The 72,089-nt window shown below is 43.0% G+C and overlaps 2 protein-coding genes and 1 long non-coding RNA gene across 3 annotated transcripts in view; all 3 read right to left on the bottom strand.

Annotated features, from left to right (window-relative positions):
- LOC309668694 overlaps window positions 1-9,501 on the bottom strand; it is a 15,987-nt gene extending 6,486 nt beyond the window's left edge. Inside the window, exons 1-2 of the long non-coding RNA XR_014268867.1 lie at window positions 9,457-9,501; window positions 9,044-9,156 (exon numbers count right to left, since the gene is read on the bottom strand). This is a non-coding gene — a long non-coding RNA (uncharacterized lncRNA). The remainder of the gene's footprint in view (window positions 1-9,043; window positions 9,157-9,456) is intronic.
- A 39,536-nt stretch (window positions 9,502-49,037) lies between these two features.
- On the bottom strand, window positions 49,038-54,674 carry LOC309686730 (histamine H3 receptor-like; the record flags this gene model as incomplete). Its single annotated transcript, XM_082499477.1, has 3 exons — window positions 49,038-49,903; window positions 51,604-51,770; window positions 54,383-54,674. The coding sequence occupies 3 exons, from the start codon at window positions 54,672-54,674 to the stop codon at window positions 49,118-49,120; spliced, it is 1,245 nt and encodes a 414-aa protein (XP_082355603.1). The 3' UTR covers window positions 49,038-49,117.
- A 5,326-nt stretch (window positions 54,675-60,000) lies between these two features.
- Window positions 60,001-67,377, bottom strand: LOC309686726 (histamine H3 receptor-like; the record flags this gene model as incomplete). Its single annotated transcript, XM_082499473.1, has 3 exons — window positions 60,001-61,075; window positions 63,436-63,602; window positions 67,086-67,377. The coding sequence occupies 3 exons, from the start codon at window positions 67,375-67,377 to the stop codon at window positions 60,284-60,286; spliced, it is 1,251 nt and encodes a 416-aa protein (XP_082355599.1). The 3' UTR covers window positions 60,001-60,283.
- Window positions 67,378-72,089: the final 4,712 nt, after the last annotated feature.

Raw genomic sequence — 72,089 nt, 5'->3', positions numbered from 1 at the left:
TCATGGTATCAGACTGGTGGGATTGTACTTTTCAGCTGAACGGTTCTAGAAATTCACATTGCAGTGGTGATGTATTAAATTGATTCTCCTTTGCTTTATATATCGCTAACCCTGCACAGGAGGAGTGGGGTTTTTTTTTTCCTTTCTGCCCACATTTGGTATGATGTAACTGAATTGCTCAAAACTGGGGGAATTAAATAAACATTCCGTAAGGTCTTACAGTGAAGGCAATTAATGAATTATAATTCAACCATTGTATTATTAAATGCACTGAAAAGGATTCAAGAATGAGGGGAGGAAAATAACATTTTAAGGCCTGATATGTAACAAGCCTTCCCTGTTTTCTTGTCTTTTACCACATCTGGTTTTGTCCCTTTATTTTCTCTTGGAAGTTCTACCTCCATCCCTATCGCTTCTACTGCTGTCATGTACTTTTTATTTATAAGTCATCTCATAAATGTTTTTTGTCTCCTTCCCATGTTTTCCCACGTCTCTCAAAGCAGTCCTTATGAATTCCCACCTCTTGCGCATCCCAGGTAGACTTTGTCTGGCAGGTGGTAGTGTCCTTGGACTCTTCACCACCAGCAACTTGCCATACTCTCCTACAGTAGCAAGGCTCTGGGCAGCACAAAAGTGAACTACAGGACAAAAATCACTAAATGTCTTCACTGCTCAAAAGAAAATGAAAGAAAATCTGCAAGCAGGTAACAACCTCTATTCAAGGGAGCAGACACAGGGTGAAGTGCCTGTTGTCCAGTTGGGCAGTGGTTTTCGTAGCATGCAGGCTCCTTGTCAGTCAAGCAGCATGCTGGGGTGGGAAAGGCAGAAAGCTTTTCTCAACACTATCACACATTTCAAAACCCCTGGGGATTTTCAGTGAGTTTTGATTTATATCCATCTTCTTGTTAGACGTTGAAATAATCTTTTCTGTGACATACTCTGAACTAGAGGATTTTCCCCACAGATTTAAACCTTCACTGATCCATAGGGAGTTGGTCAATGAGTGGTATCTTATTGTCACCTGCAATTCCATTCTATTTTACCCAGATTCCTTCTCAGAAAATAACTGCAAAATTAAACACATTTTAAGGTTTTTAAACTTTTCTTGAGAATGTTATAGGCATAAACACATACCTCGCTATTTATAGGTTAGTGCCATACTATCTCTATGCATCCATGGTACCTAAAAGTAATATGTTTGTTACAGGGAGAATAGCATTCTCCTTAAATCCTTAAGGCATTGAAAACATTTCCAGGGGATGCCTTTTGGTTTCTCTAGAACCCTGCTGCTCCCACCTCTATCAAAATCTGCGACACTTCTCCCAAGGATTTGCTTCTGCAGAAACACAGGTGTTAATTCTCAGCAACTCTGCATGTCCAGCCCGCTGTGAAAATTACAGAAACTCAGAGCTGTTCTAATTTATTCTGTGCTTCCCACCACCTCCAAGGGAGCAGCTCACCAGCATTGTCCCACTTCTTCTCCCTGTTTCCTTCTCTGATGTCTCTTGGACTTTACAAGGGAGATAGAAGTCATAATGCTGCCTATCTACAAAAAGCAGGGAGTCCCTGAGTGCAACAGCGACATCCTACTGTGAAGATCCACTGTCACCAAAGCCCCTTAACTTAAGCAAGATAATACAAGGGTTCCCTAAAGTAGTAGAGTCTCAAGTCCATTTTCTTAATAGAAATAATTGTTCAAGTAGCTCATGGAAGTGGGAGAAAATGTTGATGTTCAATTATAAAAGGGTAAGATGGAAAATTACTTTCCTTACTGAGCAATGTTTTATCTATCCATGCAGACCTTTTATGCTTATCTGAACAGGGCAGGAAGATTAGACTGTTATATACACTTTCCATTTCACTAGCCTTGTACTGGAGTTTCACAGCTAAACTCCTCCAGTGTCAGTCCATAATTTAAATAACACTGGAACATCGCATCAGGCTTCCCTTCCCAGTACCACAGGATGCCTTAAACTCTAGATCCAAACCTGAACTGCCCCGAAGTTCTAAGAAGCTCAAATGTGGCCCCATTAGCGACTAAAAGTGGACTTTTTCTGATGTAACTAACTCCCTAAGTAGTGCCTACTTAAGTGCTAACACATAGAAATATTTGACTGGGAAGACATCACATTAGGTGTGCAAATATCTTTAACTATCATACTTGAAGTAAGTCCATCGATATTTGGGGCTTTTCAGGCCATTCTGGATTAATATTGTTCAAATTAAGGATTTGGCTAATTTTTTGGTAGGAATATTCTGATTAGTCATATACCAGTCCCTACTCTATGCTCATGGCTTCAACACTCACACCCTTCCCATCCTCTAGCCTCTCTACATTCATTTCACCTCTAAACTATGAATCTTCTTTCTCCTAGTCCTTTCTTTCATCTGGGTTTTGTTCAAAATTCTCTCACCTTTCCTTTTTCTTGTCTTTCTTAACCTATTAAAAAATAAATCTAGCTAACATGACATTTACTACTACCATGACATATAGAATCATGGTGGATCACATCCCTTCCCAATACTGTATCTGGATTGTTTTTATAGATTTATGGCACAGACTATATTCCACTGTCTGTGCTGTATAGCACAACATGGTCTGATTTTTCAGTTGGTCTTTATGAATTATGGATAATTATTACTCGTGATTAACAATATTAAAATTTCTAGACCATCCCTTCTCACTAAGATCTTGATCCAAAGGCCACTGAAGCTAGAGGAAGGACTCCTGCTGATGTGAATGGTCCTTACATTAGATCTGGGCACTGTGGTTGATATAGTTCAAAATGAGAACTTGGCACTTGGGAAGCCAATGCAAACTAAATCAAATCTTTTGAGGGTGAGTCATCGCTATGCTCAACTCTGCTCAGTGACATTTAATAATAGTGTTACAGATTTCCCAAAGTAGCCTTTTATATCTGCATAAAAATCTAAAGAAACAAATACTGGATCAGCTTGTTGTATAACGAAGAGGGTAGAATTGTGCAGCTTTTACCACTGTGATTCTTTTATCTCCTTTCAATTTAACATTCAGAGTTGGTGCTTTTGAAATAGAAAGCAGTTTTCTTAAGGGACAACAACACTGCAGGGCTTGGAATTGTACAACTGAATAAGAATATTGAGAAGGCTGCATACATCTCCAGTCAAACACTTCCAAGTAACCATCATCAGTAACTGAACATAGTCCCCCAGCCCATCTTGATGTGAATATGGTTCTCAGAAAGTACTGGCTCTTGCAGCACTGTTGTAATAAAAATATTTATTTATAGACTTTTAATAGTTTCTCTGCCACAGTTGCAAATTGTGACTTCATTCTCATGCCCTGCGAGGGCATTATTTGCTTATGGAGGAAGTACAGAAATACGAGGGAAAACAACCCATTAAAAAAAAAAAAAAAAGAAGAAAAAAAAAAAGCCTATTTGATTTCATCACTTGGTATGCACTACTTCATGGCTTTCCAAAGGATGATGTAAAGCATCAAACCACAGTTGTCCAATATATCCTGCAAGTTCTGGGATTTCAGATGGGCTGGTAGATACTAACTTCTCCTAGGACTATGACATGCTGCTGGAAGAGAAGTGATGCTGAGTTCCTGAGGGTGAGCTCCAGCGCGAGATGGAATCTATTTTGAAGAAGTCAGTGAGCGCACAGATAAGTGGCATTCGGTTCACTTAGTAGGGTTTCTTGGTGGCTACCAAGCATGATGAAACCTCCAGCTCACAAACCGACTAGGCTTTCAGTTGATGGAAGGTGGATGTCTTTTCTGGTTTTATAAGGTAGCACATGATGATTCCCCAAGGCTCTCCGTGATATCCCTGTCTCCACTCCACCACAGTGAATGGGAGTCTTGTTAGGAGCAGGATGAGGATGGGACCTTTTAAGTTTTTTCTGTTTTGCCTTTGCATCTGCATAGGCACATCTTTCCTCCCTTTCTACTTCTTCTGTATGCATTTTATTTATTATCCTTCTTGTCTTCATTTTAATGAATTATTTTTATTTGAATTCTATTTTTCAGTTGCTTATCACCCCAAATGCCTCTCTAGGAGAGTGGGGCATACTGTGCCCTTTATAAATTAAGTATTAATTACATGATTAGTTATTATTATGTTCAGTTCCCTAGAAGGTTTTATACAAAGACAGTTAAAATGCATATATTCTCTAAGGTACGACTGTAGAGAGATTGTGGACTTCACGCTTATACAAAGCTATTGATTTCTCTCATGTACTCTAGTCTATAATACTATGTTCTGTTCCAAATAGACACTAGTTTAATATGGTCTTCCTCTTTCTGATCAAGTTTTGTATAAAAAATTATGGAAAGGAAAAAAAGAAAGCTGCATAATTTCTCATGCATAGACAGGAATTTGTTTCCTGAAAAAAAAACCCACCTGTTCCCTTGGGAAGCAGGGAAATTATACTTAACCTTTGTTTTCATTACTTGCTCTATACTGCCATTTTGCTTCCACCCAATGCAATGATGACATTAATGAACCTCGCAGGCAGTGAAAGGATTTGCATTCATAGGTGAACTCGTAAGAACCCTTGCAGGTATTTTTAAGCAAGTCTGCTTTGCCTGTCATTGCCACCTCAACAACAGCCTTGGGCCGTGGGGAGTTTACGCTCTGTAATTTGTTTCTGAGGTGCTTATGAACCTTTTTGGATTTTTGTGCTTCCCGCTATTTATCCAGTTCTCCTTCAGAAGCTGAAGAACAGCACCTACATGTTGGAGGGTGAGTACAGCCCTCCCCAGGCTCAGGAGCACCCTGCAATCACCCCACCACGGGGGCTTCACAGCGTTCAAAGGGAGGAACCTGCCTCCAACCATTTCCTCCTCTTCAATAAAGCTAAGAAGGTGGTTATGAAAACCCCAAAAGAAAGAACTGAAATAAGGGCTATGGAAATCCAGGGTGACAGACTGGTGCAGATGGCATGGGCTGGGGACTCTTCCCCATGAGAGCAGCATGGCAACCCACGCTCCTGCAGATCACAGACATGGAGAATGGGGCTCCCTGCACCAGGGAGAGTTTCGCCACATCCTCATCCCATCTGACTCAAGCGCTGTTCTGTTCCTCCTCCTCCTGATCCTCATACAGTGGCAGTGAGGAGGGAAGATCTCAGTTAAAGGATCAATTTGAGAGAGCAATACACTCTCAGCAGTATCTAACCTTATCGAACCTTATTGTTTCTGGCATAACATACGTTCATCAACCATAATCAAAATAATATGAAACCACACAATATCCCTTCCCTGGGGAGAGGGATGTTCTGATTTGTAGATTAGAAATATTTTTTTTAAAGCCCAAAATTGTCATCAATCCCTCTAAAAATGATCTTGCCTGACAACATGCAAGTAGAGAAGTGTCTTCTCATGCAAGAGCATGGATGCCTTTGGCCTCACTGGCAATTAATCCTCTGCCCTGGAAGGAGAAATCCATCTGCTCATATGTCTGTCCTTTAAACCATTTGACACCGGTAAGCTTAGCTAAACAACCTCGGCACCATTAGTCAACTGGAGCCTGTGTGTGATTCTCGTATGCATTTTAGAAGCTATATTAAAACCTTCTGCTGCCTTTCCTGTGTCTGTGGCCACCGGGCAGGTAACAGAAAGGTGGACAAGCACATTGTAGTGAATGTTTACACTGTCATTTTCCTTTTTCTACCAGTTCTTTTTTAAAAACAATACCGTACAACCTTTGGTTGTGCAGTAACAGCCTTTGACTAAATTGGTCAATTTATTGCAAATCGTGTAACTAATCATCCTCAGTTATTTATATGTGTTTACATGCAAAATAATAAATTATCACATTAATAACTATGGTGTGATGAGGGCAATACCATCTCTCTGAGTTGTCCCAGCGGTCCAGGAGTCAGTACCTACCTCTGAACAGGTTCAGACTCCAGATTTTGTACAGAAGCTAGATATTGATACCAGAGCCATATATTTATGCTTTAAGACTATTTCTCTCTTGAATATCAGGTTGGAGAAAGAGGTTGTCTGTGCCTATGCCTGCACTATCACTGAGACAAGTTAGAAGCCAGGGAGACAAGGCTATTCTTTCATCCTAGCAGCAGGGCTAACCACTGCCAGGCATCAGCCAGTGCGGAAATGTGGTACGGCGGGTAAGTAAGAGCAACCCTCCATTAAACGATGAACTAGCACAATCCAGCTGTCACCACTGAGTTTGAAGTCCCATTAGAGAGACAGAAAAACACTGCTAGAGAGCAACCAAGTAAGTCATACTTTAGGTACTCAGTAGACCAAGTAACCGTCGCCTGGAGAAAACATCTTCAGCTGACCTACTTGTGCAACGGGAGCTGGAGTCTTGGTCTGGATGCCTCCAAGGAGCCAGAGCGAAAGCAAAACTTATTCCTTCCAAGCAGCTTTAACATGTGAACGTGAGTGCTGCTGGAGGGGGACGTCTTCAGTCCACAGGTCACTCCATCCAGCAGAGCCAGTGCAGGGATGGAGGGGTGGCAGGAGACAAAAGCACCCAGACTCCAAGGCCGAGTCAGCTGCCCTCACTTGCCTCCAGTGCCTAGATTTGAGGCACTCTCCCATTATGTGTCCTGCAGTACCTGTGAAGCACCATCACCAAACACATAGAGTATGTTGAACACAGTCACTGGAGGCAGAACGTGGCAGGAGTGGAAAGGCGTCGCAGACATTGCAATGAGGGAGGAGGGCCCACAGAGGATTGTGGCAATAACTGAGAGCAGCAATACTGCCCTTCTCTGGGGCTGAAGAGATCATCCTCAGTTCCCAGAGCTTGGCCCTGCTGGCCCCGAGCCAGCCCAGAACCCCTGCCCTGGCTCTGCCCCCCATGCTCAAGGGCTGCTGGTGAGCCACCCCACTGCAGTGCCACTCAGGTAGCTCATGCCACCACCTTGGTGGCACACCCAGGAACGGCCGCAGCCAACAGTAAGTAGCGGTTGTAAAGCAGGGATGTTCACGGGCTCAAACTTTAAGCTCTGTCCCTAAAATGAATTGGAAGCATCTGGCTGTTTTGCTGTCGGTGGGTAATGATGCAGCCCCGTCGCAAGCCCAGATGTGATTCTACATTCCTGCAGCTGTTCTGGTGGGAGTTTCAACACCCGAAACATCTGCTACTGGGAATCAGAGGCACGATACTTACATGATCTTTTAGGGCTGTTATTTTTGTATGTTTGCAATTTTGTTTTTTTCCATTCCTTTGGAAAATACATTTTGTTTATGTAACGTCATTTTCCCTTTGTCCAGCAGTGACCACTTCCCCAGTGAGAGGGGATCCCCAAGTAAATTTGTGCTACGCGTCTGCAGCACCAGGAGCCAAATGCAGCAGATTCAGGGTGTCACAAACGAGGTTTATGGGGGTTGACGCTGCAGAACATTATGGTCTGTCATGTAAATATATATGTAGGGAGCTGCTAAAACCAAGTCATTACTGTCTGCTGCATAAATATGTATTTAGACCATCTTAATAATACAGAAATGCCCATCTATCAGGTAATTACATATTCAGACTGAGGGAGAAAAGCCTGTTTTGACATCCAGTAGTTACTTACATCCATTAAAAAAAAAAATAATAGTCAAAGCAAAAGAGATGAGAAGACCATACCATCACTTTACAAGGACAAAAATGGGAAGGTGAGAGTGTGCAGGAGAAAACTCTGGGCTGTGGGGAGGTGGTAAAGCCTTATAATACCCAGACTGATCTACTGAATTTTGTAGGGGAAAAAACCACAGTCCGGCTGGGACCTCTAAATACCAGGATTAATCCTGAGTGAAAGTTCATGATTATATTACTCAAACCCATTAGAAGCAGATTTTCTAATGGAAATGCTGAATTTGCACTGTAACAGAAGCAGTCAATATTATAATTCCTTATTTCCTGTTACCATGGACAGTTAGTACACTAAAAAGAAACAGAGGACCTGGAAAATTTATACAAGAGACCACGTCATGCAATTTGTTACCACGCTGTTAATTACACTTTGGTTCCCACTGCGCGACTCAGCGCAGGCTCGCCAGCCCCCTGCATCTGGAAGCCATCCCCTGCCCTCCTGCTTCGGGCAGTTAATCCTACACCTTTTAGGCTCTGCAGAGGACACACTACCCTGCCAAGTCTTCTGCGTGATGCTCAACTCCCAAACACCCGTAAAGGTAATAATAATCATGTCTCTGGTCCCCGTGTTACTGTATAGAAATGAGGCACCGGGAGGTCACGGTGGTGGTCACAGGGCTGGTGGAATAAACTGGCAGGCAGCACCACACCCAGGAAAGAGGGGGGAAAACCAGAGAGGCAAAAGGAGAAGTTTGGGACATCAAGGACAAGGTGGTATGAGTGGCAAGGGAATGGGGGGAAAAGGCAAGGAATGAGAAGATGGGAAAGGTAGGTCAGAAAAGGCAGGAAGGCAGCCTGGAAAAACTGCCACCCTCAGAAAAGTTGCCTTATTCATGCACTACATGGTGGGGCTGCCTGGAGAAGAGCCGCTCCTGGACAGGGTAAGGGCTCCTGGGACAGACTGGGAAGCCCTGAATTATCCGCCCCAGCATAGGAAAGCAATGAGGTAATGGAGCTGAAGGGGGAGGCAGGGGAGTGGAGGGAAAGGCACATCAAAGAGATCAAGCAGAAATATCTTCTTTTGCAGTAGGGGAGGAAGCCCCCATTTAACTTTTCCATGTTTTCTTTGGATTGTTTTCAAGCGAGGCACCCTGGGTTGCGTGCTATGTCTCAGGTAAAGAAACTCCAGCAAAGCAAGCCCAGCTCCTTGCTTTGGCATCTCAGTTGGCAGTAATTTATATTGCTGTTCCTCCTTAATAAAATCCATCGTGCACTCCAAAAGAGTAACTAGGACACTTAGTTTTTATTCCACATGCATCTCATTTGTCTTCAGCAGGTTCTTCCATAATCTCATCATTATTGCAATCACCCTCTGAGGACAGCTGACTTGCATTAATCAGCTAGGCCTCTCATCCCTCACTAGATTCTTTACAGTTTTACTGTGCCCTTGGGCATCCTAACTTTACTTGAAAAATTAATAAACCTCCCCTCTCTTATCTTACCTTATTAATGTCTGTCTTTGTAACCCATTATCCCTGCATCTCTTCGGTGACCATTTGAGAATGTGGTTACCACCAAAGGATTGTGCCCTGGTGAGGCAGCACACAAGAGTGCCCTACATAATTGAAAAAAAAAAAAAAAAAAAAGAGGGGCGGGGGTGATGAGAGGAAGAAGGAAAAAGACCATTAAAACTTTCAAGTCCAACATCATTGTTTACAAGACAGAATAAAAATATGGGAATTGCTAAGAGCCCAATATAGACTATTAAGTCTCATCAAATAGTTCCTTCTTCCCTTATTCCTTTTTTCACGTAGGCAGCCCCTTGCCCTGCAGCCCCTCCATGCATACCCCAGCGCCCACCCGTCCCTTCCTGCTCCCCTTCCCTCTCAGGCACCCTATTAAACCTGACTCGTACCTTTTAGATGTTTTGAAATCCTGGTACATTAATCACTTGTGTTTGCACACACTTTATGTGGGTTGTTGGTCATGGTCTGTAGTTATACTGGCTGTCTCCCTTGCTTACTTAAAAGTACAATCCAATTGAAAATAAAGATTTTGCAGGTTTGCTCATTTCACACAGCGATAGCAGCTGGTAAGTGTCTTTTGCAATTCATCAGAGGCCTCCCAGACCACCTGCTCTTGGCATCCTGCAAACAGCTGGCTCTGTGTAAGTACCATAAGCTATTATCTTACTCAATAAATAATGAAATAAAGAAAGAAAGCAGGACAAAACCACGTCTTTGTAAATAACATACATTCATGACTAGCCACCTCTCCTGTTTCAGAGAAGAAAATCAAGTTAAGGTCCTTTGCTGGATTTAGCAGTACCTTATGACAGAAGATGGAGATAAATCAACACCAATACATTGGGCTCTGTATTTTCTTTCTTTCTTTTTGAAACCTGCTCTATTTCTGAGAAGGCCATAGGGAGCTTTTATGAAACTTCAGCTAATGTCACCAGATGTCCCACTATTGAGAGGTGACTCTCGGTCTTTGAAAGACTGCCCCACTTAGATTTTTTTGAAATGAACTCTTGTCCTCACTTTCTGGTCCCAAGAGCAGATACGAGGTCACTTTCTCCTCCCCAGTGCTCTGCTGCTTGTGAGGCTGCTGCCAGGTCTCCTCCGGGCTGGGGGAAGAGCTGCTGGCTCCTTGGGCCGGAGATGGGCTGGAGCTGAGATCAGAAGGGCCATGGGCCATGGGCCACCAGAGCTGGAGCATGAAACGCGTCCCTGTGACTGGGAAGGAACTTCAGAGTGAGAAGGAGGAAGATGATGGGGGAAACGATGCCAGAATGTTCCCTCTGAAGATGGCTAAAGGTTTTAATAGGAAAGTGCTGTATTTTGGGCACAAAGCCTGTATCTCATAAAGATTTTTATTTTTTAATCCGTGAATTCTATGAGGTGCATCTAACAGATTTCTTGCTCTGCAAACAAAGGCAATAAATAAAGGCAATCTGTTGCATGAATGATTTATATCAGCACAATTTAAATTTAGGGTCTGATTTATCTTATTTTTTTTTAAACGGCCTCCTGTTTTATGCTTGCCATAAACTGAGGGTGCGAGAGATGGCAGTTGGAGACCTGACTGCCTGAGAGGCAGAGAAAACCGGGAAGTCCAGTGTCTGCCACCGTTTGCAGGCACAGAGCCACTCTTTCTCCTGCAGAGGAAAGCCTTGCTCGGCGGGCTGTCTCATTCCCTTTAACGGCAGTCCTCTTTGTAGTAAGGTATTAACCACTGCGAGAGAGGATGCCTGACCCCAGCTCCTGTTATTGCAAGCGAGGACTGGGAGAGGAGTGTTTAAAAGCCAGCTTTTAACATCCTGTAAAAAAACCCCACTTGCGATGGTTTTCAGAACGACAGTTTTCTCCCTCTTGCCTTGCAACCACCGTATGGGATTTGCTACTGAAACTGCAGACTGAGGTATCGTTCCCTCTCCTTAAATCAGACGGAGCGGCTGACTCCCGAAGAAGGGTGGAAGGGAAGGAGCCCTCATTTGATCCCACCTGTGCCAGGCAGCACAGCCAAGCTGGCACTGGGATGTTTTAGTTTGCTCCTGTCATAGATCAGTGGCAAGTTAATACCTTTCTGACACGGCGTGTGGCCAGGAAGGGGGGAGGCAGGTACCCTGCCTCAGAGACACGTCTCTGATGGGGCCCTTAAAATCCTGTGATTGACAGGGCCATGCCATGGACTTCTAACGAAGCATTTAAATGCCCTGGTAGGTACAGCAAACATACATGACATCCCTGCAAGTTTTTCTGTTCTATTTCAACCTTCTTGCCCTTTCCAGTCTCCCTCTTTTCTCATTTCCAAGAGCAGGCAATTCCAGAGGCCACTTCACACGTAAACACGAGATGCAAACAAACCTGCCCGGCACTGTCCTCTCCTTTCGGTAGATGCTGGGGACAAACAGCCAGAAAGAAAAGCCTTAAGAATACCCTGGTGTGAACACCAGTGGCTGGTTTCCGAGAATGCTTTCCAGGACTGGCTTCCAAGCCTGCGACATGGCAGACCACCACCTCTTTGGGCCATTGCTATTCCAGCAGCAGGGCGGCCTGTTCAGGGAGCATGGCTGGCCAGAGGCCTTACAGAGGGAACCACTCACCCCAGCCTCTGCAGGCGGTGTTTATCTGATTAAATGGGAGCGAAGAAGCCATGGGCCTGGATGACCGTCGAGCACTTTGGCTGCTTCAATGAATCCCCCGAGGTCTCCGGAGAAAAATAGCAGAATGGGTGGCAGCATATCTGTGGGTGTCAATGGGATCTGCAGAGGGTGGAGAGAAAGATCTAAATTGGTCTCAGACACTGAATGTTTTGTGCCTTCTCTCTGGTGGCATTTGTATACTTTTGCCACTAAGGAGATGAATACTGCCCTACTGAACATTATGTGGTTTCTTGTGCTCGCACTAAACTGGAGCCTGAAGCAAAAGCCCAGACCTAAATGTTGCTCCATTCTGTGTATCACATTTTCTTTATGCCCTATATCTTGCAGCTTTTTCTCTTTTTGCCACTAAGCATTTTCTGAAACTTGTGGCTAGAAGCTATAGTTTTTATGATATTTTTAGTACACTGCATGGTTGTTTAAAGTGCACCTTATAAAACTTCAGTCTTCAGCCAGCTCCCTATAAACTGGTTCTGTTTTACATCAACAGGCTTCAAGCCTTCCTTGCCATTCCCCACCCTCCCCTTTTAATAACGAGGCAATCTATAGCAACAATTTCTCTTCATGTGCTGATGCAGCCTACTCAGAATTCAAGACAGGAGGCTTTTACTTTACTTTATTATTTCACCAAGTCTAAATCCTCCAGATACTATTTTCATTTTTAAGAGCAGCCTGGGTAAACACTGAAGATGGAATTAAGAATTTTGCTCTTGACAGAAAGAAGCTGGAATAAAATGAACATGGGGCATAGCATAACGTAGCCAGGAACCCAAAAAAATTAGCTAGGAAAAAAAAAAGCTAGCAATTCATTATGAGCACAGGCTTGTTCTATCATAACTCAGGCTCCAAACGCCCTGAAACACATGGGTAGTTCAGATCTCATTTCTGGTGTGGCCAAATCTGTGGTCGAAGTGGTCTTTCGATATTAATTCATTTTGAAGTATTTGCCTTTGCAGCCAGCAGCTTGTGTTTTTCTATAAAAAGCAATGATTGGCAAAGCTTAAATGGTATAAGCTTTGGTTTACATCTATCCTTCAACGGCAGGGATATTTCTTTGAGAGTTAAGTGAACTACCACAAGATCTGCAAAACTGGGTTAGAAACACCACGTTTTTTCTGGTGATATTGACTGCTTCTTTTCCATCAGGACAGAACTATACAAGGATCCTCTCCTGTGTGATACTGATGTCTCTAATTAATATATTACAATACTTCTATTGGAGACTGCCTAGAACACCCAGCCAAGGCCAGAACATCAGTGTAGCAGGCACATAGTATATATATGTAATAAGAATCTTAATGCTAGTAAAAAATAGCCGTCAGTGAGTCCCATTCACCACTTTTGCACCAACCTCAGTGGGGCTTCTTTTCTGTTTGGATGGGGGGGGCACATACTTGTGAAAGTGGAACCTCATTAGACTAAGGATGCCAAAAAGGAAGTATTTTTACTTTCTCTGTCATAGTTATTGTTATTATTTTGCTTCAGTGTTATTTTACCTGAGGGAATGGAGTATCAAATTCTCACTTGTGGAAGTTCTTCCCAGTCTCTTCTGAATATCGTATTCCACTCCAGCGCTTGAGCGCTTGCTTCCCTTTCTCCAAGCATTGTCATGCACAAGGCAACATGTTTTTCAAGCTGCCTGCAACTGTCGTTGAAACTCCCATACTTTAGTTAAAACCTAAAAGTAAATGGAGGATATGGAGTATCAATGGGAGGTAGCACTCAAGCTGATGGTGCAGCACTGTTAATTACACAATACTTTTATTGAGCAATTCAGTGGTAATTCTTACTGCTATTCCTCCTTAATACGATCCATTGTGCACCATAAAATAGTAACTAGGACACAGTTTGTATTCCACATGCATCTCATATCTCTTTAGCAGGTTCTTCCATATCCATAATCTCATCATTATTACTATTACCCTCAGAAGACAGTTGACTTGCATTAATCAGACAGGCTGCCATTCCCTTGCCAGATTTTCTGCAGTTTTATTGTGCTTTTGGACATTTTAATTAACTTGAAAAATTAATTAAAAATCTTACCTTATTAATATCTCCTACCTTCCCCCTACTCAGTAATCTGTTATCACTGTTTATCATCACTGACCATTCAATTCCAGAATGGTCTTGTAATGGGAGAGCACACCAGAAGGCCCAGGTAATGCTAAAATGATAAGGTGACTCTGAGACCTTTTAAAACGCTCAATTTGGTCTTTTGCTTAAAGAATACATGACTGTCGGAGAAGTAAAACCAAACTGCTACAGCTCATTAAAGACTATTCCAATTCCTTTCCACTCACAATTCAGCTTAAATGCTCAGATCTTTCTTCTGTTCTTATACAGTTGGTTGGAGATTGCCAGAGAATGGACTGAATGAAATGAAGGCCAAGTCATTTAAAGATGCCATGACACATCCCTGAAACTTGGTCAAGAATCACATTAGTTGGAGTTTTACAATCTTCCTTATGAAAAAAAAAAAAAGAAAATTAAACAGGAAGCTATAGAAATAAATAAGAAGTCCATAGAAATTACTCTTAAAACATATGCAGTTTAATAGAGCAAAAAAGCCTGTCTACCAGTATTTTAAAAACAAGCTACAGAACTTGGTAAAGAACGGTTGCCCCAACAAGAAATTCTTTAAGGTGGTTTTAAATTCTCAAGAGGTTGCAATATTTTGGACAAAAAAACCCACAGTGCTCAGCGGAAAGGGTATTTTTCATGAATTTTTTGTCATTTCTGTTGTGCTTCTCTCAATTGCTCAGCACTGTTAATATGATTAAATCATGATTGCACTAGCATGAGCAGTTTCACTGGAACCAGCTCAACTAACAGCAGAGTGCACCATGCCACAACGGTACACAGGCTTGTCCTCAACATTTCTGTTCGAGGTGCCAGCTGGGATCTCACCTCTCTTCTCCAGCTCATGCAAAGTGTGATGCCTGGACTGAAAGGTTTGAAAACAAAACAGCAGATTTTTGATTCAGTGCACACCATTATTTTGAATTGTATACTTTTAGTGACCATCCAACGATATGTCACTGGAGCTGCTACCTTTTACCTCAGCCAATGTATTATCTTCGTCTTTTGTTAAGAAGGGCCAAAAGACACCTAAGCCAATTTCTCAGGTTTTGGGAATGGGAGTCCTCAAGCTGCTGAAGTGATAGATGATCACCCTCCTTGCAAGAGCTCATCTCCCTTTTCCCTGGGAAGGAAAGAGACAGCACCTGTTACTGTAGTCATCCACATAGGGTTCCCATAGGGAAAATAAGAAATAAACCCAGCTTCCTACAGACATTGCTTGTGATGCTGAACTTCTTTTAGAAAAAAATGGGACCTGCTGGAAGCCTGGTGAGATTCAAGCTTTACTCTTCTAACAGTAAGGAAAGCTTGTCCCATGGTAAAGGCACTTGGCTCATGGCTTAGGAGACGTGGGTTAAATCCCATCTATGGACATCCTGTGTGCGCAAATAATTTAGACATTGCCTGTCTCTGGCCCTCACCTGTAATCAGAGTCATGTAAGCAGCTATAACTAACACTACTGCTCAATGGAGAGAGCCAATAGCAGGAGAAAATCAAATTGATTATTGATAATTAAAAAAGAAAAAAAAAGTTAAAAGTTCCCAGCAGATAAAATACAAATATACAAAGCAAGCACAGCACACTTGCAGCTCCTCCCAAACAGGACAATTCCAAGAGCTCTCCATAAAGGAGGATGATCCAAGAAAGAGATACCTAAACTGCCTGTGGTTTTAGTCTTTCCAAGAACAAAGAAATTGTTTTTTAATTGATGTCAGAGTTTCACGCACAACGGCCTTCACCCACTTTTCATCCAAGTAAATACCTGGATTGCCAGAAGACAAAGAAAAAGGAGTGACCAATATAGCTTAATTCCTAGCAAAAAGCACTTTGAGGTAGTTTAAAGCTGCACATCCTATCACAGCCAGGAGAGAAGCTTCTGAATTATTTAGTAACCTCAGGCCTTTCAAAAGGAGAAGAAACTCATTGCCCGGTTCCATGGGACTTAGATGAAGTTGTGTGGGTAGGAGTATTAGATATTTATTCACCATGGACTTTGATAAATAATTTACCAGTTCAACTTCGTCTAACAAGATTGCTGAATGGTGAAATCTCTGCAGTAAGCAAATAGAAATGTTTCCTCTGTCGACTGCACAGGTGAGGTCCCAAACTCATCAAAAGAAATCCAGGCTGCATTTTGTAAAAATCAGCCAGGTGGTCAGAAAGCTTCATGGCAGTGGACAAAAGTATTCTGCTTCATAATTATCATTAGGGACCCGGTTTTAACTGGTTCATGGTAAATTCAGAGGTTTATTAATATAAGCCTGGACTACTGGATCAGAGGAGCCCTCTGCCCACTACCACAACGCTTTTCACACAGAGGTGTCAAAGATGAGGAAAGTGTCTTGTTCTTACAGTGAACAAGTGAAAAGCGTACGAATCCTTCTGCTCAAAACCCAGACAGAGCACTTTCAGCCATGCGTACGGAAGGGGAGTTCTCCACTAACACTGCTAAATGCACAGAAGTAGAATTTATGCGCATTCCTAAATAGTGTATCTTTCTCATTCTTTTTAAATAGATGGCCCAGAGGCCTTCTTTAACCCCCCTGTCCCGCTCTTCTTTTGAACTAACCCCATTTATACTCTTGCAGTTGCATGTGCACATTGTAAGCAATAGTGACATCAAGTGGTCTAGCTTAGCTGATCGCTAGCATTTTTGTTTCCTCGCTCATCCCGAGGGCAGATATCGATCGTCATCAATCCTTTGTGTAAACAGATCTGAAATAAATCCAGTATCAGACATTTATCCTGTTGAGGGTATTGCTCATCAGCTTGATTTAAGTTATGTTTATATGTGAGTATAGTATGATTTACAAGAGACCTTCCAACTTCTCACTGTATGGTAGTTTAAAAGTTCTCAATCAGAAATATACCTGTATAATCCTGACAGTAAGAAGATTAAGAGCCACCTTCTCCCGTCTGATCTATAGCACAGGAGACCAATGCAGCAGAAATGAGTATTATTTATTGTTTGTATTTCTTGAGTGCCTGGTATCCACAAGCAGAGATCGGGGCTCTGTTGTGCCAGACACTGCAAACACATGAGGAAAAATGTTCCCAGCACCAAGAGACCTTGTAGTTTCCCCATTGAGAAATGAAAAAGGCAGAAGCAGTCAGCAGATGGGAAAGCACAAAACTATGAAGAGACAAAAGCAACATAGCAACGTAGTCCTGCCCCACCAGCTTCCTAAGTAACAAGAAGGAGGTATAAAATCCTCTTTTATGGCTACACAAACCCTAAAAATATAAAGGCAATGGTGATGGAAAAACCACCAGTGTTGGCTGAAGGTATCTGGTGATGAAATGAACTGCCAGAAGAGATGCAATAAATCCAAGGTCTAACCATCGCCTGCGGTCACAGCCAAACCTTCTCCTTTTCCCTAATGATACCCACAATGGTAGGTCCACATCTGCTTCTCAAAAATGACAGCTGAAAATGTTTAGCCTTTCCCTCAAACCTACCAGCTCTTTGAAGATATCAGAGAGATGTGCTAGCTGATGACTAAAAACTGTTTTTAAGGTATTTTCAGCCTATCCACAGTGATATATTCAATTTGTTGTTTCTTGTGAGCAGTAAGTCACCTGATATATTTGGATGGCCACAAATGCTACTTCAGTAAACTCTCCCTGGATTCTGAAAGTTTTCTGGGCCAAAGGGTTCAATTCACAAAGGTATCCATTCCTTAGAAGTACTCTGACCACCATCAGACAGTAGGGCATGGAAAAGGAGTTGCTTAGCAGACAGTGACTCTACCACTACATTCTCCTCTAAATCACAGATTTTATGAGCCCTAGCAGCTCTAACACATGCCTTCAGTCCCCCTGGAGAGAGGGCTTAGCACAGCCACATGAGGAGGGTGAGCATACACTAGTACAGGAACTGAAGATGTCAATCCAGAGAAATAAGAATAGATGCTTTTGAAAGGAGAATGTTTTCTGCCACACTCCTCCATCAGTGACTGTTATGGTGTATATGAACTGTACTTACCACCTTTTCAGAGGTACCTTTGGGTTTCAGCAGCAGTGGACATGGCTGCAAAGCAAATTGGGGAGGTGATATCATGAGCACGCCAGCTTTACCCTAGTAGTGGCAACTATAAGATCATGGAAGACACAAGAGAAAATGCATAAAAAGGATGAATAAGGGTGGTAAGAAGGAGAAAAGTGCATGATCAGGGATGCTTTTGCATTCCACATTAAAGGTGGTGGTCACAGCCAATATGACTGCACAGCCTCTGTAGTCTGGCTGCAGCTGTCCGACCTCCAAGCTAGTTACCGGGCACATACCCGAGTCCTTGCTTGCCAGTGGGTGTTGAAGCCCGTGCAGTGCACCTTCAGGGGTACTCATTGTCATGCTGGTTAACTGGCACCTGGCACTGATTCCTCTTCTTGTGCAAAAGTCACACATTCAGTTTGCTGTGGACGTACATCCATGGCACCACTTGGTTCCTCTGCATCAGAACAGCAATTCTGGAGCTGGATTTCCTGCTTCAGTAGAGCATAAGGGGCTGGGTTGACCATGGTCTTGTCCCATGTTGCTTTCCTAACATTTGAATAGCCAGATTCCCATTTCCTCCCCCGTATATTGGGCAGTTAGCTGATTTACATACCAGTATCTACTGGTAGAGCCCTCATGTGGGTTCCCGAGGCCCCAAGTCACAGAATCATGGAATCACGGAATCACGGAGTTTCAGAGTTGGAAAGGACCTCTAGAGATCATCTAGTCCAACTCCCCTGCTAAAGCAGCATTGCCCAGAGCACATTACTCAGGACTGCATCCAGGCAGGTCTTGAAAATCTCCAGAGAAGGGGACTCCACCACCTCCCTGGGCAGCCTGTGCCAGTGCTCTGTCACCCTCACCGTAAAGAAGTGTTTCCGTGTATTTGAACGGAACTTCCTATGTTCTAACTTGTGCCCATTGCCCCTCGTCCTGTTACTTGGAACCATTGAAAAGAGCCTGGCTCCTTCCTCCTTCGACCCACCCTTTAGATACTTGTACGCCATAATAAGGTCTCTCCTCAGCCTTCTCTTCTCCAGGCTAAAGAGTCCCAGCTCTCTCAGCCTTTCCTCATAAGGGAGATGCTCCAAGCCCTTAATCATCTTAGTTGCCCTTCGCTGGACTCGCTCCAGCAGTTCCCTGTCCCTCTTGAACTGGGGAGCCCAAAACTGGACACAGTATTCCAGTTGTGGCCTCACCAGTGCAGAGCAGAGGGGGAGAATGACCTCCTTCGACCTACTGGCCACAGCTAAGTCCAGCTGAACAAACCAGTAGTATCTCATGGCACACAGCAACATGGCCTGTATGGCACACACACAGCAAACACAGTGCCACAGTGAGGGGAAAAAAGGCCCTTGGAGCTGGGAGCACCAGATTACCGGCTCCACTGCCCCATGCTGTAAGACAGCCCTGGTTATTGCTGAGTACAGGTGCAAGTGAGAGAACGTGTTCCTTGTTATTAGCTATTCACCATGTGTGCTCCAACATTCATTAGTCTCCTGTTTAACTAGAGTTATTCAAGTAAGGAGCAGAGACAATACCATATGACTTATGTGAACACTCACACACCGTGAATAATGAATAGTGAATAGCCAAAGTGAACCTCTCACTGGACTGAAAATGCTTTGTCCAAGCTGTTTAACAAATACTTATGAATAATATTCCCATTGACAGAAATTGGATCTTATTGAGGAATACCTGATGCACACACAGAAGAAAAAGAAAAAAAAAACCTCCCCCACAGCCCCCCAATTTACTGAACTTACCCACAGTGAATAATCTCAGTAGTTTCTACTTTCCTGCAACTATGGGAATCCTCCCTTGGATCCACAAGAGGAGGAAATATAACTTTACATATCTAGACACCACCGTTTTTTGGTTGCTGTTATGGTTTTTTGTAGTTTTCTAGGCAGTAGTAGTAGTACTGAAATAATTTCCTCTGACAGCCGACTATTAGGTGGAGGCACAGCAGAAAAGTAGGACAACGTTGCAGGCATGCAGGGGCTCGTTCACCATTTCAGGTTTTGAGGGGAGGGATGTTCCTTCCAGTAGCAAGTTGCCCAAATAGGATGCGGGGACTATGTAAAATGAATGGAGATGCCCGGGCACAAACTTGCCCCATCGTTCGGGTCTGTCCGGGGATGGCATTTACTCTGGCTTTCTCATGGTGGGTTGTCGTGTTGTGTTGAATTCAGTTCTCGACCCAGAAATGAGAGGTGGCAGGATCAGAATGGTGAGACAGCTAACAATGAAGATTACATGAGCTGGAAATTATCTCTTACAAAGCAAAAAAATAAAACTAGAGCTGGCTATATCTCCTGGTTATTATACTAATAACAGGTAGGCTGGGCAGATATGCAGGGGCTATGCATTAATGCGTTGGGCAGCAGCTTGAAAACTGCTCCAAACGGCTTAGGGCAGCTGCTGAGGAGAAACTAATGTGTAAGACTTTCAAAGCAATCAAAACCCTAACAGACTCTGAAATGGTTTTATCTTCTGCATTATGTTCTGCCACAAAGTGCTGTGAGCCTTGAATTAAATCAGAGACGAAAGCTGAAAGTGAGGAGCTGTAGCCACAGCTTGATCCTAATGTAATGCTTACCTCACCTCACCAGAATGGTCCAGGACAGTGTTATGAGCCAAACTTTCACATTCTCTGCACTCTGGCATAGCTCATGGCATCATCCTTGGAAAATATATGATCTACCAGAAATAGAAATATATAGACCCAGGTTGCTGAAAAAAAATGCCCTTTGCAATCGGGATCAACTTTTGTTCTTAACACACCTCTTCAGTCTGTTTTATTTCATATTGCTCTGTTTTGGTTTTTGCACAGGAGCCATGGGTAGCGCTGCAAATAGAGGGGAAAATCCCAGGGCTGTGTTAAAAAAATTCCAGATGTAAAGCAAAATGGATTAATACACTTTTCTACAAAGTGGTAAAATGAAAACACATCTGATGGACTTCCACACAGTTTGCCTCAGGCAAAGAGCATTCCATTAAAATAAAAATACATTTGGTTAGAGCAAATTAAATGTTCCCAAGGAGGAATAGCTTGAGGTCAAAGGTGAAGCCACTTTACTTGCACACATGTTTTCAATCTGTTTGACCTCTGTGATCAGCAAAGCTCAGATGTGCAAAGGGGAAGACGCTTAAAAGAGACTGGGAAGAATAAAAAAATAGAATACAAAGAAATGCATAAAAGATCTGCATAACGTAGCTGTAAACTCCCTGTACTGAAAGAGGAAAAGCTGTGAGAATTTTTTTTCTGTGATCCTTCTCTGGGTAATAAAAGACCTGGAATATCTTGTCCATATTGCAGAATAAAGTTTTTTCTCATCATCTGGGACAGAAAGAATCACTCCTAAGCTGTTGTGGCAGGGATTTGTGTGGCTGATGGTGAGCACGCCTGAAAGGACTCAAGGAAAGTGGATCAAAAAGAAGAAAAAGAGCAAGGGAAAGACTTTCTGCTGAACTAGCGCCCGGTTTCACGCACGCTCCCCGCTGAATGTTCTCCAGCTGCTCTGCTTTTGGGGCAGGTTAGTGCCCAAGAAACCAGGGGGCTGGAGCAATCAGGCAGAGGACAGCACCCTGAGGGCATGCTGGGTGACAGGCAGCTTCTAATGCAGGCTTTGTGGTGGCTTAAATCCACAAGGGAAGAGCAGTCGTGCCCTGCCTCCTTTATGAGACCAACCTAACCAGAGGTCTCATTCCTGCTCTCTGGAGAGATCCAGCAGGCAGGAGAGACAGGGTGAGCAGTGGAAAGGAAAAGAGAGTTGTGTGTTTTGCCTCTCAGCTGCTTCCCTTCCTCTCCTCGCTAACAGATACCGTGAGTCAGGATGTCAGGATCTTCTTCAGCACAAGGTGAATGTTTTGAACCTGGACTCAAACACGTCCAAAGAAAAGAAAAAAAAAAAAAAACAAAAAACAAAAAAAACAAACCTCAGCTGAAGGCTCTTCTGGAGCTTGCTCCCTTAGCATATATAGCCCAGAATGCTACAAATGACAGACCCTTTTATTGCCAGCCGTGGGTTTATGATGCCTGCTAACGTTGCATGTTCACTGCCCTGGCAGCCGGCGTTAGACTGGCTTTCCCCTGCGGCTGGTGCTTGAGAGAGGAGCCTCTCAGCAGCGGCTGTTCCTTGCAGCCAAGCCTTAATCAGGTCAACAAGAATGGATTTTGTTTCTCACTCCCAGTGAAAGGCTGTCGCATGAGCAGACTGGAAGTCCACAGATCCTTTGGACAAGCTAGACTTACCCAGGAGACACATTTGGTCAGATCGCTGTTTTGAAGCCGGTCGGTTCAGCTACTCGGTATTTCACAACTCATCTGTTTGCTATGGGTTAGCAAATCCATTGGCCCCTCTCCATCTATGACAGCTGTGTCACTGCAGGAAAGAAAGAAAGGTGCTTTACGTCCTTCCCAGGTTATTACTGCGGATTGATCCATCTACAGCCCTGCAGCTGCAGGCTGCATCCCCAGTGGCTCACTACCCACCCACACGCTAGCAGGCACCAGTGCAACCAGTGCATCTGCTGTGCAGAGCCCTGGGCTCAGCTGGGGGCTCAGGGTTTGTCTGTGCACCCATCCGAGCTCAGAAGGTTTGAGTGGCATTTCCACTGGGACTTTCAACACTCTTTTGTCCTCTCAGTTGCTTCAAAGCAGCAGATAGCCACAAATGCATTTTTCAAAAGGGGAGTGTGTCTGCATCTCTGCTCACTCCGGCTCAAGAAAAGCAGCTCTGCGTTTGTCGCAAATCCATGTTCTCGCTGTTCCTGAAATCCCAAAGCCAGCACCTCAGCCAGCAGAAATGATAGGGGCTGCATCAATTTCAATTATACGATATGGGTTAAAATCAGCAGAAAATCTGGGAGGCAGTGTTCAGAAAGTGCACGACCATCTCACGTGGGCTTCGGCTGCAAATCAACCCCAAACTTCTGACTGCAACTCACCCCGCTTGAATTCACTCCCAAACCTCACACCCCTGAGCTTTGGGCCAGAGGGAATCTTGAAATCAGGCTTGAACCATCTGCAAGGTCAATGCTATTTACGCCTTACCCGATGGCAGCAAAACATCCAAAAGGGGTTTGCTCCGCCTTTCTTGGAATAGCCAGGATCTGTGAGGTCGGCTTTTTTATTAACAGGTAAGTCTGTGCCATGTGAGGAACAGCAGAATTTACACTTGCCATCTGCAAAATGAATTACATGTTCCAGGCATCTGCGGCTTCATAAATTATAACACAGTGTCAACAGTGCACCTGTGAGGAGATTTGAGACAACGGGAGCAAAGAAACTGCCCGTGTGCCGAGGGGATGCACAGGCAGAAACGCTGGAAAGGCGTCTGGCCGCTCGCTGCCTCGGCTTGCCGAGCTTTTCCCTCCTGCCTGCCCACCCGCCAGCAGATTCGCACCACCCGCACCGAGAGTGGGAGAGGGCACACTTTTATCAGCCTTTCAAATGCCCGGCTCCTCTCTGTAATTAGGGGTGGTGAGGAGGCTCTGCTTGGCATTGCTCTGTGCCCCCTGCCTTGAGCAGCGCTGGTGAGGGTCCCTTGGGGGAGCGGGGGGCAGGCAGCAGGGCCGGGGGCGCTGGGGTTTTGCATATGAGATTAAGGACTGAAGATCCCGTTCATTTCCTTTTTATCTGTCGGCGTGCTGTAGCACTGAAGTCTCTGCTTTCCCCGTGTTATGTTCAGTGTGCAGAGTGACTCATCTGCAAGCGCAAATTACCTTGCTAAAGTATTCTTAGGAGAAATAATTAGCCACAAGCACCTCCTCTCCAGCCTCCTGTATGTGCCTCCGGGGACTGGGGCGCTTGACATAAATCATTTAGTCCCGAGCCCTAGCACACACCTTTCCCAAAGGACTCCATAATTGGCAAAGTAGTTGCCAACCGGGTTTAAAGTGATTTGAAATTGTTTTCCATACAGCCTTGCTGATAGCAAAAGGTTTCCCCCTTTCCTCAAGCATGAGTTACAGTAACATGATTGAATGTAACCCGTTATTCAGTTCAAGCTGTGATTCTGATACGGTATAGACAATATAAATTCCCTAGAGCTCTGTGAGGCCACCTCAATGGTCCATTTAAGTCCAATTCAATTAGGCTCACTATAGTTCTTAGGATTTCTTAGGTATGTTTGCAGCAGCCTTGGGGTTTGAATGTGAGAACAGTATTCATCTAGGAGTTTTAAATTAGGTCTCAGGTGTCATCATTCTAAATGAATTATTACAGTGGTGTGTTCATGCCATTACAGGTAAGGTTATGTTAGTATCTCCACTCAGCCATATTAATGCACTGAGGGCTGGAGCTTGGTATGTAAGGTCCTTGCCTTACAGTGACTTTTTTAACCCACTTTTCAAAATAATCGGGCTGCCGGGCACCGAGCTGTATTTAAACTGCATGTAAATAAGTTGTTTACTTTCAGCTTCCGACTGATTGTCAGCGGTGTGGTTTAGGAGGTGCTGTTATGCCAGTAACAACGCCAGCGCGCTCCCCTCCACAGAGAGCCGGGGGGAAAGGGGTCCCTGCCCTGCCTGCCTCCCCATCACTGCCCCTGGCAAATAGGTGGGCAGTGGAGAAAGGATTGCTGGGATGGGCAAAGTAATGGGGGAAGGAGTGCGAGCCGCTGCCTTGGTCATACCTTCCTTTCATTCATTGGCTTTTGGAGTCTTTCTGGTTTTGCTTTATTTCCCTAGCCACAGCTGGTGGGGAGGGAAACATAAAGATGATGCTTTATTTTGCTTTTCCCAGCTTTTCACCGTTTGTGTCTGAACCTGATCTCTCTCGGCATTTTCAGGAATGAGTGTGGTGAGGGGAGGGAAACACTTCAGCAGCCCAAATGGCCCCTCCATATTTTGTGCCTGCAGATGGACACCATTTGGTTCCTCTAACAAGGCAATGCAAATGCCAGGTATGCAGATGAAGCTTACTTCAAAGAAGGAAGAAAGAAGAAGCGGAGAAGATATTTAATTTTTGGCAAGTAACTCTGGAAGCCTAACTGACATTTGGTTGATTCCCGAGACCAGTATTTAAAGGGTAAAGATAACATGTCTTTATTGGCCTAGCTGGCAAAATTATTTTTATTATTTTACTCTGGTCCCCTCTAGTGGCTCCAACAGAAAGTGAGATCCCCTTGGTCCATCACTGTATTAACAGGAAAAGTCACAGTCCTGCTAGAGCTAAACAGAGAAGGGGCAGGGGACATTTCATGGGTGGGGAGCTGAGGAACAAAACAATCAGATGGCCTTTACATAGTTTTACACAGGCTGCCAGGTCTCCTGGATCCAAGCCTCCTGAGACACGTGCCATACTTTCTAGAAGAGTGTCCTACCCCTCGTAGCCCTAACCTTTTCCTATTGCTTTTATCCTAGAAATTTCACTTAGTTTCTCTCCATTCAGATTTGCTATGTCCTACCCCTATGCTCCTGGGAGAAACATGCCAATATTTTGCCTGTGTTATGTAGGGGAATAGTCGGAAGAAAAGACTCAAAATCTCTTTCCTCCGCTCTCTGTCATATCTTTGCTAGGGCAGACTGTAGCCCTAAGATCCTTCCAAGATCAAATAAATGCCTCCAGGAAGAAAAGATCAAAGAAGAAAAAAGCTTAAGAAGTCACTAGTCTGGGTATTTCCTTGTATTAGAGTGGGCCATCATGATTCAAGCAGTCTCCTGGGTTACAAAAATTAAGGGGCAAAGCGTGCTTCTCTGGGGACAGAGGCCCCCAGGTGAGGGAGAGCATCCATAGGGCACATCCACACCGGCAGAAGGAGACCTTGTGTACCCACTTTTCCCTTCTCCCAGACATCTGGAAGAGTCAGACTCTTACCCACGAGCCAGGTAGCAACATCAGTACCGATTATTTCCAAGATTCACAGCAAGTCTCGTGAGCAGCGCAGCGCCAGCATGATGGGCTCAGAGAGCCACACACTTCCAGGCACTGCACTGCCCCTTCTGCCCGCCACAGCCAGGGTCCCATCCTGGCCGAGCACAGAGACATGGGCACTGCAAAAGTCACGCACCCTCCAAAGGTATTTATTCAGGGGACATGCTGAGGAATGGCTCAGTTGTTTCTAGACCCAAACTGGGATATCCTGGCTGCCTCATTATGCCACGGGAACTCTTCTGTGGGATTAACACTAACTGGGGAATGCTTGCACTGTGTACAGATTACCACTTAATCAAACATGTTAGGTCACCTGCTAGGTGCTGAATGTTTTGCAGCCCTTCTTCAGTACTTGTTTCTAGTAATGTAATGTCAGCCATTCGTTTTCTTTTAGTCGGATTCATTTTTTCAATCTTGTGTTTTGTTTCCTCACTCTTCCATGGCATCTTCCTCACTCCTTTTAATACTACTATTAAAGTACAATCAAGGTCACTTTAGGGTGTCACTCATGGGGCTGTCTCTTATTTCCAGAAAGCCAAGGAAATGAGATCCAAATTACTTAAAGCTAGTCACACATTTAGATATCTTATTGGTTCAAGACTCCTGTGAAAGGAAATGTGTTAAAAAATAAAAATGACCTAAGGAGTAATGTTGCTCTGCAACATTTTACTTTGTTCACCACAATGTTTTTTTCTTCAGGTACTGGAAAAGCCAATGCCTTCCTGAAGTTTTATTTATGTACTTGATTTGTACGGATGTATTTTCTTACCATTTAACTATCTCTTTTTTCTAGAAACACTTTTGGAAGTTTTTGCATCAACTGGACAACAAGGATTTAGTAGGAAAACAACAGGCGCCCACTTTATACCTTGAGAAAGGTAGGACATTTCACACGAGAAGACAAATTTTGACATCTCTGCAGAGTTAATCTAAAGCCAGACTTCCTTAAAACACAAACGCATGACAACTCTGTGTTGGACTCTCAGATCCAGAAACTGATCCTCATCTGTGAGGGGCTTATGTTTGGCACAAGTATTGGGGAAGAGGGAAAGAGAAGAAAAATTACTTCTCCAGTGCCTCTATGCTTCTCCAGCGCCTCTATGCTTCTCCAGCTGCACAGCCGGCTGGGGCCTAATCTGTTCCTACACAAAGCAGGAGTATTCACAGGTTGCCTAACGTTGTAATGGCTTCAGTCCTTCTCTCTGGACAGACCCACTGGTCCAGGTTCACCGGTGTTTGCCAACTGCTATCTGCGCTGGGAGAACCCGAGGGCACTTCCCAGATCCCTGACTTGCCCACTTGCACCCCGGGCCCTCATCTGGGTGAGACTGGCCACACGCTTGCCCCAGCAAGCAAGCACAGGCATGCTGGCAGGGGGTGACATGCTCTTCCCGGCCCCTTTCCTGGCACCCAACAATTCAGCCCCTGTGCTCGCAGGTCCATGAGATGCAGCCTGGGTGCCTGACGAGACTCCCACTGCCCTCAGACCCCCAAGAGCAGACCCCCAAGAAAGTATTGAGTGGCTACAGGAATTGTCAGAGGCACCCTAAAGCTGCTGCTGGGGGATCTAACTGGCTGTCTTGCTTGAACTGTCTGAAAAGAGACTTCTTTCGGGCCAGTGATCTGTTGCCTTCACTCTAAGTCTACAGCATATTTGCAGGCTGTGTGCCAGGCAGCTGAGAATCCTCTGAACCGGTCCCCAGCCCAAACCTGTCACTCCAGGGAAGCTCCTTCTGTCCTGTAACTCAGCTAACTCCGTCACGGTTTCCTTCCTTCATCAATAAGGAACAGACTCTATCGCAAACAACGCATAGCACTGGCACTGGCCTCAGAGCTTGCAAAATGTGGCACCCATAGCATCCATACCGCACACCCACAGCATCCATACGGACACGTTGTGTGAGACGGGACTGCTCGGAGGCCACTTACAACAGCAGATCCTGCCGAGGGTGTGAAAATCTGTGCTCTGCCTACCCAGTTGCCACCATCTCTGCTCCTTCGGTGGCTGCCGGGGAGGTTTCCGCGGAACAACAGTGACATCCAGTGGCCGCAGCCACCCGGCGGAGCCGTGTGATTCCCGCTGCAGGCACTACTCGGGAGCGTGCAGGTGCTTTGCCTTCGTTGTGTGAAAAAAAAATGATGTGCAAAGTACTGCCAGGCTGGTGAGCCAGAAGCCGCACGGGAACGGCAGGTCTCGCTTTTCAGCAGCAAACCGGTGCATTTCTCAATGCGAGCAAAAAGGAAGAGCCGCGGTTCAGCCCGGGAGAGTTGGGATGAGAAACTGTGCAAAGAATGAAAATTAAAACATTTTGGTGCACAGGGAGAGAGTATTTCTGCAAGGGGAAGGTCACCTGCAAGCCTCTAGCCACTAGCCTCTAGCATAGCCCCACGTTAGTGAAATTCGTTTGAGGTTATTTTTCCTTCTCATTGTTTCAAACTTTACGACAGTGGCTGTAGAACTTCCAGCCAAAATCAAGGGACTTTAAAAAAAAAACCAAATGCTGTGATTCTCCTGATATCTGCCCACCGCTGGAACCTTGGCTCCAAAATAGTGAGTACTGGGAAACAGGCAAACTCAAAGGGTCAGTGATGCTGTAACCGCTCTGACTTCTTTTCCCCAACAGTCCAGCTTCAGTGTAAACGATGACAAGAGCTACCCTTATAAAACTGACCTGAGGCTAAGACTGCACTGGAAACCTCTGTCTGTGGAACCACATTGGTTTAAGCAGTGACATTTTTATTCCTGTTTTTTATTCCTACTGAATCCCTAGAGCAGGATTAGCTGTACTAGCAAAAGCTTCTGTGAAGGAGTGATGGGAGGTGAGTTAACAGGCAGTAGTCTCCACTCGCTCACGGTGCCTAGAGCAGCCCTCACTCAGCCTCAGTGTCCTTTCCTCCTCACCCTTCTCCCTCTGAACCACAGCCCGTTGCCCACAAGCTACACTTGTGCTGGAGGGCTCTGCAGCTGTGCCATCTCAGCTGTCCTGTCACAAAGCAGCCCTTCGTTGTCACCCTTGACTGTAAGATACCTTATAAAGCAACATCCCAGTATTTCCAAGAATATGAATTTACCAGCAATAGTGTTGATTACAAGTGCCTCGAGGCAATTTACCACAACTCTTACAACAGTCTTTCCTCTCTTAAGATCTCTAATAGTAAAAATACTCAACAGGTGGAAAAATACCATCATAAAGGAGGGAGAAGGGCTCCATGCATCTGAGTTGTCATTTGTGCATTAAAGATCAAGGACTGGAGTAACTACACGAGAAGCCACTTCCCAATGTCATCATCTTTGGCTGCATTGTAGATATCGTAGATCTAACTTTTAAATAAGTTACATGGATGCCGAGAAAGGAATCCATGACCCATGAATGTTGAGAAATGGCTTCTTGGTCCCTGAGAGGAAAGAAAAACAGATAATTAATTGAGGTAACTAGTAGCTTTATTTCTAGCTTTCCCAGTAGCTCCAGGGATGTTCAGGACTGCCACTGAATTGGAAGAAAATCAGTAACTAATTGAGAAGTAAACATTCGCTGTTACAGGTCGTCCCTTGCAACCTCAAGCCACAGAAGGCGAACCCTGTTCTTGTCAGATCTCCATCCCCGGGGCTGGTTGAAGACACAGACAGGACGTTAGTGTGGCCACCTCCTACCACCACGTGGTAGATCTGAGGGAGGACAGGTCCCCTTGGGGCCTCCTGCACAGTCACACTCCAAATCATTGCCTGCTTCTCCCATTTGTGTGCCACTCACAACAGTGCCTGAGATGTCCCTCTTGCCCCAGCCTTGCTCCAGCCCTGCTCACGCCACCTAAGAATCGCTTTCTTTCTCAAAATCCTGGTGGTAGGTTCCACACTAGCAGTGAATATTTTGGGGATGCCATAGGACAGCTGAGCAGAGCTGGAGCTATCCCAGATGAGATGGCACCAATAGGTGACTGATGGCACAGAAGAACCTGCACAAGTGCCAATTCTAGAGGCATGTCTGCTGGTGCACACCCAGGACATGAAAAACTCCCCTTTCACGGGATACACCCCACTGATCTCATGACAATAAAATGGCTTTTTCCCACTGCTGCTTTCGAAGTTACCATTGCTGGCTGCCCTGGCAGGCAGGCAGAGGGATATGCTCCCTGTCTTCATCAGGGAGCTACTCCCATCGCAGGGCACCCATCACTGCTCCATGTGTGGAGGCCGAAGAGGAGGAGGATGAATTCTGCTTTTCCCCCGCTCTCACTCAGCAGCTGCAGCAAAAGATGGACTCACCCAGCCTGTAAAAAAAAACCTTCTCACCCAAGTCGCTTGTTTAACAGTATTGGCTACTGCTGCTGTCTTCACTCCCCAAGCTTAACAGGGAAAAACCCATGGGAAACCAGATGCTGTGAGGTGCGCGGCAGCTCCAGCAAGGGGCCCAGGTCAGCAACAGCGGTGGTAATGTGCCAGGACTCCTGAAGACAGGGTACGGCTGTCAGCACAAGAGGCGGGTGCCAAAATTACGCCAGCGCCTCATTAACCCGGAGAGGCAGCTCTGCGCAGCGGAGGAGGCAGGGATGGCCGAGGAGGGGGAGGCCAGGCTGCTGCTCGGGTGTCAAAGCACAGGCGATAATTGACAGCTCCATGCTGGCAGGCAGCAACGAAGGAGAAATCTGTAGACTTGTCCTCCCAATGTGAGGAAAGAGCCACGTGGTTCTCTAACAACCTCGCTTCAGCATTGCCTTCCTTTTCATACGCGTAATAGCTACCAGCAGCAGCATCTCCTGTCAATCGCTGACAAAGGATCCCACCTGGTACCGCGCAGATGCTGCCTCGGGAACAACAGGCCACCAGGAGAGAGGTGTTGAGTGTTGGAAGATTTATAGGAACCAAACTCTTCTTTGTAAAAGAGAAAAAATGTGGGTGGCAAGAACAAAAAGGATGGAAATAGAAGAGAGACAGGGAGGAAAACGTGCTGTGAGGAAATACAATGAGGGAAATAAACTACAGGCAAGAAGACGGTGGCCCAGCCAGGCTGGTGTAGTGAATTGTAATGCTTTGCTGGTTTCGGTTCCCCCTCCTGATTTGATCCTGCACTGATGCTGCTTACTATCCCTGGGAACCAGAAGTGACCAGTGTGATGGAATTCCACTGAAACACCAGTAAAGCCCACTGCTTGTTGCTCTTTGCTGTCATGATCCTACTGACTCCTGGTATTTTTAGCCCAGCAGTCCTTCACAAACTCATGATATCCCACTGGGGTCTGCATGGGGAACTTGGAATATTTTGCTTATGTGTGCAGTAACATGCAATTCAATAAGTCCGTATTCAACTTGGTCTTGCAGCAAGCTGATGTTACAGCAGCTCTGTCCTCTCTCTAAGACTCTGCAGCCAGCAAAAATCTGCAAATCTGCTGGCTTCTACCCTGTTTTGTCTTTAGCTTTTAAACTGTGTCAGGATCTTCAGTCACAGATACTGCCTTCTAGATGGAGGTCTGAATTTCCACAGATAGCTCCTACAACTCTTTCTAACTCATAAAACTTCCAAGCAGTTGTCATATGCCTTCCTCCAGGAGGGCCCAGTAGGTGAGAGGAAAAACCCAGCTTGCAGCAGCGTTTTACCTGGATACTTCTCCATCCTTTCCCCTCATCAGTTTAAGTTTCAACTGTGCCGAGGGCTTTTCCTCCCCTCTAAGTGTCGGTAAGTGTTGTCAGGTACCCACTGCATCTATGCCCACAGACACAGCCCTACAACATGTCTTCATTTTTCACCTTTTTGTTTTGCGGAGGCACAGCCCCTCTTGCTCACCTGGCAGACTGAGTTATCTGACATTACATTTGCACTTTCCCAGAGGCCAGCCAGCTTCAGCTACTAAGCCATCATCATCTAGCTTCCCCCTATGGGCATAATATGCTAATTTATACCCACAATCAAGCATCTGTGATACCATTTGTGTTGCAGATACTGTGGAGGGAATTGATGGTTATTCGGATCTTGTGTTAACGGAGGAAAAACTGATTTATGTCCCCACTGAGTGGAGCAGTTACTAAAACCAGTGTGGATGAACTCTCCTTTTTCAATGTGCCTTGGCTGCATGCTAATAGTTCAGAGTCTAGGTGACTCATTCATTGGAGAAACTTTGCTCTCTGAATTATTCACTTATTCAGCCTACTAAGCCAGATAATAGGAGACGGCAGAACCTTTCCTCATCTCTCAGAGGGTATATTAATATCTTTTAAACATTCATACTCTGCCCAAATATATATATTTCAAGACTTATTTGTGCCTGCATTCTTTTTCTTTAGTCAGTTTGGTACTCTCTTGTTCTAACTTCACGAAAGTTTGTCTGGCGATAGAGCCATGCTTCCATACAAAGAAAGAAGACTGGTTTCTTTTTTCACACAAACATCTTATGTGTGAGAACGCTCAGCATTTATTCCCTATGATGGGCAAAATCCTAACACTACCACCCTCTTTCCTGCCCTATAGATGGTGCCTCTATCCAACGATACAGTAATTTCAAATTTATTTAAAAACACAAACACCGCTATCTATACAATTGAATCCTTCATCATCATTTACAATGATCACAGCAGCTTTTCTCAGAGGTAAAACCCAAGATACATGTTACTTCTTGTGTCTATTCAAAACAGATGTCATGACACTTTTGTAACTGTCTGCCCTTTACCTGATCCCAATTTTGAGTTCAATTCCTGCCCTACAGTCCTTTTCAATTCCTGCCCTACAGTGCCAAGGACAAACTTTCCGAAGTGCAGACTGCCTCTGCCTCCCCTCCTCTTCCCAAGGGCCCCACTCCTCTGTCTGCTTTGCTTTCCCTTTTGAGCGACAAGCAGCAAAATGAACCTACTGCTCCCTCCTCTCTCCTTTTCACACTTTCCTCTACGCTCATCCCTTCTCCTGGAGCACCCTCTCCCCGCCACAACACTGATCACTTGCTGGGTCCCCAAGCTGTTCCCAGCTTCCCCAATAAAGGTGAATCACCAAAAATTGCACATCACAGAGATTCAAGCCCCAAAGGAGAGAGAGAGACCAGAGGACCCTGTGCACTGGCAGGGACTTCAACATCGCTATTGCTCTTGCATATGTACCACCACATATTTATATATTACCATATATTCTGTTCAGGAGGAACAATACTGAATCCAGCAACAGACAGACAGACAAGATAGGTCTGACCCACCATCCTATATCCCTCTTCAAGACCCACGTCTTCCAGGGTCTCTAAAGGTTGAGAAGGAGTTGCAGATGGCTGATATGCTCATAATGTACTAATTTTATTTTATTGCATGAGTATCAAGGCTGTTGACATTTCTTCAGGCAAGGACCAGATCATTCTGTAATCATAAAGCACTTAGCACAGCCAAATCTTGGTCCAGCCTCCAGTTACCTAAATCATGATAATATCTGATTGCACGCCCCTCCTTTCGTCCTTCCCTCAGATCATCAGGGCAGAAAGTTAACCAGCGACTGAGTCACCTTTTCACAGAATCACAGAATTTTCAGAGTTGGAAGGGACCTCTAGAGATCATCTAGTCCAACTCCCCTGCTGAAGCAGGATTGCCTAGAGCACATTACTCAGGACTGCATCCAGGCGGGTCTTGAAAATCTCCAGGGAAGGGGACTCCACAACCTCCCTGGGCAGCCTGTGCCAGTGCTCTGTCACCCTCACCGTAAAGAAGTGTTTCCGTGTATTCGAATGGAACTTCCTGTGTTCTAACTTGTGCCCATTGCCCCTCGTCCTGTTACTTGGAACCATTGAAAAGAGCCTGGCTCCATCCTCCTTCAACCCACCCTTTAGATACTTGTATGCCATAATAAGGTCTCTCCTCAGCCTTCTCTTCTCCAGGCTAAAGAGTCCCAGCTCTCTCAGCCTTTCCTCATAAGACAGATGCTCCAAGCCCTTAATCATCTTAGTTGCCCTTCGCTGGACTCGCTCCAGCAGTTCCCTGTCCCTTTTGCGTTTATTGCAACAGGCTCTTGCCCCAAGTTCATCTACAAAGCTAACACAATAATAAACAGAAAGTCTTCACTTTTACTACTTTTTTTTCCATTTACTTTTACTATAGAAACTTAGCAAGATTACACATAATGATAATGAGATTAAGGGTAGTTTTGAACATATGACAGTTTCTGATCACAATAAGGTGAAACGTACTTTTTTTTTTCCTGCTGAGGCATTATTTACCGCTGGCTTTTCACAACCCTGCTGTGCTAATATTGTTTCAACAGAGATTTTTAACATTTAACGAAGGCACTTTGTTAGTGCTTTTAACCAACTGATTGTTATATTCTGCATTGCTGAACTTATTTTTTTGCCTTTGCTTTTTTCAGCCTAAGCATTACATTTCGTTTCAACCAAGGCAGTCTCTGAACAGCCCAAATTTAAATATCTGCAAACTTTCTCCAGGACAGCAAAGCAGCACATGAAATGAGTGTTTCTGAAGTTTGGTGCCAAACGACACATTGAGAAATAAATAACACAGACAGTAATGGGTGAGAGAAAGAAACAAGGTGAGTGCTGTTTTAAGAAGAATTGATGCTTTCAAGGAGAGCAGGAGACACACAGGGACCGTGTCTGGCCCATGGATATGACCATGGAAGAGACTCCTTCTTGCACAGCCAGCGTGAGCCATAGCAACACCCTTTGTGTCTGGTTGCTCCTGGTAGGATAGAGAAGAAGGGAAAATCCACTGCATATTTACAGAGAGAGACATTGGTAGAGCCAAAAAAAGGAGATCTTCCTCAGAGGTTTTCAGAGTCCTGTGGGTCCCTGCTACTGCACTATCTAGCTCAGAGCAATTGCCATCCCTTTACAGCAGGTGAATAAAGGAGAGACAGTGTTAAATTTTCTGGCATCTCATTTAACACATCTTCCATTCTGGGACCTTAATTATATCCAGGTGGTGTCCAGGTGCAGTTGTCTGGACTATCTCCATTGGGCACATTTGCTTATAGAATAGTCTGGTTGGGGGATTTTTTGTTTTAGAAAAATGTGTTCTCCTGGCCGTTCATTATGGGCTTCCACTCTTCCCAAATTTTCCCTATGTCCCCAAACTGAATAACAGCTAATCAAAGCCATAAATAAAAGAAGCCCACTATGACAACTGAGAACACTTCTAACATCGTTTATACGATATGTTTGGCCTCAGTGATTTTTCCAAAGTCCACAGCAACAGTGTATTTTAAAGCATGCAGTATTATTCCTGAGATGGATATAGTTGGGCTTTTCTCTTTTTGTTCTTAAGACCATTGAATTTCACCATGAAATTTATAAAATAACCTGAAAATAACCTGAACTTTATAAGGCAGTTATATAAGAAGTAAGCCATAATAAGAAAGAAAGGTGGCACCGATACACAAGAAGAGCTTGAGGACAAAAATATCACTGTTGGGGGGACAAAGACATTTTCCAATGGTCAGCCACTAAATTCCACCACCACATTGGCTATGCCCGACAATCTCACTGAGGGTGTTTGAAAGGCAAATGCTGTCAGAAATGTTTTTATGGCAAACTATGACAGATTAGTTATAGGTTAGCAACCAAATGCTTGTAGTATGGTCTGACAATACCATTAGCTGTGATGGCCAAGAAGTGTCTTCATTCTCAGCAACCTTCATTCAATACACATGAGATGATCACAGTCTAGACTTGGATTGGTTCATATTAAAGGCACTATACAAGACAGCTGATCATAGAAAATATTTTTTGCAAAGTTATTACAAACTGTTTCAGCTTAAATTAAATGGGAAACACAACAAAAAGGTTTTTTAAGTAAGATCATTGATTTCAAAGAACAAAAGTGCAGGTAAGTCATCCAAATTGAATATTGAATACAAAGAAAATGTACAGCTTCCCTAAGACAAAGGTGACCAGTGTGCTCAAATAGGAAGGATGAGAAAATATGCTGCTTTAAGTCAGGAAAGCTCTGTCAGATGATATTTCAAGTCTGCTGGTAAATCTCTTTGATAAAGTAATCAAGTTTGGGGCAGTGCCATAGAACTGGGGAACAGCAAGGGTATGACCTGCAATTAAGAAGGTGAAAAAATTGACCCATATTTACAGGTCTATTAGAGCCACTTGAATAGCTTACTAGGCTTTAAAATAGCATTCTGTGGGGAGACTAATTAATGATGCAGAGGTAAAAGCAATATGGGATAAAATGCAACATGGGCTTACTGAAGGTAGACCTTGCCAGAATCTCTCAATTTCTTTTTTGAAAAGGTAACTATGAGGGCAGCAGGGGAGGTATTTCCAGTAAAAAAAGGGAAGCATTCATGTCTTTGTACGAGGCCCAGGTGATACCATATGGAAAACTGCACACAATCCTGGTCACCCATGTTTCAGGGAGATACCTTCCAGCTGGAAGAGGCACAGAGAGGTCAGCGGGAAGGTTAGGAAAATGGATGTGAGACGTCTGGCTGTTCAGCCTAACGAGGGGTGGCTGACTGGGGACGTGGCTGCGAGAAGCAGCCTGGGGAAAGGTGACCTGTCCAAAATAAAAGACAACACTGGCGCAGAACCTATGCATACAAAGTGGTCAAGAGTAGATTTAGGTTGGAAGGAAAATGAGCTGCAAAAGCTTTGCAGCTCAGGCAAAGGTTTCCAAGAAGAGTTGTGAGACAGAAAGCTAATTACATCTCAGGATGAGCAGTGAGTATTTGAGCATTTGAGTGGATATTGTTGGGTGGCCCAACAAAGTGACCTGAGAGTAGGGAACTGTCAGACACTCAGGTGTTGTCTTTAGTTCCTCAATTCCCACTCAGTGCTTTACAAAGACCATTGCTATGGTTTTACATAAAACACGTGCTCCGAACTAACTTTCCAATCAAATTATACAAATTAGATCATGTTAAGAAATACAGCATAAAACTATCATTACTACTAATTTTGCAAAATGGCAATTAAATGCAAGGTTACTTGAGAACCAGTAAGTGGGCCTTTTTAATACAACACATAGTTTATATTCAAAAACTTTTGTATTTTAATTTCAATTAATATTATCTTGAAAATAATTTATCACGTGAATAATTTAATAAAATTACGAATGGAAATAAAGCCCAGCAGCAATAGACAGTTATTGGTAAAGGTATAGGTTGGATGTTACTCACCATTAACATTGGCTTCCCTTGTGAGTAAGAGATGATGCAAAGAGCCCGATTCTGTTTCCAGTTAAATCAGTTAGACAAAAGCCAAACACTGCCCCACTCTTCAGTTTGGTTTCCCCATCTGTAGCACTGTAACAGGGCATAGCATTTTCAATCAAAACTATATTAAGACTGACCAGGTTGTGAAAGAAATTGTGATGGCTCACAGTGCTCTGTAGGTGCACAAAGTTTGGGACACACTGGTATAGTAAATGTAGGCAAAGCCCTGGAAAGGAACAGAAAAAAAAGTTGTTTTCATGTTATGTTCACTCCACTTTTAATACTTGCCACCTTTCGTGTCCAGTTTTCACTGGACACTAGCTACATTATCACGTAACCACTCAACAAAACAGGACCTGTCAGCAGTGGCAGGCAGGAGGTGAGGTGGCAAGAGGTGTTGCTGGCTGCTCACAGAGTGGCCTGGACCTGTGACAGCCCGTTTGCCCTTCTGATGGGGCAGCGTGCAGTGGGGAGGGAAGTGTCAGACTCTGGTGGATCCCATGCATAGCGATTCCCATTTTGCTGCTTCAGAAACATTCCCCACCATTTAAAATTTGCCTTTCTTTAGAAGACTCTTAAATATCAAAACAATTGTGAATTGTAGCACTGTACTTTCTGTGCTTTCACTTAGAATTCACTTCCTCAGAGAATCAAAAGAACTGATACAGAGAAAGAAATGGCCAAAAACCAGGTAAAATTTGTTTACACATTTAAAGTTTGAAGTGTTCTCTCTTGAACTAGGTGACCTTCACATGTCCCCACCAACCAAAATTTTTCTGCAACTGTATGAAGTGGTACTACTGGCCCCTTCAGCCTCTTCTTCCGGCTGATAACTCTCACAGAAGCTGGAAACAACAGGGAGCAGGAGAGCTCCATTCAGAGATGGGTACAATCCACCTACAAGGGTGACACTGCAAGACCAACCCATCAGAAAACGGCTTACAGCATACCTAAACTCATGAATGTTTGGGGGAAAAAAATAAACTTTGGGTAATACTCATTTCAGTGGCATAGATCACTTTGAGAGGGACGTAATGTATAACCAAGTCAGCTTTGAAACATGCTGGATTTGAAGCAATCTCTGCTCCACAAAGAAGCTTTAAAATGTTTAAAATATCTGAGGGATGGCCTGTAAAGCTGCAGCTAAGCTGCGTTGAAGGTTTAAAGACAATTTATTATTTTCTACTGATCTAAATCCTTAAATCACCTTAAACTCTTAGCTCACCTAAGGCTTTAAAATAAAAGATCTCAAACTGCCTGTGTCACTGTAACAAGCATTAATTTGATCATATTTATTAAACTTAAGTATGTAAATAAAGGTATAAACTTCATATTATTAAAAAGTTGTGAGATTTTAGAAATGTCATGACTGAATGTGGCTCTCAGCTCACTTCACAAAGGCGGTCTGCGTGCATGCAGAATGCATCCCACAGTATTTGAAGCTTGTATGAATAACTACTCTCTATCATTTTCTTTTCCTTCAGTGGGGTTGTAGTCACACATTGCACAATAGTAACCAGCATTGTGAAACATAAATAGGCTTGCAGCTACTTCTGCTTGCTTTCTTTTTCAAATCTTCTGTAATTTTCCGGAGAAACTTTACTTTCCCTGTTCAGTGTTAAGTAACCTCCTATCACATCTTTTGTTGTAAATAAAGGTTAGCTTTGCTTCTTCTTTCTGTTCCCTTAAAAAAAACATACAGACGGAGAGGGAATTTTTCTTTGCCTAACACCAAAGAGATGTCCAGAGCAGTTAAAGATGAGAGAAGGAAAAGAAGGAAAGAAAAGAGGCATTAAAGGACTAGCAGCTCCTGTTACTGGAGCCACCCTGAACAGTGCAATGGAGGGGGAATCCACGGCTCAGCAGAGAAGAGGGACCACAACTCCTTTATACACCCCACCAGTGCAGAGCTGATAGGGCAGCTTAAGGACCCAGCCAAAGTGTGCGCTCAGCCAAAGGTCTTCCATGCTGGTCCTTATCTCTTTGCTTCACCCTTCAAGCAAACGCCTCAACCACACTCACTCATGACCAGCAAATAAACAGATTATAGGCTGGAAAACTCCTGAGAAAGCATTTGTAGCATTAATTTCAGGTATTACAGAGAAGTCAGTACCTTTTGGCTATAAATTGGAGCAGGAATCAAACAAAAGTTTACAGGAAAATTTTTTTTTTTCTTTTAAAGCCTAAAATGTAGTACAAAAGCAAAAGAATCAGAGGAGATTTGTCCAGCTTTGAACTCACAAGCCCAAGGAAAACCGTAATTTAGGCAAACCTTCCCCTGATGCTTGTTGTTCCATGCGACGGTAATTTAGAATCGGAGCCCCTGCAGGCTGGGCCATGCAGGTCCCCGGGCACAGGGTTCCCCGGCTCCTGGGAAGTGCCCCCTGGGCACGGTGCCAAGTTGCCCACCTCGCACCTCTGCCCTCCTCTCTCTGGGGCAGGGCACGGCTTTCAAATCCACTTCAGAGCTGTGGAGGCCTTTTTGCCTATTAGGAAAGCTAAATTGGACACAAAGTGCCCTGACTGTCAGCAAAGCACAGCTGACGGCAAGAGCCACCAGGGCAGTCCGAAGCACAGCACTTCTCTTTGCAGGCTGCTGCCCCACCGCAGGCTCAACCAGCGGCCCTTCAGGTGCCACGGTGGCAGCTTTCCTTTCAATTAATAAATCTAAACGGGGAAGAGCCATGGAGAGGCAGGAATTATGCAGGGCAGTCAAAGGGGAGAAGGCAAAGGCTAATGGCCTGAAGCGAGAAAGAAAGAGTCCAAGATGAAAAGATCCCAACAGCAAGGTCTGCCAAAATGCACCCACGGGAACTCTGACACTGGTGATTTGTGCTTTGGCAAGATCAAGGGGAGGAAGGAGAGGAGGCAATGGCCTATCTGAACACTTTGTGGCTTCAAGTGCAAGAAATAAACAGTCACTCCAGGAATACCAATCACTACAGAGAGACTTTGAGTTGCTCCACTGTGGGTGAGGTAGACCCCTCTCCCCAACCGGACCATAAAGCTGTGATATTATCAGCAGTGTGAAAGTCCAACTCACACTTTTCCCTCTGTGGATATTTCTTTACACAGTTGACATCAAAAATTAGAGAAACCCTTTTTTTAACCCCATCAAACTAGTGAACTACACCCATGTTACTAACATCCTTTTTAAAAGGCACTTAGCTAAAAACCCAGTAAATTTGGAAAAAAAAAACAAAACAAAACAACAACAAAAAAAAAAAACACAAAAACAAAAACAAAAACCCAAAACCAGACTCTATTACCCTATTTAACCTGTCAGATCTTTTCCAGCCCAGAATTCAATATAGCACAGCACTGAATCGCACCTGTTGCTCTGCTGGTTCCCTTTCTCATGAAAAATACATTCAAACAAGTCTGCTAGATCTCACTGCGGTAGTTGATTCAGCTGATCTTCAGACAGTCCTTTCTAGCATCTAAGAAGCTATGTGAGAAGAGATATTCAGCTACAACCTAAGGTCTTTACCAAAACCAGAGGGGTTTTGCCTGTTTGTGTTTTAATGGCAACTAACTACTCCCCCTCACATCCCCCATTTGGTTCAGGTTTTTCCTTTCTACCTTTCAAGATCTGTGCGGTCCAAACATAAGTACAGCAATTCAACGCCTTACAATTGGATATGCCAGTAGTCTGCGTATGCTAGTCTATGTGACTTTTATTCATCCATAAAAGAGATTATGTATTTTTCTCCGTTGGAGCACTGGTACATAAAATGTATTTTATTGCTCGATATTCCAGGTCAAAGAGTTAAAAAAAGTAAACAATATTTTTGCCAAATTAGGAGTAGCAAAGCTCCCTTGGATCTGACCAATGGCACTGGCTCCAGCACCCCAGTGCAACAGGAACAAAATATACAATCACTCCTCGAATTGAGCTACAGTTTTAGTGTCATTCTCCTCCCACCACCTATCATCACTGGAAGACTGAAATCCCATCAGTATGAGTGTCAGTAAAATCACTGATTTCAGCCTGTGATCTCAATCAAAGTAGATATAAGTTTTTCCCTAATAAGCCCTGCCCTGATTAGAAAGGGACCAGAAGAAACCTCCTTAGCTCCATCTGAAAACTCATTGCCCTCATGGGTCATGGGTTTATTCTATATTTTAAATGACAAAGCAGCTCCTCAGCTCCGCATCCCGTGTTTTTGCAAGTCTAATACTTTGGCGATTTGCTGTCCACACTGGCTCCCCAATGGAGTTCAGGTCTCTCTTTTAAGGCTCAAAAGCAGTGGATAAGTTTAATCCTAACCTCCCGCTTTTCCTCCTTGTGCAGGTGTGCCCTCCCACAATACCAAGGAGCCACAAATCAAGTGACTTCACGGGAAATAAATTGCACAGAGACCAGGGCTTAAGCTCTGGACACGGCAAGGATCTCTGAAGGAAATTAAAACACCTTTTTACCTCAGCTTTGGTTTAAACTCTCCTTTCTTCAGTCTTTTGTCTTCTACAAGGCAGAATATGGCAAAGGAAACCTGCTGTATAATAATGAAAAAAATTAACCAGTGCATTGTGACTTTAAGCAGTGTGAACAACTCACCAATAGAAAACAGAAGAGAAACAGTGTACCTGTCAATATAATACCAGAAAAGCCAGGCAAGGAGTTAACCTGAAATAGCAATAGTAGAACAGGTTGAAAACTGATTGATCTACGTACACCAGAAATTATTACTGAAATATAATACAAATAACGCAGACAGTTAAACTTCAGACGTTATACCCATTAACTTCCATGGCAATATTCCAGAAATTAATTTGACTCATGTCCTGTAACGCAGGCATTTGCACAGACATACTGTCTTTGTATATACTTGAGGACTGACTCACAGTCAGTTGTCAAAGGCAGCAGAATCAGTTGAATGTAAATGTCTCAGCAGGGAACTCCACTAATTTTAACAGTTACAGACAGTTCCCCCGATGCAAAAGGCTCAAGACAGAACTAAAGTTGCCAACACCCTTAGCATACCAGGTAAAACAGTAGAACTGAGATCTGTCCTGCTGGGGAAGTTCTGCATCTTGGGGATGGAGGGCAGATCCCCTTGAAGTTGTCCACCGTACAGATCAAGCAAGGTCCCGTTCCATTCTAGTTTGGCACAACTTTGCTAAAGCCGCTGGAGGTTTACCAAGACAGCCAAGCTAAAGCTCTGATCTGTAGAAAATGACTGAGAAACATATCCAAGTGCTCATATCGAAAGCTGCAGCTTCACCATTACTTTAAGGTGACTCAAAAGTAAGCCTCTGAGAAAGGGAGAGGTCTCGCCTCTTCTGTTGCACCGGCAGCTAGCATTTCTGTGCTGGTGTGATAAGCCGGATAAGGTGCTCACCCTAAACTAACCAACCAAATCGAAAAACAGTTACTTGTCACCTGGATCAGCCCCTGGACAGGATTTCCCACGCAGCTGCACAAGCCCTCACCCAGGATGGCAGCGGGGCAGGACCGCGGGGTCAGGAGCAGCAGTGACAGCAAGAAGGGTAGGAGAGACAGACAGCCAGACAGATGGCTGTTTTAGCAGCAGTTCACAATTAGAATAGCCTTAGAGCAATCATGAGAACAAAGCCTTTTATATCAGAGGGGAGGACATGTATTTTCAATGAGCCAATACTGAGGACCTGTTCGCAGCTCGGTATGACTCTCCTTTTCCACGGGAGATTTAAGGTTCTGTTTTAAATGCAGAGCAGAGGATGATTTCTATGCAGGGCAACTCGGGAAGAAGTCCTGCACTGACTTACGATTATCTGTATGACTAAAGCCTCCCTTTCCTTGCTAAGGTAATAAGCCCTACCCCTAATCTTTTCTGCAGCAGAATAAATATTAGATGTAATATAACAGATCTGGTGGCGTTTCTAGCAGAAGGGTGCTGCTGTCATATCACACAGGATTGTACATACAAATGGCACCTTTTGAAAAAAACACAGATTTGCAAGGTTCAAAAATACTATGTAGTACTAGTGACATCTGCAGGTGCACATCGGTTGGAACAGCGAGAGGAAAAATTCCAAAAATGAGGCATCTGTGAGAAGCTATCATAAGGAAAACCAGCAGATGTACTCACAGTGTCTGCCTTCAAAGGCCAACCCAGGGATGAATGGGTCCACTCAACTGCTGTGTTAAGGGGTTAAGTCAGACCCGTCCTCTAAATCACGCTTTGGAGGAGCTTCTCATTTTGTTGGCAGTGCAGGCGGTGGGGTGAAGCTGGCCTCTTGTTTTACATGGCACCTACACAGCAGTGTGACTGTCCTCCTTCCTAGGAGCGAGAAATACAGGCGTGATCTTTGCAGGGAGGTTGTGTTGCTTCCTCAGTCAGACCTAGGTAGGGTGACCAAGAGACACCAGTGAGAAGAAGACAAACGCAAATCATTGCACCTTGTCCGACAGAAAATGGGGGAAAGGGAGCAGCTGGTTTTAAATGTTTCCACAGCTCAAGAGAGACCATATCAGTGAAGAGTCACTACTGGTTATATTGAGTCTTGTTGCAACCGATAGGTCTAACGAATGCTCTTCTTTAAAGATAAAGTGATAAGGGAGAGTTCCTACTGAAAAAGAAAGCATACTTAAGATAAAAACCTTGGGCAGAGTTGTTTAGCAAGGAGTGAAAATGAGTGAGCAAATATACATACAAGTGAAGATCAGAGCACTGTGCAAACATTTAAAGGCAAGAAAGTTTGATCCAGCTTGAAGTATAGTAGCCAGGTCCTGAAAAAAGGGCCAGAGGGGAAAAGTCTTGTGACAGCAATACCTGGATTTGGTGATATAAGGAAGGAGACAGTCTGCTTTTTTTCATTTCCCCTCTGTTCAAGAAAGCAGACCCTTCTGCAAGATAAAAAATTGAACTTCACCTTCATCGTCTCTCAGACGATGCTGTTGCAGTTTTGTCATACACAAATCCAGCCACTCTGCTGTATAACACTTTACCCTATTTGCACTGGGAAAGCTATTTCTAACTCACTTCACTTACACTGCTGTTAAAACATTGTTTTAAAACTAAATGCATGCAGGTAGAAAACAAGACCAAAGAGGAATTGAATTTTTCCGGTCTGGATACATCTGTTGCACTTCTTTGCTTAAAATGTCTTCATTTCTGATCTTGGTTGATTTTCTTTTTTAAACGCTGTGTCTTAAATAAAAATTTTGCGTTTTACATCATGTTTAAGCCAAGTTCTCAAAACCCTTACAAAATATTGTGCCAGAACCTCCACACCATTGAACAGAATTAGCTATGACTGTTCACATTTGTCAGGAACACAGGCCATTACATTTTGGCATTTGTGACATAAGGCACCACTGTCATTTTAGAAATACCGGGGACGAGATCTGTTCTGAAAAGATGATATGCAAGAACCCCATGTTCTACCCAAAATTACAGCAGCCTAACAGCAGGTATGCTATGAATGATAAAGTTTGCATAATGTAAGGTGAGGTATTTATGGATTTGTTAGACTGCTAACACGTTAACAACAACAGGTTTTACTCAGGAAATATTCAATTTCTCGGTAGATCTCCTAAAAAGAAAGATATTTTTACAATACAGGAAATGAGAAAGAAAGCCGTAATACAAGTGAGAACAGCAATCAGATCTATGATATGTTTAGTAAAAAAAACTGTACCAATATGCCCGGGGAGCTGTTGAGCAAGGCACACAGCAATACGTGCCACAGCAAATCTATAGGCAGTACAACAGTATGGAGGAACATGAACTACTTTCCAAAATGGGAAACCAGGTACTACAGGAATACAAGAAACATGGGGAGGCTGCAAGGAAAAAAAATAGCACTGAAGGGTGCAGTTGAAGGGAAGACTGATATAACGATAAAATATTAGGAAAGCCCTGATAAAAAAAAATAAAAGGAACAGGTGGGATCTGGAATCGTTTTGGGGGAAGAAGACCAAGAGACCCTTGGCAGGCAGAGCTGAGAACCTCCTGGGGAGATCCTGATTTGCCCCAGTTTTGTGATTTCTTTCTGAGACACAAGTGATATCGCAGATTATGCTACTGTGGACGACTTCTGTTGCCCAGGTACAGCTGGGGGAGAACATGATGCAAACATGAGGTGACAAGCTGCGTCCAAGGCCAATCTCAGAAGTCTAGTCAAAACCTCCAAAAAATGCCAAAGGCACAGCTGAGAGTAGCCTACAGGCACTCATGTAGCTCAGGCCAAGATCACCCCAGTCTAATGGTGCTCCCAGGCCTAAGGTTGATGTCAGAAGTGGGGGTCCAGGTGAGGTTGGTCATGGCAGTTGAGGCCTATTGAGGGCCCACAGGGCCCTCACACAAATAGCAATAAGAGTCAATTGTCCTTGACTAAGATTTGCTCAGCAAGAGATCCTTCATCAGTTCTTTTGTTTAGAGCCTGAAGAAGATTTTTTATGAAGGCCTAGTTCAGTAATAAAACTAAAAAGCCATATCTCCAGACACCAGACAGATTCCTCCTAAAAAGCGTGACAGTGTCATTTATTCGACTCTAGCTTTTGCATTTAGATACACATCTGAATTTTGTTTATAAAAGCTTTTTCTTCACACATTTTCATAGCAATTTTCATGTAAATTCCGTACTTCAAACTAAAGTTTTACTCTGGTATTTTGAACTAGGTTTTTTATTTTTTTTTAAATGCGTTAAGAAAAGACGGGAAGTTGTCTGGTCACTCTCACTTACCCAATAATGCATATGTGAAAAGGTCAGTCCAAGGGAGAAGTGAAATTTGCACCTGACAATGCTATCACTTTTCTCTCTAACCAACACCCTCACTGATGCCTTTCATCAGCGCAGACCCGTGCCATGGCTTGCCGCACCTGCACTGACCATGAGTTCAGAGCAGGTGTAGGGAGAATTTCCTGTCATCGGCACTTAGGTCAGTAATGCAGCTTACTTGTGCAACTTCCATGGGGACCCTCGGTCCACAAGAACATTCTTGGACTAAACCCTCCGTCTCACAGCTCCAAATATTTCTGCTTCCTGGCTGAAGAGTGGGGAGTATAATGTACAGAGATCCAGTGTCTGTTGGAAATAACTGCTACATCAGAAGAATAAAGAGACTAATCTAGCCCCTCACCTAAACCACTCCATTGTTCTTGCCCATCAGCTTCTTTCTTACTCCTCTATCCTACAAACAATAGCTCACAAAAAGTGAGGAAGACAAAAGCAACTAGATTCCCAACTTACTTGCAAAGGGTGCCAGAAATAAGCCAGAAGAATTAAGGAAATGTATTCCCATGCCCCTAAAACCAAGTTTGCGTCAAGAAGCACTGTCCAGTTAGAGTAATTGTTCTGGCAACTTCTACATGTCAAGTAAGCCCAAATGGAGGCAGCGTCAGGTACTCCACTGCCCCTCAGAGGAGCTGCGCTTGGCCTCAGTATCTTCTATCAACTAATTTCAACTTGCTTTTCCTAAGCCTTGCACAGAGCACTGCTGCAGACTTCAATAGGCCTCAGGCTGCTTAGAACTACATCACTGTTGATACCAGCATCCAGCCACTTTTATGGCCTGGACCAACTAGTTGTGGCAGAGACCAGGCCGATATCAGAAGCAGGCAAAAGACGGAAGCAAGGAAGAGGAAGAACAAAAAAAATATAACATGTCATAGATATAAGGGTATGTGTCCTTACCTACACATGGCAATGGCTTAATTTCATAGATAGTTTTTTCATAAGCTAACCAGAATGAGATTTTTAACTCCCTATTGCTAACACTATCAAAAATATATCTTATAAAGCATTAAGGAGACATTTGCACTTAAAGCTGAAAGAAAAGGATTTGTTTGCGCATGTTCAACATTACTGACCTTACAAGTTGCATTTTAAAAGAATGACAAAAGCTTTGCAACGAAAAGACTGGTACACACTGCCCTTAAAGAAAACAGATGGGTGTAGTGGGCACTTGTGGTTTGTGTTACCTGCTTTAGATATATCTCTCATCTATTAGCAGTAATTACAAGCCGAACTCATTGGCCAAGATCCTATAATGCCCAGTGCTGTTTAGGCATCAACTAAAAAGATTACATCTAGTCTAAAGAACAAACAAGAAGTGCATTCAGAGAATGCTGGAGAGAAGGTGGAAAAGCCAATATGCTTTTGTAAACATCTCAGGTACACCACAGCCTTCATAAGCTTACATTATAGCCTCTGTTAGTCCAAAAAGAAATTTAATAGAAAGTAAAAAAAATAATCAAAGGAAATTATAGTGGACCAGAGTCTGTAGAAGGAAAGAACTTTTCACCTCAGCAGCTGAGCATGATAATGGAACAAAACCAGGCTAGGCTAGGTAATCATCTGATCTGTCTGAAGACGATGTCCACAGAAGGACATCTTCTTGCTGTATTGGTCATAATGCAGCTTTTTATTAGTGATTAGACAGTCAAATAAGGGCTGTGTCCCTGGCTACCATTCTCCTGACACTGAACTGATGTTCATGTTTCCACCTTCCACATTCGTAAGAACGACCCTTCTTCCTCAGCACTTCACACCTGAATCTTGGGGAATTTTATTCCCAAACGGTTGACTGCCCATCAGCCTTTCCCAGTATTTAAAAAAATTTTAAAATATCAAAATTGGGATTATTCCTTTCAAGTTTTTTTTTAAGTTACGTATTTCTTTCATGCATTCTTTGCATTACGTTATTTTCAATTCATATGTTGCATCCCACGATTAACATCTTCAGCAAAGCTCTATTTAAAAAACAAGTCTTTGAAGTAGTTTCTATTGACTTTTATAGTTCTCAACTCATGTTTGATACAACACTTCCTACAGTACTGAATACATGTGCAATTTGTGTAAGTAGATGAGTTTAGATTATTATTATATAGTATAGCAAAACAAATAACTGTGATTAAGTGGTAGTTCAGCCCAGAAGGATAACACTCAGACAAGTGTTAGGTAGAATATACTAATATACCATATGAATATACACTAAAAATTGGAAGATAAAAGAGACATCTGCTACTTCTCACATTTTAGTATTTATTCTTCCATTTATTTGCTAGCCTTATATTTACTGACAGTGTGATGAAAAGAAACTATTTGTATTTTAAAGAGTTATACCTGTTTATTTAGTAAGGAATCTAGTACCTGCCAATTCCGGAGTTGTGCAATCAGATAACCCTTAGCAGTTTGGAAACCGAGTATTGAAAGAAGATTACCTGTATGCTGTCCCAGCTAAGTCACCACACTTACTATAGGGAGTCATCAAGGTCGGTCATTTTCCTGGTTCTTGCAGCAAACCAAACACAGCCTTACACAATGCGTAAGAAATTTACCCATTTGTCATAACCTCTAACAGAGATCTTGTAACAGAAATAGAAGTACACAAGAGGACAAATGAGGTATAATATTCACATTGAACCCGTTTCTCAATTATTCTAATTGCTTGCCCACTGGCACACTGAACTGTATGCAGTTGCTTAGGTGTGGAGTTGAGTTGGTCGCTATGCCTTATGTCATATTTGGATGTGAGCAGGGCTTGCAAGACTAGCAGTTTCACAGTATGGGTTAGAGCTTCACTGGGACCCAGAGGGGGCTGTGCAGTGCTAGAGCCTCCGGGACTGCTGCAGGAATCCTCCCCTGGGCCAGCAGATTTTCTCCCTCGAAGACTAAGAACAAATACTACTCTTCTCTATGATCTTTCAGAAATATAACTCTAGAAGGCTTGTTTCTTGAAGAATAGCTGGAGATGCACATAAATGCTTTATGTGCCTAAATTCTCTTATTGCTGCACCTGAGCAGCATTAGTGCCCTCCTGCAGAGAACACCTTCACTTGAGTTCTTAAAAGTAGTCCCTGTATTCCCCTGATGTCTGAACATCCTCAGTGAAAGGAAGTAATCCTGCTATGTGCCTGACAATTAAAGTCATAAGTTAACTGGATGTTTTATAAGGAAAGAAATGATTCTGAATGCAGTACAAACTGTTCAAAAGAAATAGAATAGAGAAGATATCAACTTTAGAATAGTATTGACCTGGCGGCAAATACCCACCTTTATTGTATTTTTAACTAATACCACCCATGAACATAAATATAAGCTGTACTGCAACTGAAGATAGCATCCTCAACAACCAGAATGAAGATAATGTGGATAGAGTACTAGGGGAAGTCAGAAAGAGGCAGTATCCCTTAACCGGCCAATTAAAATAGCTGGAAAAAGTACACAAACCTTGGGTGTGCATGTTTGTCTGAAGGAGGACATATATCACGGAAGGCTTATCTAGGCTTTCTAAACAGGCTAATCTCCTGGAAGAGACTAACTCTAATTTTGAACTGTGGCTACTTACATCCCTCATCCAGCTGCTCTTGAGCCTTTTCTTTTTTTCTTCTAAAAAGAGCCTAATCTCAATGTTGCAAACTTTTTGGGACATAATATTTTCATGAAAGCCATTCGAAATTTAACATGACAGAGAGAATAAAGAAATGGATTCAGAGAGGAATTGAGCCACAAAAGCCAAAAGGTTATTTCATACAAGGAGTTATGAACACAAGTTCCTTTGCAGGCGCCACGAATAATCATTAGTAAAGTGTACGGGGCCCAGCAAATGGCAAAGACACACACAATTATGGCAAGCGACTTTGCAATTTTCTTGTCCTGCTGCAGTTTTGACCTGGTCCTTGCACAGAAAGAAACAGAGAAGTCATTTGCTGGGGTTAGAGAACTGCCTCTGGATGGAGATGAGCTCTCAGTTACCAAAGACTCTTTCTTTGGCCTCGTGGAGGAAGAAACACTGTCCTCTGCTTCCAGTGGAGGAGAAAATGGTCCTAGCCTCGGCGAGAGGCAAAATCTCCAGGACAGGCTGTCACTCCTTGGAGGCTCGTAGTCCTGCACGCTGCCGTGCCGCTGGCGCCTCTGGATGTTGTGGAAGATGTGCACGTTGAAGTAGGTCACCGAGAGCAGCGGCACAAAGAACTCCAGGGTGGAAGCACACAGGAGGAAGTACCAGTTGTTGAAGAACTCAGCGTAGCACTGATCCACTGCTACCACGCTGTGTCCGGCCACGTGTTCCCAAAAGAGGATTGCCGGGCAGTAGAGGAGGAAGGCAAAGACCCAGACTGCCACCATCTTGATGACAGGGTTGGACGCTATTCCCTGCTGGGCTCTGTAAGATACCTGTAAAGGAAAAAAAGAAAAAGGTCACTCCAGTAGAGACAGGTTTTAGAACCAACAGATGTAGGAGAGGAACTTCAGCAGAGTGTTTGGTAATTTAGGGCTGTGACTATGCTGATCAGCTGAAGCTCACCCAGGTTTGCTTAATTCATTGATGTTGGCATAACGTAGGGGTGTCTCCCTCCAGGTTAATGTAACTGTGCTAGGGTCCTGGTCCATGGATGAAACATCATCATCCATCACTACCTAGTAATTGGTATGCCTTGTTTGAGACATCTGTGGTCTGAAGTGCCAGAGTCATAAGCATTTTATAGTTGTTCAGAGCATGACTCCCATTCACTGCTTTTTATAGCATTTTACAAGCAAATAGGACTATATGCGTCACAGTTGTCAACAGAAAATGTGGCACATATATTTAACACCCACCTTTGAGAAAATTGTTTATTGCACACTTCATGAGGAGGTAGGAGGATTCCAGCCCTGCAATGCAGCCTTTAGCTGATGAAACCTTCTCTCCCACTCTGGGGCCAGTACATATTTTCTGCTATATGTTGCAGAACGGACATTTATCTGGTAGCTCACATCCTGCTCCATCCCTTTCACAGGTTGACAGGATCAATGTCTAATACTGGGAGCTTAGATATCCAATTGAAAAAAAAAGGTATGAGTTAATGTCAGTAAAGGCTACCATACAAATGTCCACCAGTCTTAATTACATTTGCGCAGGTGGTGTGAATTTTGCACTTTGTAAATGCTGAGTCTTTGGATTTCCAGTGTAATATTTCTTATGTGCAAAACGTTTTAGTGTTTGATTTCCCAGATTTTTTCCTTTAAATAAAATAACATAAAACAAAAAATGTAATAAAAGTGTGACATGTAAAATTAATTATAACTAACAAAAATAAAACTGAAAATCTATCATGTGATATTATCTTGACATTCTCATACATCACCAAAGAGCTGGAACCTTTAGCTCTCCCTGACATTTCCCTGCCACTTGAGCTAGCAGAGTGACTAGTAATAAATTCTGGTCTCCATCTTTAGCGTAAACCAAGACATAAAGCACATGTATGGTGGGTAGGATGCTATGCAGAGAGCAGAGACATAGAGTGCATCTGAAGTTTGAGGTTCTGCCCCGGGCGTCAAGAGGAGTTTGTTGCTGCGTGTCCACAGGCAGTCTCTGCAGTCTGCCCCTTGTCCCACTCTCTGCCCTGTTTGCTCTTGCTCCCAATCTTCTCCAAGAACATCTGGGGCCACATCTCAGGCCTAGACATCCTCCCCAGTGTCCTTCACCTCGCTGCCCTAACCCTACTGCGTTTTCCTCCCGTGCCTGATTTTAGGTCCAAACCCAAATCCAGCTTATTTTGAACTTCCTCTTTCCTTGTCCTCTTTTAATCAGCCTCCTGCCGTAGCCTTTTCACCCCTCAGCCTGCTTTCCCTCAAGCAGTAGCACAACAGCAACCTGCAGCAGAAATTGTGAGAAAAGTCCTGTTTGGCCAGCTATGGGCTGGAACGTTCTCAGTGCAGAATATTCACCACATCTAGCTGCAAATAACTAATAATCTCCACATGCCGGCACATTTCTGAGAGCTATCATCTCACTTAAATTTGGGCTTATACTCACCAACATGGCAAAGGTTGGTGAGCATAAGCCACTAATGATCTTGTGACAAAATTAGAGAAGTTATAAATAGGGTACTTACAGCTTTAGTAACGGACAGGAAACGGTCATAGCTGATAAGAACAATGTTAAATACTGAAGCTGTGCACAGGAGGTAGTCCAGAGATAGCCAGAGCTTGCAGATGCCTCTCCCCAAGTGCCATTTCCCCGTCAGGCTGTAAGGGATGTAGAGAGGCATGCAGAACACACCTATGGAAAGCAACCACAGAGACGCCATGCAGTTCAGATGGATTGCAAATGGTACCCCTGGAAGCAGAGAGAGACACTAGTCTGGTGTTTGGCAAAAAAAAAAAAAAATCTATAAAGGTGAATATGTAATTTATATACAGAAATTCTTACATTCTCATGAAATCTGACAGTGACTGTGTATGTATTAGATCTATTAGATCATAGTGTGTTTGGGTGTGCTGATTGTTGGGAATAAGCTCAGGGCAAATCAGCAAAGAAGGATCTGCTTAAGAAGAAAACTGCAGTCTAACCAACTTACAGTTTCTAAAGATATATAATCAGTACTGCAGCATAAACACACTGTGGTTGCGCTGTGACATGTAACCTCATCGCCATTTATCCTCTAGTCTTTTATCGGTGTTAAGAGTTTTCCCCCGAACACATCTACAGATGCTGTCGGTTATTAATTTAAGATTGGTTAGCATTTGTAAGCCAAAGACAATATATTAGACAGTCTGTGTGGTATCTGGAAACCCCTTCTACCAAAGATAGAGCAGTCACAGCAGAGGTATGAAACCCCCTCCCACTTTTAAGAGGTGTTTTAATCTCATGTTAGTTCTCCAGCTGAGATTAACTCCAGGACTATTTTTGGTTTGTTACATTTGTTTTTCCTCCAAAAGACCTTTCCAGAGAAGTACTTTTACAAGAAAGTCATGTTTGTGTTTTGTTTTTAAGCCAGCAACTTCTTCATTTTACCACTAATATTATTTCAAAAGTATGGGGCAATATCTTATTCCTGAAAATTATGATCCACTAGAGACAAATATAAAACTATATACAGCTTCAAGATCCATTTTAAACTCTTTAGATTATCCTTTTTCAATATGTCCATCAAGATCTTAGATGTTACTGAACATATCCAGGCTGATGTGGCCCACCAACAGTAATCCTCTGGGCAATGAGCTGACAGACTGTTATCAACGGGCAAATGCGCACAGCGCTTTGAATACTGATTTAACACATACCTGTTTTAACACATACCTTAAATACAAGCAGCATCACTTTTGTACAAAATACTCATTTTGCAGAGCTGCTGGTGACAGCTACTGCTCTTATCAACTTCAACGGGATCAATGTTTGGCACCATGTCAGAAAGTAATGACTGCTTTTAGCTATAGATATAAATATAAATGCAAGAACCAGGTTTTAAGCATTTATATTTGAAACTATTCCCCCTTTTACTAGTTAGACGTTGCAAAAGACATGAGTCACATGCCTGGAAAGATTCCAAACTTCTAAGAAATTTAAAGAATACCACAGCAGCTTCAGAAAATAAAGCATTTCGGAGACAAAGTCCTAGATTTACATGGTCTATAGGTCAATATAATACTGATACCAATCATTTCCTCTTGGTTCATGAGACACCAGCCACAAACAAGAAGAAAGATGTAGAAGGTAGATATTTAAATCTCTTGATTAAACTGCAAGATATGAGGAGAAACAGACTTTTGCAGAAGACCTGAGCAGCTCTAGCAAATTGTCTGCCTGGAGTAGGAAAGCAAAGGCTCCAGCACACGTATCGTTTGGTTTTCACACCATGGGGCGAGCCCCAGAATGAGGCACCACAGGTTATAAATTATACAAATGAAGGAAAATCTTAAAGGCTAAATGAATACACTTCAGCCTCCTGAAGTGAGGAGGCTGCACTGTCAAAGGAACAGCAGTTAGGAGGGACGGTATTGCCAGAAGTAGAATAGGTCGATGAGTGTTATTTTCCTTCTCATGATTTAGTGAATACTGCTCTCTGTGACTGTCCTGAAGAGACAGCACTTGTGTGCAGAAATACCTCCTTGCTAGCCTCAGGTCAAGATGTTTGCTGGAATACATTCCACAGGACCGTGGTTTTGTCTGCCACACGGGCTGTTTCCCTGGCCTGAATCCTGAAGGACTGCCGCACAAGGCATTCGTGCCTCCCACCTCCTCGCCTGTCATCACCCAACTGGCACTGGCCCCATGGTACCTCCAGGGACCAACTCTCCTGGACTTCTGCAATGACACTATGGGAAGAGGGGACTAATAAAGAAAACAGATGGGAGATGCCAGCAGGCTGCTGCTGGCATCAGGCAAACCATCCGATCTATAGTCTGCGTTGAGTGGAAGCCAGTAAAAAGTCACAGTGTTAAAGTTATGGGGTTTTTGTAGTGTAATACACTCATAAGCCATTAGTACTATGCAGAGAACTAATTAATTTACCTGGATGTACCATAGATAGTTGTATAAGAAAACAGTTACACTGTCAAATATGAGGATGTTCTGAAGAGTGGGATCTTACAGGAGGAGCAAAGGCAAATCATAAGCTAGCAAAAAATCTCTTTCCTTCCTTTGGTATTCACTTTTTCCTCAAGCAACATTTAAAGTATTTACATGAAAAAAGGATGCATTTCCCATTATATTTTCAGACATAACAGGCGGCTAAAACACTTAATGCAGTCTCTGCCATTCCTTACCCTTCCCCTGGAGACACAGCTGGGAAACAGTTCTCTTGGAAGAAACCACCCAGCAAAAGAAGCCCCCTTGCTTCTCCTGAGATTCCTAGGAAACAAGTAGTACATGCCTCCACGGCTGCAACTTACCCACTGCAAAGTCAGAAATGGCGAGATTGAGAAAGAAATAGTTACTCCGATGCCTGAGGTTTCTGTCCATGATGAAAGCAAGGATCACCAGGACGTTTCCGAGGATGGTGACCAGAGCTAGCAACGCCATGAGGAAAGCCAGCAGCCCCATCACGCCCAGTGAATAGCTTGGTGACTGTGTGGACAAAGTCTCATTGTATGTCCCAGCCATATGTGGAGTTGCGGCAGTGCTGTTGTGCATGTTGCGTATGTTGCGTATCCAGGTCAGTTCAGTCTGGGAAAAAATCCACATCTGGCAGAGTTATCCAAAAGGTTGAGACAAGTCTGTTAACAGGATAGGCTGAATAGTGACACATCCAAAATATTTCACAATATCAAAATAACGGATCGCAAGATTTCAAGGCCTGGAGTCTCTAACGTTCCTTGATTTGAACGCACCTATTGGCCTGAAAACAAAATCTATAAAAAAGGCACCTCATAAGCAGCAGTAAGTGCACACATTAAAACAAATTATCTCTTTCTCTCCTGAACGATGATCCTTATCTATTGAGGTTAGAAGAGTCAGTCTGAAAACAACCCTTTTCACAGTCAAGCATTTTGCATATTAGCATTGTGTAAGCATTTTTACACATTCAATTCTGCCGAAGCTAAAACCAGATCTCATTTTCACTTCCCCAGTGGTCAACAGGATTTAAATTATAACCATTCTATTTCTCTTACAGTAAAATGCGGGCACTGTTGCACTTGCTGTTGTACCACTTACTAAACTGCAGTTAAAACAGAGATGTATGTTTCTTAATGCTGTCGGTTACAGAGCATTTAAAATTCAGTTACACACTACAGGAGTATTACCAATAGCTTTTCAGCTCATCCTGATCAGAAGCAAGTCTAACCCTGGGCACACCAAACCAAATACATCGACTTTGGAGGACTTGGAAGTGTGGGCCACCTAATCCCCATCTTCCCAAGCAATTCCAGGTAAGCTCCCACTCCACAAAGTGCCAAACCCTTAACCCTCTGCAGATGTGAGAAGGCACATCCCTTCCTCGTCGCCATTTCACTTATTTTGTTAAGAGCCCACAGAGGTTGGAGGGCCATGGCTGTGACTCATGCCTGCAGCTCATCAGCTCCATAGGACCGTGGCACTCCTTGTGACTGGCTTTTTGGACTGCGGCCACGGTGCTTGAGAGGATGTAGGGCAATAAACAAGGAAAGATGTGGTGGAAAAGATGTGGGGAGGAGAGGTGCAGTGCTCTGATCCTGTCTTGGGGAACAAAGGGAAATATATTCTAAGGAGTCATTAATGCAAAAGGTGTAGGGCAAGAGGAACAGAAGAGACCTCAGGAATGATAAAATGTGACAGACACCTCCCTCAGGTGCATGTGCACAAATGCAGCCTGGACCCTGCGTTCCTCCAATGCACAAGAGGAACCAGAGCTCCCTGTGCAGTCACAAAGCCACCAGGCTGTTGGAATAACAGAGGGAGGAGGGGAGCTCGGGCAACTGGAGGGCTGCAATGAGCAGAGACAAGCTTGTCAGCAAAGACTGGCAGGGGAGATGAGGAGCAAAGATTGCCTGCCACATGCAGAAGCAGGTTGAATGTATGGAGCTCTTCTATGGGATAGACAGTCTGGTTGCAAATCTGTGGCTCAGGGCCAGAGGAAAGGCCAGTGACATGGGTGACATAGTGGTGGGAGTGTGTTGTAAAACACCCCAAGTAGGGTAAGGGAGTTGATGAAGTCTTCATTAAGCACATCAAGGAAGCCTCTGGCTCACAACCCTTGATTCTTGTATACGAATTCATGACATCTGCTGAAAGGGCAATGCAGCAGGTACAAGCAGTCTACAAGACTCCTTGTTGGTGTCAGGGACAACTTTCTGATACAAGTACCAAATGGGCCAACGAGGGTGACACACAGCTAGAGCAGCTGTTCACTGGTAAAGAGGAGCCGGTTAGGGATGTGTAATCAATGGCAGCCTTGGCTGTAGTGACCATGAGGTGGTGGTGTTCAAGATCCTAAAGGTGGTGAGGAAGGAAAGTGGCGGAGTACAGACAACAGACTTCAGGTAAGCATACTTGTGTTTACTCGGGAAAGTGGTGGGTGGGATCCCACGGCAGGCAGCTCTGAAGTGAAAAATATGCTGAGGAAACCTGCAGGACTTTAAGGACAGCAGCTTCCAAGCACAAGAAAATCCCATCCCAATTGTCAAGAAAACAAGTAGAGGTATTGGGAGACTAGTTAACCAGGGAAGCTACAATGCAAAAAAGCAGCATGGAAGACTTTGAAGCAGGGACAGGCTGCAAAGGAGGAATTTAGAAATGTTGCCTAGCTGCACAAGCATGATGTTGGGGAAACCAAAGCTCACCTGGAGTTGATGCCTGTAAAGGACATCCAGGACAACATGAAGAACTTCAGCCGCCCCATTAATAGTAAAATGCTGAACAGGAAAAATGTAGGCAGGCCTGTTGCTGAATGGAGACAGTGGTCTAGTGACAGCAGATGTGGATAAGGCTGAGGTACCCAATTGTTTTTTTGCTTCAGTCTCCACTAGCCAGGTCTCCCTCTTCTCTGTGATTAGTGAAAAAGTTCAGGGAGGAGACCCGTCAGGAGCAGATGAGAATAAAGCAGAGATTACTTGAGAGGACTTGACCTATAAGAGTCCATAGGACCTGATGAGCTACACCCAAGGCTGCTGAGGGAACCAGCTACCATCCTTGCAAAACCGCTTTCTATCCTCTTTGAAAGGTCATGCAGAGGAGGGGAGGTTCCCAACGACTGGAGAAAGGCAAATGTTGCACTCATCTTCAAATGACGCCACAAGGACAAAAGGTCAGACTCTTTTTAGTCCCTGGGAAAATAATGGAGCAAGTCCTCATGGCAGGCATTTCTGAGAACTTGAGGGAGGAAAAGGTGACTGGGAACAGTCAGCATAGGTTTACCAAGAGTAAATCATGCCTGAGCAACTTGGTTGTCTTCTTTGACAAAATGACTGGAGGCAAGGGGAGACTAGCCATTTGCTTTTAAATATTAGGGAATGAATAAAATATTAAAGTTTTAATCATAGTCCCTTCATGGGGCTGAGGGAGAAGTCTATGTGGTCACTCCTTCCTTCCTCTCTGTGGAGGAAAAAATATAGCCTAACTTAAAGGAGACAGAGATTAGGAGAATCATTAGGATTAAATACTCATCCCAGAAATAAACAAACAAACAAACAAAAAATAACACAATTTCTTCCAACATGTATGTTTTATTTGGTTTTGTTTTAAGACCTGAGAGGGTAAAGTTAGAAAAACATTGTTGTGGTTTGAGTTGAACTTCACAGAGTCATAGGCCTACTGTCACCATGTATTTACAAGAGCTATTGGATATCTGCAAAGAAGAAAACGCAAGGGCATGAAATGGTGGAATGGATGAGTGAGTGCATAGAGAGACTTTGCTTAGAAACCACTTTGGCAAGCAAAGTCCATTTGTGTCAGTGCATGAAAGGCACACCCAAGAACAAATGCTGAATAAGCATGTTACCACAGCCCTGCAAAATGTCTGACAGGGAGGAGAAGACTTAGGATGCCACCTCGACGCAGACAGCTGTGAGCACAGCAACTGAGTGCTTGACTTACCCTGGGAACAGCGAGCAAAAATTTCAACAATTAGAAAAATACATCAAATTCTTCAAATACACGGGAGTGGTGTGAAAAAACAGTTTAAACTCTGTGTGTAATATAGAACATCAAAAACATTGACCTCTAGTAGCTTCACTGCTCTGTGCAGTTCCAAATTTGCTGCACATGGTGCTCCCTGGCACCCTCTAGTTTTCCAGGACTGCAAAACGTGGATACGGTTTACCTAGCCAAAAATTTTGTAGGGCATTTTTCCAAAGTAAACAAGACATTCTTTAATCACAAAATGCAAACTGAATTTTTGTACTAAAAGCATAGGAACAGAAAAGCAGACAACTCAAATACTTTCCCATTTTGGGCCTAGCTACAGTTTCTCTGTTTAACAGATGTTTATTTAGTACACCAGCTATTCTATAAATGTTTTAAATGTGTGTGCGTTTGGTTTATTTTAAGCCTCACAAAAAACCCCCAAATCCCACAAAATCTATGCCAGCAGCTTAGCTCGTGACAGTGAAAACAGCAGTGCCGCATCAATGACCTTCTCCTGAAGCTGTATCTCTCTCAGCAATCAGGATCACAATCCATAACGCTACCCATGTGAGGCAAGGAAGCGTAACGAGGATGAGTGGTGAAAGATAATCTTCCACCAGTGTGAAAACTGGCAAGAGAAGTCTTCAGATCCAGACCTCTGAACAGAATGGCATTTTAGCTCCTCAAAGGCATCAACTTTCATGCTTACGATTAAGCTGCTTACACGCATTTGAACTGTGCTTGCAAAGGACTACTCTGCTTTTGCAACACTGCTACAGCCAATTTCAAATTAGATTAAAAATACTATTTAAAGTGACTATTACTCTTCGTTGTTCTATGCATTAGATTTCTCTTTCCATATTTTATACATTTCTATATCTACGCAAAGAGGAAAGAAAGCTATATAAAAGGAGAGAAAAAAAAAAATGAACCAGTGACTCTCACTTAGCCATCCATGAAAGCCTTCTGGGTGAGTTGCAACACCCAAGACAAGGTAAGAGAGTTTGGCACATGGAATGGGTTATAATCAAGCTCCATTTCCTTCTCCAGCACATGTACCCACTCCTTTCAGCACTGTGTGTTCAACCGCTTTGTTTATTAACAGCTGCTTAAGACAACTCTGTGTCAGCTTTCAGACCTCTGTTTGATACTGGTTCAGCAGCAGAGAAAATCCATATAACGTCACAGTAACAGGACACAAAGAACTGATCTCGGATAAAAATCACTCTGTCAGTTCAAATTTGTTCCAGGCATTTTGAGGGAATATCTTTGCACTTGCAAAGCTTTACACCCGAGAGGGTATTGTCTGTTCTCGCACAGCCAGCCAAAATCGTAAGTCCAGCAGGAACTTTGTATTGCTTGCTCTGCTAATTCAACAGCAATGTGATCATGTGCCCAAGCCTGGCCTATCTTTTAGGTAATCAAATAGTACACAAATCTGGCACTAAATATCATTTAAGCACGACCAAAGAGGCAGCCACTGTCAGGAGAAAAGACAGTAGTGGTGAAAAGAGAACCGTTTATGCCTGTGGCAATTTTGAGAACCAATCTCAAAATTCCATTACCATGGAATCTTTTGTTCTCTGAAAATCATCCAGAATTATGTGTATGGTGTCCCGCAACATATAGTATGGTCTGTATTAAAATTAGAAAAGGACAGATATGCTGGATTAGGCAGCCCATTCACTTGCATATTGCTCACTTTGGGAAACTATAACGACTTCAGGGCACTATCTTGTCTTCATAATAGTTTTTAAAATGAAATTGTACTGCTCCTGTGAGTATTTATACAACCTGTCAAAAAACGTAGCAAAACTGCTTCTACACTGAGAGCTTTAGGTTCACAAATAAGACAATTTTTAACTCAACACATACACAAACAGGTATCTCCTTCCAATGAACCTCTATGGAGATATATATAGAAGAGTTCTTTCATAGTACCAGCTCTATACATATATTAAAAAAAAAAAAAAAAAGGAAAGAAAAAATAAAAAGTACCAAAAGCACATCCAGCTAAACTTGTTATTCTTTTCAATGCACTAGGTGGTGTTTAACCTGCTATCACACCAGCAAAAACAAAATGAAGATCCTGAAAAAAAGCAGAATCAGGGCACATACCCGCTCCTGGTGCACTCTTAACCAATGCCATTGATAAACAACAGGTTTTTTCTCTATTTCTGTTGAAGACACATGTGAAAATATAGCACTAGATAAGAGAGAAACCCTATCTGCAAGTCATTTATTTTAACTCTCTAAAAAGAAGGTGTGTTACGTGACCTCCATGTTGCAAACATTTTGGGACATAATATTTTCATGAAAGCCATTCGAAACCTCACATGACAGAGAGGGTAAAGAAATGGGTTCAAAGAGGAATTGACCCACAAAAGCCAAAAAGTTATTTCATACAAGGAGTTATGGATGCACTTTCCTTTGCAGGCGCCACGAATAATCATTAGTAAAGTGTACGGGGCCCAGCAAATGGCAAACACACACACAATTATGGCAAGCGACTTTGCAATTTTCTTGTCCCGCTGCAGTTTTGACCCGGTCCTTGAACAGAAAGAAACAGAGAATTCCTTTTTGAGAGGAGTGGGATTGCTTTGTGTTGGAGATGGACAGTTAGCCATCACTGCTGGTCTCCACGACCTTGTTGATGAAACACTGTCCTCTGCATCTGATGGAGTAGAAGACGCTCCTGGCCTTGGCAAGAGGCAAAATCTCCAGGACAGGCTGTCACTCCTTGGAGGCTCGTAGTCCTGCACGCTGCCATGCCGCTGGCGCCTCTGGATGTTGTGGAAGATGTGCACGTTGAAGTAGGTCACCGAGAGCAGCGGCACAAAGAACTCCAGGGTGGAAGCACACAGGAGGAAGTACCAGTTGTTGAAGAACTCAGCGTAGCACTGATCCACTGCTACCACACTGTGTCCGGTCACGTGTTCCCAAAAGAGGATTGCCGGGCAGTAGAGGAGGAAGGCAAAGACCCAGACTGCCACCATCTTGATGACAGGGTTGGACGCTATTCCCTGCTGGGCTCTGTAAGATACCTGTGAAGGAAACAAACATGTCACATATTCAGATAACATTTTGTAACAACTACGTCAAAAAAACATAAGCAAGTCAAATACAGTATTTGTTCTGTAATTCCCCAGACAGCTGGAACATCTTCACTTACGTAAGGTCCTGAAAAACTCCGTTAGACCCGCTCTTAAAATACTGTAGCTCTGTAATTTATTTTAATACTTGGGATTGGAAAGGAGCAGAAATTATGATGGCTAAACTACTGTTCAGCTTCCAGGTGTGAAAGGACATGGCTTGTTTTCATCACCACCACAGTAAGGTAGCAATAAGGAATTGGTTTATGGTTCACGAAACGCCCAGGCTCAGAAGAGAGGGAAAACAGCTGTGGGACATCCTTCCAGCACAGAGAAAAGTAGAAGCCTTCTGTATTAGACATGTTGCCATGTGCAACTGCAAGCTTTAGACAATGTAATTTTTAATACTGTTTCCTCTTGTCATAGCAGAAAAATCTATGCCACATAGATGTTTTAACATCCCTTACTTTATTGAAACATTATGTTTTAACACTCACTTTACCTTGTAAACAGCTCATTGCATTACTGCAAATCTTGGTGGCTTTATGCCTACCCAGACTGCATTAATTTATTTTACTCTCTAGCCATAAATATCCACCTTTAAAAAAATATTAAGAATTAAAATCATGTCATCCAAAGTTAGGAGAGTTAAAACCGCATTTGTAATAGCCCAGCCAGTACGCACAATACGAACTTCAAGGTCTTGGTCCCCTGCATCTCTCAGAGGACCAGATGATCAGTTAATGAGAAGCTGGACAATTTTATTTGCTCAATACTGTTCAACATTTGTCATTCCAGGCTTTCCTCAGATCCAGAATTACTACCTTCCCCATCAGCTTCCTATGCTGTTCATTAGCATAGCACCTGCACTTTATATAATTGCTAATGAATGGTATCTCCAGAGCCGCATGTGACACAAGGGCCATTATCCCAATTTTACCAGTGAGTAACAGAGCAGTAGTGCAGCGTTACACACCTTATTTTAGATTCCCTGTTTTAAACATCTGCAGCCTGAAGATTCAGGCACCTCTACATCTTAAAGCATCACATTGGCTCAGACCGCAGCTCCAGTTCTGCAATAATGATTTTGCAGCCCTTTGCAAGACCACAAGTATCTCAGTGACAGAAGTATCTCAGGCAGAAAACAGGAAGCTCAGCACAGCCTCACAGAAAGTTAAGTCTGAAATGACTGGCCCATGGCCACAAGCTGGGTTTGCAGCAGAGGCAGAAGTGGATCCCAAGTCTGTGAGTCCATATCTTTTCTTTGGATAACAGCCCTATGTTATACTCTCCTGGACTCACTCCATCCTAATTACCTAAAGAAAAAAACCAGAACGTGATCATGTAAATGAAGACCATCAACAGTGCACAGGAACATGGAGCTCAGTTGGGTTGCGGAGGCCTTTTTAATTTACATTTCTCACATTCTGCTCTGCGACTTCATTAATATTTTTCAATATTACTGTTTCTTAAACACAGGGATTTTCATACTTTATTTTTCAGCTTAAAAAAAAAAAAAAAAGCAGCAACAACTAACCCTAAAACCACAACACTGGGGAAGAAGAGAAAGAGATTAGGCATTGTATCAGCACTTCCCAAACAAGAATCTCCCGATCTACCGCAGCCCACGTCACTCAAGCTAGCAGACTCATCAAAAGCAAAGGATGTTGATCACCTTCCATCTGGACCAAACACCAGGTAGATCTTAGAATGGTGAATTATGATATTTACCACTGGATTCCTCAGATACTTTCTGAAGCAGAGGAATGATAATACTCAAGAAACACCTCTTACCTCTCTGCATATTTTGATTCATTCCTCCTTTTGCTTCAAGGGATTAGTTTCCACCCAACTGCTTGTTGGCAGCATGTGTCAATCACCCCCTATGGTAACGCAGATCCTCATCTCATCTTCAGTCAGTCCATCCCACATCTCTCTCCATACCCTCTTCTCCTTTTAAAATTTAGCCCAATCATCCTTGACTCAACCGAGTTTTCATTACCACTCTTCTCATGACCAAAGCCCAAGTTCTCCACACTCCTGCTGCCCCTTCCCTACCTTGACTTTCCCACCTCCTCTGTAGTGTAATTAAATAGTTTCTGATCCAGGCGGCAGGAGGGAAACATCGAAATCATAAGCAAGGCATTACCCTACCTCTAAGTCCCAATGTAACATTGAAGCATCAGTGTTTCTCCAGATAAAAATGGTACAATAATGAAGGACTATTTAGATTCTAGTGTTAATTGTGAACACTCCGAGTTTTACAGAAATCTCAATATATATTAAGAAATAATTAGAAATGTTCTTCTTACAGCTTTTGTAACTGACAGGAAACGGTCGTAGCTGATAAGGACGATGCTAAACACTGAAGCTGTGCACAGGAGATAGTCCATAACTAGCCAGAGCTTGCAGATGCCTCTTCCGAAGTGCCAGATCCCTGTTAGGGCATAAGGGATGTACAAAGGCATACAGAACACACCTGTGGAAATAAACCAAACGCACACGTCAGTCATCACTGCAGGTAGTGCTCCTGAAAGCATAGAAACACTTCTGCGGTATCCGATAAAAACACCGTACTGACTGGCATTGCCATGTGGAAGGCTTTGTATTCTCACGCAACCAATGACCACCTTAACACAAACTAAGCACCAGTAACATTCTTAGAATTAAAACCGTCCTGAAAGGTTTATTGTGTATCATTGTTACTTCTCCTGTTTATATCACCTGCTAAAGGAAGGAGCAGCTGACTTTTTTACCTGCTGAAGTAAACACTATTCTGTATTAAGGGCTGAAATTAAAACAAACAAACAAAAAACATCTTTCCCCTCCCCAATGTAATTTACTAACTGTTTTCTACAATAAATTATCTAATTGCCACGCTTCTATCCGCCTAGAAGCATGATATGGTGTCTGAAAGTGCTCCAGAAGTAACTTTTATACAAACACGATGTGAATTTCAAACTAATCTTTAAAACCATATGATCAAAAGTCTGACAAAACCTGCACAGTTAATTAAGTACACCGTTGTGGTTTAACCCAGCAGGCAGCTAAGCACCACACAGCTCACTCCCCCCCAGTGGGATGGGGGAAGAGAATTGAAAAAAAAAAAAAAAAAAAAAAAAAGTAAATTTCGTGGGTTAAGATAAAGACAATTTAATAGGACTAAAAAGGAAGGGATGATGACGATGATAATAATAATGATAATGATAAAAGAATATACAAAACAAGTGAGGCACAATGCAATTGCTCACCACCTGATGACCAATGCCCAGTCAGTTCCCGAGCAGCAGCCTGCCGGAGAGCTTCCCCCCTTGTTAATATGCTGAGCGTGACGTCATATGGTATGGAATATCCCTTTGGCCAGTTGGGGTCTGCTGTCCCCTCCCAGCTTCTTGTGCACCCCCAGCCTGCACACTGCCATGGCAGTGTGAGAAGCTGAAAGGTCCTTGACTTAGTGTAAACACTGCTCAGCAACAACTGAAACATCACTGTGTTATCAACATTATTCTCATCCTAAACCCAGAACACAGCACTATACTGGCTACTAGGAAGAAAATTAACTCTATCCCAGCTGAAACCAGGACAATATACCCAGTCTAAGATTTCTTCTCATCATAATTCTTGATCATAACCACTTTTCAGTGGTGAGCTATTAGGGTATTACCCATGGGAACACACCAAGTGGTGGGAAGATACACGAGTGACTCACACCCATGGCTATCGAAGTTTAAGCTGTTAAATACAAATGTGAAAGTGCCAACAATGAATTTCTAGGTGATCACACTACACATACAGTCACAAAGCAGCCTTGGGAGGCTGAAGAGCCAACGGTGTAGTTTGCTGTGAGGCAGTGAGCAGCATCCATGCTGCAATGAAATGGAATCACTGCACCTGCAAAGCAACTGACACTTGTTCTTTTGAGCAAAAGGTTATATTATAGGTTTTAACACTCAAAGAGGGGGATAAAAGGTATTATTTCAACTTTAGATTTACTTCATAATAGTGGGTGCTCCTGTAACAGGTACTGAAGAGTATCTTGAGAGTTTCTGTTTCCCTAAAAATCTTACAATTCCTGTTATTCTCCCTCTACTGAGAATCAAGAGATCTTGATTCAAATCCAACTATAGGTCCAGAAGCACAGAGATAAAACAAGAGTTGTTGAAGGTCAAAATCAGACAGATTAAATATATTGAAAGAATAAGCAAAGGGCTCTGCAAGCTTGAAAGTGTGTGCTTTTAGCAATTAGGATCAAGCAGAAATTAAGGATAATTTAGGTGTACCCTAAATCTAAGTTATGTAACTACAGAAGTACAAATCAGTTTGACTCTAAAGTATGCGAAGCTTTTAACCACATTTAGAATGAAAAACTAGACACTCAGATAAATATAATATCACAAAACAAAAACTGATGGAAGTTCGGTAATGCCAAGTAAGATCTACTTCCTTCTTTGATAGGGGACATTATTTACTGTGTACTTCTCAGCTAGATACTGGTATTTGTTCAATGAGGTGCTACATTGTGACCCAGATGACAGAACGCCACTCTGCCCACTGGTTTTCTGTTCACTGCTGTGTTTTTTCCTGTGTACCACAGCCAGACAGCAGCAAGAGCTCTGTGGCACAACAAGGCAGTTATAAGCTGGAAGAAGACATGAAGCGTATGATGGAAGGGATCAAAACAGGAGAGGAGGAGATCAAGGCATCACAGGATCAAGAAGATCTGGGCATCACGAGGACCAGACTATTAGAAACCGTGCTCCTAACAGAACTTCTGACACTGGCAATAAATTTTAGGAAGAGTTTCTTCTGTTCTTTAGATATCTTTTTTAAATGTGTAGGTAAAAAAAGTAAAATAAAAATAGTTTTAAAAGATTTTGTTGTGATGTGACAAGTCAGTATATAGATTTCATGAAACAGCCCAACCTGTTTAAAACCATCTTTCTGCATACTCAATAATTTAACCAAGACTTTTACCAAAGACATTCAACACTTCCCTGAATATTGCAATGCATCAATCTCCAAAGGCACATCACACAATTGTTTTAATTGTACTTTTTCTAAGTACAAGTTTCAAAATAAAATGTGTCTCTGTGTATAAATATATATGTATAACATTGAACTTCTTGGAAACTTTGATTTGTTATCTTTATTTACCTATATAAACACATATTCCCGAGGTATGACTCTAGATATAGCATGTACAGCAAAATATTTCAAAATACTATTCATCACCATTTAGTTGCAAACTTCAGGCAATTATCTGTATCGTAGAATCATAGAATGGTTTAGGTTGGAAGGGACCTTGAAGATCATCGAGTTCCAACCCCCCTGCCATGGGCAGGGACACCTCCCACTAGACCAGGTTGCTCAAAGCTTCATCCAGCCTGGCCTTGAACACCTCCAGGGATGAGGCCTCAACAACCTCTCTGGGCAGCCTGTGCCAGTGCCTTACCACCCTTAAAGTGAAAAAATTCTTCCTAATATTTAATCTAAACCTACCTATTTCCAGTTTAAAGCCATTCCCCCTCGTCCTATCACTATGTGAACTAGTAAAAAAGTATTGTGTGAGAGTAGATTGAAAAAGAAGATAATCAACCACGTATGCAAGATCTGCCAGATAATATATGCGGTATTCATTTTGACTATCTGGATTTTAGTCAGACTCTTCACAAACAACTCCCATTCTTTGTTATTCCACACAGATTCACAGACACTAGTATTTCTTCCTGAAGCCATAACGTTAAACATTAGCTGTTTACCTGACAAAGGATCCACTTCTTATGATAATGTATTTCTGAAAAACAGTAGGCTGCTAAAACACTTAATGCAGTTTCCGCCATTCCTTACCCTTCCCCTGGGGAAACAGTTCTCTTGGAAGAAACCACCCAGCAAAAGAAGCCCCCTTGCTTCTCCTGAGATTCCTAGGAAACAAGTAGTACGTGCCTCCACGGCTGCAACTTACCCACTGCAAAGTCAGAAATGGCGAGATTGAGAAAGAAATAGTTACTCCGATGCCTGAGGTTTCTGTCCATGATGAAAGCAAGGATCACCAGGACGTTTCCGAGGATGGTGACCAGAGCTAGCAACGCCATGAGGAAAGCCAGCAGCACCATCACGCCCAGTGAATAGCTTGGTGACTGTGTGGACAAAGTCTCATTGTATGTCCCAGCCATATGTGGAGTTGCGGCAGTGCTGTTGTGCATGTTGCGTATGTTGCGTATCCAGGTCAGTTCAGTCTGGGAAAAAATCCACATCTGGCAGAGTTATCCAAAAGGTTAAGATTCATAAGGAGTACAAACAGGATGGGCCAAAAATCCAATAAACAAAAATTGACTCAGAAGGGCAAAAATTAAAAGGTTCTGATGCTAGATAAATCTAGTTTTCCTAAGATTTTGTAATTTTAGTAAATACCAATGCATCTGAAGCCATGTTTATCTCTAGAAGTCACCAGTAAGAAATATTTAGTTTTCCCAAGCTCATATTTTAAAATGCAAGCTCTTGTTTATGCAACCCGATCCTTATCTGTGGTGGTCAGGAGGGCTGATCTGAGAATATCTCTTGCTTCCCTCCCTTCCTCCCTCCCTCATTTCATCCCTTGCAGAAATGTTTTGCTTCTTAGCATTATGGACATCAACATTTTCTGGAAATTGTTCCTTAATCTTGGATACCTATCCTTATGAGAACTTAAAATACTTTCTAATTTCGCCCTTGTTTATCTAGCATCATTGTATTTTGGCAAGTCTGTGGTCCCTCTCTATTGTGTTATATCTTTTTGTTGACCAAAGACACATTCAACTTTGGTTTTGTTGTTGTTGTTCCTCTTTCTGTGGACCCTAGGGCTGAAAACTGATATGCTGTAAATAAGAATATATACAATGACTTACCAGAGCAGCTAACCAGTAATGGTCCCTCAGAGGTTAGATGCAAAACTCCCACTGAAATCCGTTTCAAAACTCTTAGTGGCAGCCCCACTGACACAGCATCAGCTGCTGCTGACCCAGAACCGAGCAGCAAATTACTGACTCCCTGAACGTGAATGAGAGCTCGGAAATTAGCTTTAATAGGACCAGGCTTTTCTTTCCACACTGGTGGGAGAAATCGTGTGTCTTCCACAAGTGCTTATATTTTGTATGAGTAATGAAGCCACTTGCAGAGAGCTGTGAGTATTCCACAGTTGTAAAAATTCAATCATTTTTATTATGGGTTCTGAAAACACTTCAGTGTCTAATTTTAGATACTTAAATTTGAAAAACGTTGGCTGTCATGCCTGTGCTTCTGTTGTGGGAACAAATTCATTAGCGTTTGCCAAGTGCTTTTACTAAATGTTTGAATGGCAGCAGTACAAAAAATGCAAAACTTTATTATCCATACAAATATCTTCACAGCATGCCCGTCCATTACCGCTTTAAGCTTTATTTCGTTTCCAGGTAATGCTGGAAATGTAGAAAACACACTTTGGCAATTACTACTAAGTAAAACCATCAGCTTTTCTCCTGCTAGCAATACTGAAGCTGATCTGCACGAAGTTGTTGAGGTCCAAGCTATTACGTGGTTGAAAAGAAAATAAAGTGGTGAACAAATGTGAGGTCAAATTAAGGGTTTGGCCAAGTCTGTGCCTGTAGCCTATGGAAGAGGCTAAGTGTAAGAAGTGTGTAAGTGTAAGTGTAAGAAGATGGCAAAATATACTGTTGATGTGCTCCCGTGCCTCCAGTGATTTGTGGCTCAAGGTGCCGATACGGTACTAGAAGTGACATTCGATCACTTTATTTTCACTTCGTCTTCTAAACGGTCACGTTCTTACCCCAAGAATTTCTGCTTCTGCATTTTATTGATAATAAAAGATATCACAGGGCTCCTATAGGCTTCTAAGGAGGGTAACCGTCCTTCTGCAATTGCTTCCCTGCATTCAAACCCATATAAGAGCAGGAAAATTGCCATGGACCCCGCCAAATCACACATCCTACATACACTGTTACCGTGTCCAAATTATTCTTTTTCCTTCCTCATGCCTAATGCAACCAGTCCCTTTTGACTGGTCTCGCCTTATCGTGGGAGGCAACAGCTCACTCCTGTGCATTCAAAGTGACAGTCCCTCGGTAAGAAGCACTGAACCTAGGGCAGCTCATGTGCACACAAACCTTCACAAGGGGCTGCTCAGAAACTGTACTGAGACACATATCCTGGAGAAAAGCACGTAAAAGATTTTCTTCTAATAGTCACAGGGGTGCTCGCCCTCAGTCAGGAAAGGGGTCCTGGAACGGGTTTCCCCACAGCCAGTAACACTCTCCCCGCTTTTCAACTGCAGAAGATGAGGGAAGACCCAAGCTCCTAAGTATTCTTTACTACTGGAAGCTTTGGGATATACTTTGATTCCTAACTTGTCCGTGAACGGCCAGAAACGCCAGCTTGAGCTGGCGAGCTTTCTACAGACTGGCCTCTATGATGAATCAATGCACAGCCACCAGTCTCCGAAGAAAAGACTTTGTTACAATCTCCTGAAAGCCCCACAAGGACCAAAAGGCTGCAAAAACATTATTAAAGCAGAAAAATCATACATCCAAACTGTGTTCCAAAAGAAGGTATTTTTATAAAAAACACACCAACAGACAAGCCATGAGGCTGAAAAGCCGCTCTTTGTAGTGACTGCAGTTAAAACTGGATCCTCTTAGTAGCAAAGCCCTTACTCAAGTATTATGCATTTTTTTTCTCCAGTGAGAATATATGCTAAAACAATTAAAGCTACACTGGCAGTTAAGTTACTGATGTAATTTGCAACTACTGTGCCTTAGAATGGCGCGATTACAGCTTTTTGCAAAAGTGAGTATAATGTTTTGGACCCTCTATTTCTCTCTCAAGCTGCTTTACAAAGTATAAATAGAAAGGTTCTCATTGTATCTTAACTCAAAATCTTCAGTGCTGAGGAACCGGATTAGAAGAGTATTAAGAGTATTAAATAAGGAGGCTGCCCACATAATGGCTTCCAAGATCGAACTACCACATTCTCACTTTTGTAACATGCAACAAACTATCATAGTTTTAGTAGACACACGTTAACAGCTGTGCCATACCTTGTTAAGGTAAGATACAGAGAAGAATCTAAGCAATTAATTTAATAAATATGGTACCACTTTGAATTCCCTGCTTTTCTTTGACATTTTTATTTATTGATGCGAGAACTAAGACGTTAGCTTAAGCGTAACAAAGGTTAGCAGTCCTAGAGTACCTTGGGAACCTGGAAATTCTTGGCTCCACTACTGGTCCAAGTGGACCCCCCTTGTAACTTTTCAGTCTGATAGTTGATCTCTTTGCTGTAGTTTCCTCAACCCTAAGAGGAGGGTAATGCTAAGTGAGCTTCTCAAAATCTGAGGGAAATTCTGCATTAATTAATAAAGTCTGTCAGTGGAAGAGAATGAAAGATACACTCTCCAAAGTAACTTCAGTCTATTATTTAAGATAACTCATTTGGGAAGCAAGGAAGTCAGATTTCAGAGTCTCCAAAATCAAGCTGAAGACAGGATTCATCCTAGCTGAGCACTCTACCCATATAGTCTTCAGTCCCAAGAGAAGACTCAGCAGCAGCTTTAGTTTTTCATGAAAAACAGCTGACCTTACCAAATGGCTTCAATCCTAGCGTGCTTTCCAGGAGTATATAGCTACCTAATTCCTTTCCATCTCCCTCCCTCAACATTTCTTCTTGGAGCTAACTTAGATCTAACTTGGTTTCTCAAATTCTTAGTTATCTCTTTCACACCATGCTTGGAAAGCCTGCATGCAGCACCGCACCTAAAACTAGGGATGCTACACTGATGTGCCTTGTGAATGTACCTCCGACACTACAGGCCTATTTTTGCACAAGTCATGATGCCATATAACTAATCTGTTCATATCCAGAAGATAATCTACACCAGTCAGCAAGTTTTTGGGTTTTGTTTGTTTGGTTTTTTGTTTCTGTTTTTTTTTTTTTTTTTAAATATCAGCAGTATAAGTGTAGTTTAATAGAAGATTCACAATATAAGCTTTTAGCAGAATTTTTTTGTGTGGCTGTTGCTATAATTAAACCAGTCTACATAACATGTCTAACTAGAAAATATCTGAAGTAGATAATAAACTGCTGATTTTCTACTGGGGTCAGGGCAGCATATGAACTGTTCGATGATAATCCTATAAAAATATGTGAAATTTTTATTCAAATAGACATGCTAGACAATAAATGCATAGCCCAGATTATTACACCAAAAGGATGCACAAGTAAATGTTACAGCTTTCTCTTCCCTTCTTTCTTCCCTAGGCGTTAAACAAGAACAGATATTAAATGGTAAAAGCACCACCCTGAATTACCTGCTTATTAAAGTGTTGAGACTTTGCAATATCAAGAAATTACAAACAGTCCAGAATTGCTATGCAATTAGAGACAATTATCTTATATTTTAAAAGTTAAGGGCAGTAGATTTTAAAAACAAGTGACCTTTCCATATTTCAGCATTGAAGATTTCCAGATATATGGTAGGACATTTACAGGAAATGTTCTGTCTCATCACCACTTCTTGAAGAGAAGCTTGTAAGAACGACAAGAGTTATTTTCCATTGCTCAACTGTCCTGAATTCATTAAGGCTCTTCTATCCGAAATCTCTGTTTTACAGAGAAACCACCTGGCAGTTCTTTAGAAGGTACTTTGCTAAAAAAATATCCCAATCAGAGACCAGATATAAACTCCAGCTCTTGGTCCAGTCACTTAAGTTTGAGCAATAAAGGAAAATCAATCATTCTGATACTGCCTTGTAGGAGACGGGTCCTGTAATGGCTAGTCTAGTTTCAGTCGCACTGCTGATTCATTTCCAGAAGAGCAAAGGGAAAACAGTAAAAGACAGAGGTAAGACAGAACAGAGTGGTAAAAAAGATTTAATAGAAGTCACAATCCACCTTTTTCTGCCGGTGTTTGATTCTTCACAGACATATTTTTATGAC

The sequence above is a fragment of the Vanellus vanellus genome, assembly GCF_965231255.1.
Source record: "Vanellus vanellus genome assembly, chromosome: 2".
In the NCBI taxonomy this organism is placed as follows: Eukaryota; Metazoa; Chordata; class Aves; order Charadriiformes; family Charadriidae; genus Vanellus; species Vanellus vanellus.
This window is presented reverse-complemented; position numbering and strand designations above follow the sequence as displayed.